The sequence below is a fragment of the Furipterus horrens genome, unplaced genomic scaffold, assembly GCF_987537825.1.
Source record: "Furipterus horrens unplaced genomic scaffold, mFurHor1.1.pri manual_scaffold_17, whole genome shotgun sequence".
In the NCBI taxonomy this organism is placed as follows: domain Eukaryota; kingdom Metazoa; phylum Chordata; class Mammalia; order Chiroptera; family Furipteridae; genus Furipterus; species Furipterus horrens.
In genome coordinates, this window is record NW_028327187.1 from 45,961,385 (window position 1) to 46,033,473 (window position 72,089).

At 37.2% G+C, this 72,089-nt stretch overlaps 1 pseudogene; it reads left to right on the plus strand.

Annotated features, from left to right (window-relative positions):
• Positions 1 to 17,992: 17,992 nt before the first annotated feature.
• On the plus strand, positions 17,993 to 48,823 carry LOC149990942 (dnaJ homolog subfamily B member 6 pseudogene; annotated as a pseudogene).
• The last annotated feature ends 23,266 nt before the right edge of the window (positions 48,824 to 72,089 follow it).

A 72,089-nucleotide genomic window follows, 5' to 3' on the forward strand; every position in this document is an offset into this window, starting at 1 on the left:
TTAATACCTTGAGTATATCCCACTATACCTCCCTTGCAATAGCAAGAGTGAATGCAGCTCTGAAACATTTTCCTTCCATATGATTTCAATGCATTATATATGCCAGATATGAAAACAAAGGAAAGGCCTTTGGAGAATCAAACGCTGTTTTAGATACAGTAGTCCCTTGCTATATCGCGGTTCACTTATTGCAGCCTCACTGTATCATGGGATTTTTAAAAATATTATATTTATTTATTGTGGATTTTTCACTATATCGTGGGGTTTTGCAGTACTGTATATGTATGTTGTTAAAGTTATGTAGGTTTAAGAGTGGAGAATAAATGTAAGGTTCCTACTCCGCGGGGGTGTCTAGAACGTAATACCCACGATATGTGAGGGAATACTGTATCTAGAAAAGCCATTTTTTTTGTTAATTATCTATGTTCTCTACTCATACTCTCTAACCTTTGAACAATTGTTCACCCAAAAAAATCCAGGAATATGTTGCTCTATTGTCTTGTTAATGGTCCAAACAAACCAAATATGTGCAACTCTCTCTCCCATTCATGTTCTTTCTCTCTTATTTATTTTTAAAAGAAATAAATAATAATGATTTATTCAAAGGCCTTAGGGTTTACAAACCAGAAACACAACTGAGTAATATCCAGTGTTCCAAAGAAGAAAGACTAGCTAAGGTTTCATACAGCAAAAAGTACACTCTTCAGAAGAATTAGTCCTTTATTTGTCACCTGTGAATTGATCCAGAATTGTAATCCTCTAGAGAACTGTTGATCCAGGTAATAAATGTCAGGTGGTCTAGATAAGTGAACATTATTAGTTTTTCAGGGGTTATCTGGAGGTTTGATGCATATACAGACATTGATGCATATACAGACATTGATGCAGGACTAGAAAGTTCAACAATTACTTTTCTTTTCCCTCAAAGGTCTCATCATCCTCTAGATATTCTCCCTCAGGCCCTTGCTCTCAACCAGGAAGCATACACAAAATATAGGGAGCTAATTTTAATGGGTATTTATGGGTTTGATAGGGCAGGCAACCTAATGCATTTTAACACTATTCAAGAACCAGCTCCTCTTTCTATCCTTATTAAATGTTTCCAAAGCAAAGATTCCCTTTAGAAAGTTACTCCAATTTACCCTACCCATCTCAAACCTGTCAACAAATACTAAGCATCCTCAAAATATTTCTGAGAGCATAGACACATATTTACTGGCACAAAAATAAAAATTTATCTCCAGATGTGACTGCAGCACCATGAATGATTCTAATTCTGTTTCATTAATCTACAGATGGAGTGAGCACATTTACTTCCTGCATAAGGGTACTTTCTACTCTTCAAACCAAAATGAGGTTGTTACATACACACACTCAGATATTTTTCAGTGAGCAACTAATCCCCTTAATTTAAAAAAAATGACATTCAATGAAAGGAGAGTTCAGGAACTTGGAAAGAATCTTGTAAAAGCCATACTCAAAAAGAAAAAGAAGATCCCATTTGGAATGATGTTTTGATATTGAGCCCCTTAACTGTCAATTCCCATTTGTACTGATGCCAGATTTAAGAAACTCATAGATGAGATATAGGAAGCTGAGTTAACATCCATAACATGCACACTACTGCAGGGCTCTGGGTTTTTAATGTCAAATAAGTATTGCAGTCAATTTTTATAATTGTCTCTGCCACTTATTTTGACACTTAATCATATATATATCCCATATTGCTATTTAACTGTTCAATGTGGTTTGTTAATTTTTGTGCTTATATATTTATGTTATATAGATAAGGCTTCATTCCTACCTAGTCCATAAATCCCTGGTGGGCATGTTCAATAAATAATCACTGACCTGATGTGAATTGAATTGGAGAGGTAAATAACATAGATACTTCCCACTCATTCTCATTTGGCATTTTAATGTGTGTTTGTATTTTCATTACAATAGGCATCTGTCTGGAATATTAAGACTTTGCATAACTTTAGATAATAAAGTCACCTTGGGAAGAGGTGATGTTGAAGGAAATGGAAAGCAACCCAGTTTATACTCATGTTGAGGACTGAAACGAGGCACCAATTACAGGTTGAATGACTCACATCTTCCCCAGGGAATTGAAGAATAAATCATAGGCTGTTTTAAAATACCTTTCCTGGCCATTGAGGTGGACGGAGGTGGAGCACATGCAAGCAGGTAGAGCAAATGGTGAACCCAGCCCCAAAAGTTCCCCCTGAGCAGTATGCTGAATTAGGAAAAAAAGATAGTTAAAATAAATTATGATAATGCCAACAAAAGGACTGGAAAGAAACTGAGCATGGCTTTGTTTCCTTTTCCAATCACTTAGAGGAGAATTTAAAGATTTGCTTCTGATAAGCCTTAATGTAATAACAGAGTTAACTCTTCCACTGATCCCTATATCCATCCATCACTTGCCAAACACAGACACGCAAATCCTTCCTGAAAACTATTGCTAGATCAATCTTTGTAAGGCACTACTTTCAGCAGGTCACTGCCCTAAAAGCACACCATTTTCCTGTAGAACCAAGTCAAAACTAGTCTGTCTGGCATTCCAGGACTTCCATCAACTGGCTCCAGACTGCCTATTCATCTCAGCCCCTCACTAATCTTCAACATGATCAAGGGGCCCCAATTCTGGCAAAGTGACCTCCTTCCAACTACATACCACATTCCTACCTGCATACCTTCACTCATTCCTCTTCCATGTAACTAAAACACATTCTTCCCTCTATCACCACCATTCAGAACTCTAAATGTCTTTTCAAAACTCTAAGTTCAGAATAAATCTCTTAACAGCTGCCCAGTCTAAATCCATCCTCAGTGACAATTTCTTTACTTTAAATACAGCATGAATATGTATATTTGTATAAAATACATATATTTGTATAAAATGATGTCCAAATACCTTAATGTCCTCAAATATAGGACTAACTTCCATAACTAGATTGTAAACAAAGGACAAAGGATCTTTTCTGTCATCACAAAAATCACCTAACACAATACTCAAGGTATATATGTCTCTTAATATTACTAATCAATGAATAGAAGGCTTTTAAGGACAATTTAGGGTTAATTTGACATGGAAATGCAAGGTTGTTATAACTTTCTTTTTTATGTATAGTTACATAGCCATTTTTAAATGTCCAAATCCCTTTACTTGTTTCATTTTTCTAAGTTGAACTCATTTTCATGTTACTTTCTTTTTTTAAAAAAGAACCTATTCTTCACATTCTATTTTTAAAGGTCTGCCTTTTTAGTACAGCACCGAGGTCATGAACAACCATCAGACCTTAAATGTTCCAGTAGAAGTATTACAATTTAACTGTTACACATATCTGTAGCTCAGTAACCTAGACTGATGAAAGAGGAAGATCTATCCCACCAGGAGGCCTAGAGGAAAAGATTCTCTTCTTTAGAATTGACTTTCACAGGGAGAATCACTTTCTTTCCCACTTGTATATAAGTTCCCCTTGGAGCCTGGAGGATGATTTAATGACAAAAACAGAAGGTCTTTTCCCCTTTCTGTATTCTTCTTTACTTAGGTATTGCAAATAAGGGGAATGACTATAGTCGTCGTCGTCGGCAGCCGTCCGTCTCGAGAGACGATGGTGTAGCTTCTTAAGAGTCTATCTGCACCGCCGAGAATGGCTGTGCAGTCCGACTCGGGAGTGACACGGTATCTGTCTCCTCCCGTGTTGAATCGACATCTTGCGATGACGCTGGAGTGTCCTCTCCAGTGAAGCTGAAGCTACAGAGCCTGGGCAGGGTGATATGGAGGGTCTGCTGTTGCCCATGCAGCAGACCCCCCCTCTCTTCGCAGCTGAAGGGTCCAAGGGAAAGATGGAGTCAATACAGCTTGGCTTCAGGTGCGCCGCAGGAGTTGCCGGTGTTGACTACAACGTCAAACCACCTTAGGGACTCCGGCTCCGGATTTTCTGTCGGGGTTTACTCCCTTAGCCTTTCCCCTGAAGAGGTATGCTGCAAGGCAGCGGAGGTTTTTTTGGAGTCAGAGTTTTCCTTCTCTGAATGACTATAGTATTCTCTTAAAAAAAAATAAAGTCATTCATTTCTTGCCCCTTTTAGAAAGAACACAGCAGAAAGAATTAAAAATCTGCTAGGGAAGACTTCCAGTCAAGGTGGAGGCATAGGTAAACACAGCCAACCTCCTCGCACAACCACATCAAAATTACGACTAAGCTATAGAACAGCCATCACTCAGAACCATCAGAAATCAAGGTGAATGGAAGTCTGACAACTAAAGAATTAAAGAAACCACCTCCACCCAGACTTGTAGTAGACACAGAGATTCAGACCAGACTGGTTCCACACCCACATGGGGTGGGTAAAAATTCAGGAGGTATATCTTGGGAGCAAGGAGTCCCAGCCCTACACAAGGCTTCCCAACCCAGGGTTCCAGCGCCAGGAAGATAAGTCCCCACAATTTCAGTCTGTAAAAATCAGTGAGGATTGAGTCAGTAGAGAAACTGTTGGAGTCTCAAACAGTTACTCTTAAAGAACCCCCACACATACTTATTCATATTCACGCCCTTTTAGCTCCAGCACTGGGTAGCAGCTTGAAAGCTACCAGTGGCATACAGGGAGAAACTGAAGTGTCTGTCTTCAAGGTCAGAACAGGGGGACAACTTTCTCCCTGACAAAAAGGCAGGTAGAGGCTATTGTTCCTTTTATGAACCTTCCCCCTACAGAGCCACAGAACCAGGAGGCAGGGGCCATTTCTGTGATGCCATCAACCTGGCTAACTGTCCCACCCTAGAAATCCCCTGAGGCTCCACCCCACCCAACTTATGGGCCCACCCAAGCTATTAACAGCAGCTTTTCCATATGAATGGCTCATTTTGGATCATGCTTCACAATATCCTAAATTCTATAAAACAAGCAATAGCCAGCCTCAGACCCTGTACTTCTACCTAAGTGGCAACAGACATGGCTTTAGCAGCAGACAGCCTAGATTCACAGCTTGACTTCACCTGGTAACCTCCAAGCCCAGAACAAGTAGCAGCCATCTTCAAATTGCTTTGTAGCTCATACAGGGTTGACCCTGGGCAGAACACAGGTTGGGGCTGACCTTGGCCTGCACCACCCAGGAAACCCCAGGTCCTGCACACCCAGTGGACAGCTACAAACCAGATTGGAACACCCTGCACTTGTACAGCTGATCCACCATAGAGGGTGTAGGTTAGTGGTCAGTGGTCACAGCCAGTCCTTGCAGCTGACTGGACTGGGTAAATCCCTCCCATTGACCTGCCAACAGAAATCAAGGCTCAACTACAAAAGGAGAGTATACACAGTCCACACACAGGGTGCACCTAGAGTACCCAGCTAGGGTGGTAGGGGAGACTGAGTCACAGGACCCTACATGACACCTACTATATTAGGTGATGCTACCAAGATAGGGAGTCATAGCAGCTTTACCTAATACACAGAAGTAAACATAGGGAGGCTGCTAAAATGAGAAGACAAAGAAACATGGCCCAAATGAAAGAACAGATCAAAACTTTGGAAAAAGAGCTAAACAAAATTGAGATAAGCAATCTATGAGATGTAGAGTTCAAAACACTGGTTATAAGGATGCTCAGGGAACTTAGTGAGGACCTCAGCAGCAGAAAAAAGATCCAGTCATCAATGAAGGATACACTAATTGAAATAAATAACAATCAACAGTATAGTGGATGAGGCTGAGAACCAAATCAAAGGTTTTGTAACACAAGGAAGCAAAAAACAGGAAATCAGATCAAGAAGAAGAAAGAACCCCCTAAAATAAGGATAGTGTAAGGAGGCTCTGGGGCAACTTCAAGGGATCCAATATTTGCATCATAGGGATGCCAGAAGGAGAAGAGAAAGAGTGAGAATTTTGGAATCTATTTGAAAAAATAATTATAGAAAACTTGGTGAAGGAAATAGACATGCAAGTCCAGGAAGCACAGAGAATCTCAGACAAGAAAGATGGAAAGAAGCTTACTCAAAGACACATTATAATTAAAAGGTCAAAGGTTAAAGATAAAGAGAGAATCTTAAAACAGCAAGAGAAAAGAAGTTATTTACGTACAGGGGAATTCCCATAATACTCTCAGCTAATTTCTCAAAAGAAACTTAGCAGGCTAGAAGGGATTAGCAAGAAATATTAAAATCCATGAAAAGCAAGAACCGACAGTCAAGATTTCTGTACCCAGCAAAACTATCACTTAGAATCAAAGGGAAGATAAAGAGTTTCCCAGACAAGAAGAAACTAAAGGAATTCATCATCACCAAACCATTATTATATTAAATTTTAAAGGGATTTATTTAAGAAAAAGAAGAAGATTAAAACTATGAACAATAAAAGGCAATAAATACATATCAACAATTGAATCTAAAGAACAGAGACATAATCATGGATATGCAAAGCATTTTGATGATTGCAAAATGGGAAAGGTATATGGGGGAATGGGTGAAGAGTTAAGGGGATTAAGAATTATAAATTGGTAGTTACAAAATAGCCATGGTGATGTAAAATACAATATAGGAAATGGGGTAGCCAAAGAACTTATAAACCTGACCAATTGTCATAAACAAAGGTGCAGGCCTTGCCTGAGGCAGTAGGGGATGCTGGGTGGAGGGGCACAAAGTGGGGGAAATTGGGAAAACTGTAATAGCATAATCAATAAAATATCATTTAAAAATAAATAAAATCTGCTGGGGCAGTGAGTTGACATTGTAGACAGAGACTATGATGAAATGATTTTCAAGGGCATGAAAATTTCTAGACACTCCTCATTTGAAGTCTGATCTAGTTGTTTATGCTAAAATTCTCTTAGGTAATGCATTGTCCTCTCTGGGCATACTCCTATAAAATTTAATTTTTCTTAGGAGCAATAACAAATGAGTTATGTATACTATAGTTTAGACTGGTTTATCAAATTTCCTTCTGAATTGACACTAGTGTGCATTGTGGGAATATAATTTGTTATAGTGTATACCTTAACTAGCTACTCTAGAAATTTCAGAATGAGCTTGAATTGCCCATATTAGTTTTATCTTTCACATATCCCAATAACCTCACAGTATTTGCAATCATTCAATCAAACCATGTATTTTTAAAAATCATTTTACTCTGTGCCTTTGTCCATGCTGTTTCCTCCTCCATAAATTCCCTTTTGTACCATCATATCTTTTTCTTGATCGAGTTCATACACTAAATTTTTTCAAGAAATTGACTGTATATTTTGCTGGCAATATCCTTCATCTACCAGTTCAAATGCTACCTCCTCTATGAAGCATTCTCTAATTCTTCCAGGCAGCTGTAGGCACTCTTTTTCCCTGAGCTCCGACACTATAACTTGAATTACAACCAAGCATATCATTACTGAAATTATCACTTTGTTTGTCTGTTCATATAAGACCGTGAGTTACTTGATGGCATGGACCATATCTTATCTTCCCAGCTTATTTTTCTCCAAATATTCAATATTTGCTGAATAAATAAATCACAGGATTATCTTAAATAGGAAATTTAACAAGATCTAAAATAACTTCTACAGGTATTAGGTAGTTACTTCATCTTAAACTGTGAAGACTACCTGATGACAAGTGTGTACATTATCAGAGTAAAAGGGCAGAGCAGTTAACTGTGTATGGAAACATAAAATTAAAGTGGTTGGTATTATCTTATACTGAAAGTGAGTTGTTAAATATATTCCTTGTGTTTGACTTTTAAATTCACTCCAATTCATCCTTTCCTTACCTTAACTTTCAGAGTGAAACAAAAGAGCCAGATGGAGAGCAGTGATCATGAGATCAAACTCGTTCACTTATTCATTTAACCTTTATCAAATATCTACAATGTTCAAATCAACAAGCTAAAAAAACAATCCCTCCTTGTTCTCATGAGACTTTTCATTTGATAAGGGGAAATATAATAAATTAGAAAGAGTTCTATAATACCAGCTAGTAATTTTATAAAGAAAAATTTATCAGGATGACAGGATAAACATTAATGTGGCTCTTTTAGATAAGAAGGCATCTTTGAGATGGTATTTGAGGAAACTCCTAAGGTAAATAATAAGTAAAACTACTATCAGGAGGAAGAGGAATGAGGCAGCAAGTGCAAAATTTAAGGTTGATGGAGGAACTTGTATCCTAGCAACAGAAAAGAAGCCAGAGTGGCTGGAATGTGGTGAGCCAGGGGAAGCCTTGTAAAAGATGAAGTCAGAGAAACAGCAGAGATCCAGATCATATAGAATCTTATAGGTTATACTAAGGTCTTTGGACTTTATTCTAGGAATAAAAAAAAAGGTCATTTGAGAGTCTTGAGCAGGAAAATAACATTATTTAATTTACATATTTGTAGAAAGTATCTTAGGCTCAGGCTGCCATAGCAAAATAATATAGACAGGGTGGTTTAAACAACTGGAATGTATTTCTCACAGTCTGAAGGCTGAAATCTAAGATCAAGGTGCCAGCAAGATAAGTGTCTAGTTAGAGCTCTCTCGTTGAATTTCAGACAGCCACCTTCCTGCTGCATCCTTGCTTGGCTTTTCCTCCATACATAATGGTAGAGTTAAAGAGACAGCAAGCTCCCTGGTGTCTCCCCTTGTAAGGGTACCAATCCCATAATATGAGCCCCGTCCTTATGATTTTATCTAATCCTAATTATCTCCCAAAGTTCTTATCTCCAAATAATGTTACATTGGGGGACAGGACTTCAACATATGAATTTTAGAACACAATTCAGTTAATAGAAGAAAGATTAATCTGAATGTTGTGTGGAAAATAGACTATTAGGGGACATGTGTTTTAAAATAAGAAGAGAACTAGCCAGAAATCTATTGTAATCATCTAGGTGAGAGATGACAGTTGCTTGAACATAGTCTGAAGCATTGGTAGTAGTGAAAGGTGGTGATATTTTAGACACATTTTGAAGGTAAAGCCCACAGGATTTTCTAATAAGCTGTATGTGGGTTATGGAGAAAAAATAGTCAAGACATCTGGGCTGGAAAATTGGTAAAAGGTGGTTTCACTTACTACAACAAATACAAGAAAATGTCAGTTTGGGTGGGAGGAGGTAGAATCAGGAACTTAGTTTTGAGCATGTTAAGTTTAAGCTTCCATTTAGGTAGTGGAATGCCAATCTGGAGCTCATGGGACAGGTCTACAATGAAGATTTAAGTTTGGGAGGCATTAATGAATATATAATATTTAAGGGCAAGGAATGATATCACCAATGAGGCACTTCAACATTTTAGAGGGTAGGCATAGAAAAGCAGAATCCATGAAATAAGACAAACAGAACAGCTAATGAGGCAGCAGAAAAATCAACAACAAAGGAAAAAACAGAATAATGTACTTTACTGGAAGCAAAGTGAATAAACGATATCAACTTGGAAATAGTAGTTATCTGTGCCAATGTTGCTGAAAGGTCAAGTTGAATGACAGCTGAAAATCGATTATTGGAGTTGTAAGCATAAGCTTCATGCCCTTTATTAATAACATTTGTCAGAATGTAAATGAACTTGTTGAGCAGTAGCCACCTTCAGAGAGAATGTAAATGACAATAGAATAAAACTTCAGGTTAAATAGAAAAGAGAATTTTATCCTACAATAGTTTATGGAACATTAAACATTAACACTGCAAGGCTGTCTCTAAAGCCTTCTCTGAAAATCTATAACACAGGATGCATAATGACTTAGAGCTGCTGGTGGAAGAATTATTCAAAAGTAATCCTTAAGGGAGGTGTAGGCTAGATTGCCTACAGACCATTTTCATCTTTCAGGAAACTTTACTATCCTTTATGCAAACCAATGGTTCTTACTGAGCTTCCAATTAAAACTGTAGTTCACTTTTATAGATCTTTTTGTGCATTAAAATGTTCATGAGGCTTATCTCACATTTAAAAAAGGTGGAGGTCCAGTGTTAAAAGCAAGTGAAAGATTGAGCAGTGGTGTGCAGAGAAATAAGAGAAATGTAAATACTGGGTAGTCGGCAGCCGTCCGTCTCGAGAGACGATGGTGTAGCTTCTTTTTTTTTTTTTTTTTTTTTTTTAAGTATATTTTATTGATTATATTGTTACAATAGTTCCAATTTTTTTTCCCCTTTGCTCCCCTCCGCCCAGCACCCCCCTTCCCCAACAATCCCCTCTCCAAGTCCATGCCCATGGGTCGTACATACAAGCTCTCCCGCTTCACCCTTTCATATATTCTTCTTCTTCTTTTTTTTAAAATTAATTAATTAATTAGTTAAATATTTTAACAATAAAAAATAACAATTCCTCCCTCTCAGACTTAAGACCCTTTACAATCTTATAAAGGACAATGGATGAAGGTCTCGAGCTCCTCTAGCTGCTTCAAGCTGGACATGGTCGTCGTCCTACCTACCCGTGGGTCAAGAAATCCCTAATAAGAGTGGGGATGTGGAGGGGAGGGTGGCCTTCCCACAAGGGGAAGGATCGTGCAGACTCCAGGTTGGTTGGCTGTCTCTGGACAACGGCATGCTTGGTTTGACAGGCTGGCATCCTTGTTGTATTCTGGGGGCAACAGGGTTAAAGGACATCATTTAATCCGTAACCACTAGATGACAAAAGACAGGTATTAATTTTTCAATGTCCCACATTAGGGAAAAGAAGGGCTTCTTTGGAGGAAGGTGTGCCAGGTACATCTCACCTGTCCAAAACCCTTTTGCCCATTATACTTATTTTGGACTGAGGGAAATATTTTAGGTTTCCCCCATCTCAGGCCTCTGGGCTTTTTCTGTCCAAGCCATTAGGATAGAAAAGAGAAACCAGTTTTAAAGTGAAGCCCACAGACCACCCCGTTCTTCACCAACCCAGCCACTTAGTTCAGCCAAACCATTGAGTCTCAGGAGGCAGCAGTGCAGACAGGATTAAGTGAGGCCTATGCATACAGATAATCACTCAGGTAATGAGATTGTAGGCTTATGCCCTTTGAAAACAGAAAACACATGTTAATTTATGTAACATAACCCACATACAAGTCTCTAAATCTGTAGGACTGTCTTATCGGAAGGAAAATCCTTGTCCTTCTAATATTCACTGAACTTGCATTTCTATTCTTTATATTTTTATTCCCCCCCCACTAAAAAATTTTCTGTTTGTTTGTTTTTCCACTACAGTTGTCTCACTTTTTTTCCCCCTCTTGCTTCCCTGCACCCTGCCCCCCCCCACAGTCAGTCCCCACCCAGTTGTCCATGTCCATGGGTCATTCATACATGTTCTTTGACTAGACCCTTCCCCTTCTTACCCCTTCTCTCCCTCCCATCTCCCCCTTTGTTACTGTTAGTTTATTCCTTGTTTACATACCTCTGGTTCAATTTTGCTCATTTGTTTGTGTTGTTCATTAGTTTCCTGTAACAGGTGACAGCATAAGGTAATTTTCTTTTGTTGCCTGGCTTATTTCGCTAAGCATAATTCTCTCTAGTTCCAATCATGTTGTTGCAAATGGTAGAAGTTCCTTCTTTCTTTCAGTACTTATTCATTGTCATTTTCCCCCTTTGTACTCGTGTTCCTCTCTGTCTCTCTGTTTCTTCATCTTCTTAAAGCAAAACCTTTAGCATCTCTTGCAATGCTGGTTTGGTGGAGATGTATTCTTTTAGCCTTCTTTTGTCTTGGAAACTCCTTATTTCACCTTCCATTTTGAATGAAAGCCTTGCTGGGTAGAGTATTCTTGGTTGTAGGCCTTTGTTTTTCATTGCTTGGAATATTTTTTGCCATTCCCTTCTGACTTGTAGTGTTTCTGCTGAGAAATCTGATGATAGCCTTATTGGAGCTCCCTTGTATGTTATTAGTTGTTTCTCTCTTGCTGCTTTTAGGATTCTCTCTTTGTCTTTGAATGTTGGCATTTTAATTATGATGTGTCTTGAAGTGGGCCTGTTGGGGTTCATCTTCATTGGGACCCTCTGTGCTTCCTGGACTTGCGTGACTCTTTCTCTCGTCATGTTAGGAAAGTTTTCTGTCTTTAGTTTTTCAAAGAGGTTTTCTATCCCTTGCTCTTCTTCTTCTCCTTCTGGAATTCCTATGATACGGATATTATTACGTTTCATGTTGTCCTGCAGCTGTCTTAGAACCTCTTCAGTCTTGTTCAGTCTTTTTTCATTTTGTTGCATTGTCTGGGAGTTTTTGTGTAGGTTGTCCTCCAGCTCGCTGATCCGATCTTCTGCTTCCTCTAGCCTGCTTTTAATTCCTTCTACTGTGTTCTTCAATTCAGAGATCGTATTCTTCATTTCCTCCTGGCTCTTATTGATAGCTTCTATGTCCTTTTTCATGCTCACGTAATTTTCTGTGAGTTCCTTGTAGTTTTTCTGGAGTTCTTTGAAGTTTCCGCTGAGCTCATTCAGCTTCTCCATAATCCATGTTTTGAATTCCATATCTGATAGTTCGCTCCCCTCTATTTCATTTAGCACTCTTTCTGGGGATTCTACCTTTCCTTTTGATGGGAGGTTGTTTCTCTGTCTCCCCATTTTTTTGACTCCTATTGTTTGTTGGTGCTTCTTGGAATGATCTGCACTTCCTGGATCTGCCTCTGGTGGCGTCAGATCATGTACCAGTCTGGCCCTAGGCAGCCTGTTGGAGACTTCCAGGGATCTACTGCTGTTGTCTGTCTTCTTTGATTGTTAATCTATTCAATCTGTGATTAGCTGTCAGGCTTAAGGACTGTGGGTGTGGCAGCTTAATTCCTGTAGGCAGGGCTTTTGCTTCCCCTCAGGCTGACGCCACTTGGAGGGGAATGGTCTACCCGCAGTACTGGGGATGAGTCAGCACTGGGACCCAGTCAGCTGCTCCTCCAGTTCTCCCCTCAAAGCCACCGTGCCAAATTCTCCCCAAGTGTCTCCAGTCCTCTCTGCCTTCCCTCTGCTTGAGCCCAGGGTAAGTGGTGGCCAAAATATTTTCGTATGTGATCCACTTAAGAGCTCTTTTTCTCCTGCTGTTTCTCTCCGGCTAGCAAGAAAGCCTGTGGCTTTTCGCTTTTCACAGCTGATACTATTTTACTTTCCACTCTGTCGCTGTAGGCTGGGAAGCCCAGCTGGGGGTTTAGACCCTGCCCTTCTCAGGGGGAATCCCCGGCTGCTGAGCTGTTTCTCAGCCCCTTCAGCTGCCACCCGTGGGAGCCCAGCCAGCCCTTCCACGTCTCCGCACTCCCTACCGGTCACGTTGTGATGTAGCGGCCTTTTCTGTCTCTCCGTGGTTATAAGACTTCTCTCCAGCTGGTGTTCGGTTCGTTATTCCAGATGATTTCTCCAAAATTACATTGTAAATCCAGACTAGTTCTAGGAGGAAGTTAGTGTAGCTTCCACTTACTCCTCCGCCATCTTGTTTCCTCGGTGTAGCTTCTTAAGAGTCTATCTTCACCGCCGAGAATGGCTGTGCAGTCCGACTCGGGAGTGACACGGTATCTGTCTCCTCCCGTGTTAAATCGACATCTTGCGATGACGCTGGAGTAGTATATTTCTGATAATTGTTTATAATGAGAAGATGCCAAGTGTGGAGTGACTACTTTTGAGTGACTGCTTTTGACTCCTACAAATGATAAATGCATTTGTGATTTCTTGATCCAGGAATGATAACAGAGATGACAGAATTTTGTAATGAAAATCAAGTATCTCTGTTGTACTTGACTGAATACTTGTCAAATGTGTTGTTTTGAATTAGTATAACACAGTTGTGGTTAGACACAAACCAGATTCTTTTATTCATATAGAAAGCATGTAAGAAACTTAAGTCATAAAGTCATAGAATGTGTTTATAATCATATGTCTTCCTACTAAGAGGTAAAGCATCAGAGGAATTACTTAAATAAAACTTGTTTAAATAAATGTCCATTATTTTCTGAAAATTGGAGTGGTATTTTTGCTGGTGAATTGAATTTCCCTTAATTGCAAATTTTCTGTGCTGATCATATTTTTTCACCCAAGTATGAATTCTGTAAAAAAAAAAAAAAAAAAAAAAAAAAAGCCCTGTCACATCCATCTGTTTTGTAAACTAAACAAAACCTTATTAAGGAGTTTTACTTAACATAAGACATCCAGATTCCATGTGTGTCTCCTATGAAATCTTAGGTCCTGGTTAGGTGATTCAACAAATAAAAATGTAAATGACTAACAAAGATGTGTTTTAAAAAGTCAAACATCACCACACACCTCTTAGAATGGCTAACATCCAAAAACCTGACAACACCAAAGCCTGTGAGGATGTGAAGTAATAGAGACTCTCATTCATTACTGGTGGGAATGCAAACATGGTACAGCCACTTTAGAAGACATTTTGATAGTTTCCTACAAAACTAAACATAGACTTATCATATGATCTAGCAATTTTGTTCCTTGCTATTTACCCTAATGAACTGAAAACATGCCCACACAAAATCTGCACCCAAATTTTGTAGCAGCTTTATTCACATTGCCAAAACATGGAAACAACATGTTCTGCATGTGTTTCTTCAGTTTCTCCAGCATCATTTGTTGAAGCAACTATTTCTTCCCCATTGGGTGTTCTTGGTTTCTTGTTGAATATTAGTTGACCATAAATATTATGATTTAATTCTGGGCTTTCTATCCTGTTCTACTGATCTGCATCTATATTTGTACCAGTACCATCTGTTTTGTTACTGTGGCTTTGTAGTATAGTTTGAAATCAGAAAGTTTGATACTTGAAACTTTGTTCTTTTTCCCAGGATTACTTTGTTATTTGGGGTCTTTGTGGTTCCACAAAAAATTTAAGATTCTTTCTTCTATTTTTGTAAAGAATGACTTTGGCAATTTTGTGGAGATTGCATTAAATCTATAAGTGGCTTTGGGTAGTATGTCCATTTTAATAATATTTATTCTTCCAATCTGTTTACACAGGATGACTTTCCATTTGTTAGTGGAAAGGAATTTTTTAATTTCTTTTAGCAAAGTCTTATAGTTTTCATTATACAGATTTTTCACTTCCTTGGTTAAATGTATATCTTATTACTTTATTGGTTTAGATGCTATTGTGACTGGGATAATTTTCCTTTGTTTCATTAGGCAAAATATGGAAACAACCCAAATATAAATCAATGGATGAATGGATTTAAAAATACAGTATAGATACACAATGTAATATTATTCAGCCATGAGAAAGAAAGATATCCTGCTATTTGTAACAACATGGATGGATGTGGAGCACATTATGCTGAAATAAGTCAGGCAGAAAAGGACAATTACTGTATGATACGTTGTATATACAGAATGTTTTTAAAAGGTCAAATTTATTTTTTAAAAAACAGAGAATATAATAGAGGTTTCCAGGGTGTGGGTGTCAAGGGGATAAGATTGATGGTGTTTAAGGGTATAAACTTATAATATTAGTAAGTAAGCTGTAGAGTTATAATCCATGGTATGATGAATAGTATAGTCAATAATAATATACTATGATGATATAATGTGATAAATATTGCTTCAGTGGCAATTATATAAATGTATGAAAGTAACATGCTGTACACCTTAAATTTACAAATCGTAACATGTGAACTCCATCAAATAAAAATTTAAAAATTTTAAAGATATATAACTTTTACTATAACAAACAAAAAATTCTTCCAATCTCTAACCATTATCCATTTCCAAAGCCATGTCCACATTTTTTGTTATTTCTTATAGCAATACTCTACTTCACAGTACTAAAACTCTAGTTAGTTAGCTATGGCTACCTTTAAAAAATACCACAGACTGGATGGCTTCAACACTAGAAATTTATTATAATCTCAGTTCTGGAAGCTGCAATTCCAAGATCAAGGTATAAACAAGGTTGATTTCTCCCAAAGCCCCTCTCCTCGGCTTGCAGATAGCCTTCTCTCTAAATGTGAACATCTCTGTTGTCTCTTTCTCTTCTAATGAGGATACCAGTCACATTGTATTAGGGCTCCATCCTTATGACTCAGTTAAAATTAATTATGTATTTAAAGACCCAATCTTCAATTTCAGTCACAATGGGGTTTGGGTCTTTACCATATGAATTTGGAGGGGAAAGAGAATTTTGTAAATAACAAATTTAAAATTATTATTTATTCTTAATATATGGCATTTTGTCATTAAGAAATGTCCCTTTTATCTCTAATAATGTGTTTTATTTTAAACTCTGTTTTGTCTATTAGTATGATCACTCCAACACTTTCATGGTTGCCAGACTATATAAGCAGTCTTCCCTTACCCAGCTTTGCTTTCCATAGTTTCAGTTACACACAGTCAACGACAATCCAAAAATATTAAATGGAAAATGTCAGAAATAAATAATTCATAAGTTTTAAATTATGTGCTGTTCTTAGTAGCATGATGAGATCTAGAGTTGCCTGCTCTGTCCCACCTGAGATGTGAGTCATCTCTTTGTCCAGGGTCTCCACACTGTAGATACTCCTTGCCTGTTCATCACTTAGTAGCCATGTGAGTTTTCAGATTGATTCTCATGGTGGTACCACAGTGCTTGTGTTCAAGTAACCCTTATTTTACTTAACAATGCCCCCAAAATGCAAGAGTAGTGATGCTGGAAATTTGAATATACCAAAAAGAAACTGTAAAGTGCTTCCTTTAGATGAACAGTAAGTACAGTATAGTGGAATATAATATTTTGAAAGAGAGAGACCACATTTATGTAACTTTTATTACAGTATGTTGCTATAATTGTTCTATTTCATTGTTAGTTGCTGTTGTTAATGTCTGTCAAAATGTCGGCAGCCATCCGTCTTGAGAGACGATGGTGTAGCTTCTTAAGAGTCTATCTGCACCACCGAGAATGGTTGTGCAGTCCGACTCTGGAGTGACACGGTATCTGTCTCCTTCCGTGTTGAATCGACATCTTGTGATGACGCTGGAGTGTCCTCTCCAGTGAAGCTGAAGCTTCACTGTATCTAATTTATAAGTTAAACTTTGTCATAGGTCTGGTATGTGTGTATAGGAAAAAACATAGTATATTCAGGGTTCGGCACTATCTGTAGTTTTAGGCATTCTCTAGGGTCTTAAAACATGCCTCATGGATAAGGGGGACTACTGTATCTTTTTTTATTATTTTGCTTTTCACTTTTTTTTCTTTAAATTGTGCCTCCTGTGGAATGCATATAGTTGATTTCTTTTTTATTTTAGTTTGGGATTAGTTAGGCTTCTTGAATCCATGTACTGATATTTTTTGATAGTTTTACAAAAAGTTTGATCATTATATCTTCAAGGATTTTCTCTGTTCCACTCTTTCTTTTCCTTTTGGCCCTCTGATTAAATGCAAGGTAGATCATCAGCCTATTCTACAAATTTATTAACCTCTTTCACATTTCACATCTCTTCATCTGTTTGGGTAGTATATTTCCTTCAGTTATTTATTATATAGCTTACAAAATACCTATTTAATTTTATGTAGTCCGTTGCTAAACCCATCTAACAAATTTTAAATTTCAGTAATAATATATGCCATTTATGTAGGTTCTATGTGACTTATTTTAATGTCGACTTCCTCTTTACTCATATTTTACATTTAATTCATTGAAATATAGAAAACAATTTCTACTCTAAGTCTGATAGTTATAAAGATGAAGTTTTTTCTATCTTACTCTGCCCTTTGTCCCTACAGGTTGTCACTCACGGTGACTTTTCCCTTAATGTCTTTTTTCTTCTTCTTTTTTTTTTTTAATCTCTATCTGTAGGAATTATCTTGGGCTTGGGATAAAAGTGAGTCCCTTCAAAAAAAAAAAAAAAGAATTTGAGATTAGTTCTGTCAGGCACTTAGAGAAACCACCAGCCTGGATTTGCTTTAAACTAAATACTCAGCTTTAGGTTTTCCAGGATAGTCAGGTGGTGTGTATTTTGGCTGTAAACATATATGAGGGTTAGCTTGCTATTATAAAATCTCAAGAGGAGATTACATCACATTTCTACCAAGGTTCAAAGGAAGCAGTATAGTTTTCCCTGAAGACTCCTGGATGAGGAACAGATTTACTTCTAGTGAACCCTTAAATTGAGAGTATGGTTCTTTGGCGCCCAAGCTTTGTAGAAGGATCTCCTGCTAGATTCTCCATCTTATGGGAGCCATGGGCTTTGTCTCCTATTCCTTCAGCTCCACAAGGCTATGATAAACAAAATGTGTTAAGTACAGCAAATGTTCTCAAAGTAAAAGTTGGCTTCAGAGAGCTGCTTAGGTCTTTTAGGTCTCTGCCTTCATTTAGTCACTGGATGATAATTTCTTATATTCTTTTCAGCTTATGGATGTATTCAAGAAGATTAATAAAGTGTTTTGATATAGCTTTGCATTTGTTTTCCATGAGAGAGTTAGTCTGAATACCTAGTCTTCCAGCTTACTAGAAACAAAACTGATTGCCAGTTTTTCCATGTGGTAATACTCAATTCTGGTGAGAATACAGTGAGACAGATATTCCCATATATTATATTTGTGGCAGTGTAGATAGTTATAATCTTTCTGGATAATGAAATGTATAAAGAGCCTTATAAACTTCATATATTTGGGTATTCCTATGTTTTCAAATATAGGTTTATAACCTAGGGATATAATCAGAAATGCAGAAAAGTGAGTTTTGTTTATGGCAGTATGATTGACAATATCCCATACGTAAAGACAACCTAAATATCCAATAGTACAGGAATAGTAAAATAAAGCATGGTATACCCATATGACATAATATTATGTAAAATTATAACTATATCTTATAAAAAATATTTAGAGACATATGGAAAGTCCTAAAATGTAGGATACAAAATTATATACAAAACATCATTCTATGCATAGAAAGAAGTGTTAATATGAAATAATTACTTCACATTTTGTTGTGTGTCTTGGTTATACCAGTATAAGTGCTTTTAGTTAACTTTTTAATTTGTCCTTTACCTTCAAAGGACTTATTAAAATAAACTACTATTTTATGAAATAAAAATATAAAGGTGCTATTTTCTGTGTTTTTTAAACAAAAATTTTAGACAATAAAATGGTCTCAAATATTGGCATTCTGAAAAATTGACCTTTCCTAGTGTTTCATTTTGCCAATGTTTAATAATTACAAATATCCTTTGTGTAAACAACAGTACTTTTAATGCATGGCTTGAAGAATTATTCCTGATTAAAGGTGATTAAGGAACAGCCTAAAAAATGGTCAGCCTGGTCTCTTCAGACATTTTACCAGAAAAGATTTACTACAAAAGTGATCCCATTGATTCTGTAAAAGTGCAATCATGGAGTTCTAAAAAATAAAAAATAAAAAAAAATAACAAACAACAAAAAAAAAACTTGACCTAAAACACATTTCTTCTCTAGCAACTGGTAAATTTGAACCAACTTTGCATGCTCCTAACATTCTCATTCTAATTCAGTCTCTATCTCTCTCTAATTCTCTCTCCCCAGCCACTTTCAACCAAGCTCAAAACCTTGATACCATGATTACTAATGACATGGCCTCAAATATTGCTAAGTTTTAATGTGTGTCACATGTGGTGGTACAACTTAGAATTGAGAAATGCTTAAAACTAGAGCATGCAAAGCTTGTAGAAAGCAACAAGAAGTAAATGTCCAATCTATGCAGAGAATAGGTTTTACATTAGGCCACAAGAACCATGGAGGGAATGTCAAAAGTGGTAGTTAAGCGCAGAATGAAAAGAAAAAAAGAAAAAAAAAGAAAAAAAAGCAGATAGACACTCAGACATTAATCAATGAGTGGCCCAACTAATTACATATTTATTGTGTAGGTGATCATTTTTACTGTTACAACTTTAGATGCGCTGTCTTTTCCCTCATGATACTCTGGCACCAAACATATTGTTCTTTACATTTACATTCTTCAAATATAAGCTCCATGAAAGCGCCAAATTTTTTTTGTTCAGTGCTTTATCCAGGACTGATATTCAGTCAGTAAACACTGGTACAATATCTTGGACTTCATGAATTCTGATTGGTAGAAGCCTAGAATGTCCATGTAGTCCTGATTGTTAAATATCTTAATATCTTGTTTGTCACTCTTGGGTGTATCTTCAATACCTAGTATATTGTCTGGCATTTAAATATATATCATATAATATACACGATATATTAATATATACATTTTAATATGTTATATATAATATATTTAAATATATAATGTATATTAAATTATATATAAATTAAACATATAATATAAATATATATTTAAACATGTATATAAATTAAATTATATATAATATATATTATATTTATAATATATATATTGTATTTATATATTACATGTAACATATAAATAATATACAAGGTCTGTCCAGAAAGTATTCATCCATGTGCTCTGAGAAATAAAGACATTTATTGAAGAAGATACAAGATACAAGAAACATTCTACATAGGACAAAGATGTCTCAGTCCCCTTCAAAGAGGGCACCTTGGGACCTCACACAGTTCTCCCAATCACCATCAGCTGCCCTCTCCTATTGGGTCTGATATATCTTCCCTTTCAAAGGTGGTTTTAGTTTTGGAAAAAGTCAGAAGTTGCAGGGTGCCAAATATGGGCTGTATGGGGGCTGAGTCACCTGGATGATTTGATGTTTCACCAAAAAACTCTGCACAAGACATGGTGCATGAGTGGGCACACTGTCATGATGAAGCTGCCAATCACCTGTTGCCCATAGCTGTAGGCTTCTGAATCATCCAAATAGTTTTCATGGAGGAATGTTCAAGCTTCACACAAAATTTGATGCAGACTCGTTGATATACTTGCTCAGTCATTTGAATGTGATGGCCACACAGTACACATGCTCACTCAATGGTGTCTACCGCCCCCACTAACTAGTACAATGAAGTCGTTATTGTTCATACATGCTCACTCTAGTCCATTCTCCTTGGCTGCCAGGTTACATTGATGTGGTGCAAACCATTCTTGTTATATAACAATGGTTGGACTTTTTCCAGACAAACCTCATATAAATTTAAACACCTGAAGCCAAGCTGTATCGACTCCGTCTTTCCCTTGGATCCTTCAGCTGCGAAGAGAGGGGGGGTCTGCTGCATGGGCAACAGCAGACCCTCCATATCACCCTGCCCAGGCTCTGTAGCTTCAGCTTCACTGGAGAGGACACTCCAGCGTCATCGCAAGATGTCGATTCAACACGGGAGGAGACAGATACCGTGTCACTCCCGAGTCGGACTGCACAACCATTCTCGGTGGTGCAGATAGACTCTTAAGAAGCTACACCATCGTCTCTCGAGACGGACGGCTGCCGACGACGACGACGATGACGACGATGACGATATAATAATAATAATATATATATATACACATATATGTGTGTGTGTGTATACACATATTTATGGTTTGTCCATGTATGATTTCCAGTGGCCTATATCTTCAATACCCTAATACTATCCTCAGCTGTTATCAATACCAACTTTGATATAGCCATTGATAGCTACCTTATCACCAGAATAACATGTCTAAAATCATATTTTTGTCATGTCTCTCTCCTGCTAAAAACCAACAAATGACAAAACACACCAATACCTCTCTTTCACCCATAATAAAAATTTTAAACTTCAAACGCTAAAATTTTCAACCAAAACTCTCAAAAATCTAGATCGGAAGATGGTGGAGGAGTGAGGGGAGGCTGTACTCTCTGGCTCCCGAGACTTGTCTGTAGTTTGGAATAATTGCAGACAGAACATCTCAGTGAGCAGGTGGACACTGGCAGGAGTTGAGCCTTGGCACTGCTGGATTAGAGAAAAACCATCTGGGAACAACGTGTTTAGTGAAGATAGTGAAAAAAGAAAAAGGGACGAAATGGGATTCCTGACTGGGGTGGCTGCCGGAGCCATGGGTGAAAGGACACAAAGGCTTTTTGGCGACCACTGGCTTCCCCAGAGGGAAGTCAGGAGGAAAGCAGATCTCTACCGGCTGGCAGAGACAGGACTCGACCAGGTGGCATAGGCGTTGAAAGACCGGAGACAGCGTGCTGCTGAGCAAGTGAAATCGTAATTTTTTTCTTTATATTTTTCTCTCGTGAACTACGGAGGGGGGGGGAAAGTTTGGGGGTGAAAATACATTCTTGAGGAGCGCAGGCGCAGAGGTGCGCGCGCTCACTCCCCAACCCACCCCTTGGGCCGTGGGCTCGCATAGGGAAGTGCCATCATTCACTGGCCCAGGTGCGCAGGGCCGAGAGTCCAGGGGCCCCTTGGACACACCCCAACAGACATAAGACCAGTGCCCAAACGGGCACAGGGAGGGACTTCTGGATACACAGAAGACTGTGCGCAGTTGCCCCTGGCCAGCTCGAGCGGGAGCCAGGCCCGAGTGCCAGGCCAGAACGCAGAGCATTCTCTCAGGCTCCGCGCATACTCGCCCAGGCGGGTGCAGGACGGTGGGCGGCTGTGGCGCCGGAACAGCAGGCAGCAGCGACTCACAGACACTTACCCGGAGTGCTGCACTGAGGCTAGCTGCCCGGCTGCCCTGGGCAAACAGGGGCGAGCGAGGAATAGCAGGCAGCAGGGACTCACAGACACTCACTCGGAGCATTGCGCTGAGGCTAGATCCCCGACTGCCTTGGGCAAGCAGGGGTGCACAAGTGCCAAAATACCTCACCAACATCAATAGGCACCAATCGCTCACTTCCACTATAAACGAGAGTCTGGGGCCCAGCACTGGCAGGCAAGAGACCATCTCCTGGAGAACAGTGCGGCAGACCTGAGGATAACTCCCTGGCCACCTTGGGAAACTCCTGGAGCGCTACACGACAGGCCTGAGGTGGGCTCTCGGGCCACCATACCCACTCACAGGCGTCCGTGCAAAGACACATTGGCTAGCTCCAACAGACACCAAAGGAACACGCAGTGCAGGGGCCCACTGCTGCAAGGAACAGGAACCTCTGACCAACCTCATTAGACCAGCTGTGGGTACAGAAAAACAAGACAACACACAAAGGCTGATCTGACATCTCCACAAAAGAATTCAAGATAAAGTGGATAGAGTGACTCTCAATCAACTAGCCAGAACAAAGATCCTAACAAAAAGCATCTGAAATATAACCAGACAGCATAAACAAATGATATAAAAGATACCCCAAGAACTTCAGGCTCAGGAGATCAAAGACACTGCACCACTGAAACCCCAAGATCTACCATAAAGAATCTCATACCACAAAGGTGGAAAGGCAAAGCAGACAAATCCAAATAACAAAAACAAACAAGAAGAATCCAACATGGTAAGATGCAGAAACAGTCTCTCAATGAAAAGAAAAGAGGAATCTCCAGAAAGAGAGGTAGATGGAATAGACATAGCCCAAATGTCAGACATGGAATTCAAAACTATGGTGGTGAAGAAGCTCAATATGCTCGAAAACCTCAAAAACGACTATGACAACCTCCAAGGAAGTTACCAACAGCTGCAAGAAAATTACAGGGAACTTGCAGAGAACTACACCAACATAAAAAAAGACATAGAAACTATCAACAAAAACCAGGAAGAAATGAAGAATGCAATCTCTGAACTGAAAAACACAGTAGAATCAGTCAAAAGCAGACTAAACGAAGCAGAGGATCGGATTAGTGAATTAGAGGATAATGTAGGAAATAATTCTCAAACGATACAGCAAAATGAAAAAAGATTGAAAAAATATGAACAAGATGTAAGGGAATTACAGGATAGCACGAGAAGTAATAATATCAGGATCATTGGAATTAGAGAGGGAGAAGAAAAGGAGCATGGAATTGAAAAACTGGTAGGAGAAATAGTGACAGAAAATTTTCCGAACCTGATGAGAGAAAAAGTTATGCAAGTCCAAGAAGCACTGAGAGTTCCAATAAAGAGGAACCCCCAAAAACCCAATCGAAGGCACATCATAGTTAAAATGGCAACATTCCAGGACAAAGAGAGAATCCTAAAAGCAGCAAGAGAAAAACAGCAAATAACTTACAGGGGAGCTCCAATAAGGCTATCGACTGATTTCTCAACAGAAACATTACAAGCCAGAAGGGAATGGTCAAAAATATTTCAAGCAATGTAAAACAAAGGCCTACAACCAAGAATACTCTCACCAGCAAGGCTCTCATTCAAAATAGAAGGTGAAATAAGGAGTTTCTCAGACAAAGGAAGACTGAAAGAATACATCTCTACCAAACCAGCATTGCAAGAGATGCTAAAGGGAATATTCTAAGAAAAAAGGAAGAGAAAAAACAAAAAAAGAGTAGAGGACCAGAGATACAAAGGGAAATGAATAAATACATGTCAATAATAACCTTCAATGTAAATGGATTAAATGCTCCCATTAAAAGACACAGGATAAAGGAATGGATAAGAAAACAGGACGCACATATTTGCTGTCTACAAGAAACACACCTCAAAATAAAAGGTTTATATAGACTGAAAGTAAAGGGATATAAAAAAATATTCCAAGCAAAGGGACCTGAAAAAAAAGCTGGGGTAGCAGTCCTCATATCAGACAAAACGGATTTCAAAGCAAGGGCAATAAAAAGAGACAGAGAAGGACATTTCATAATACTTAAAGGAACAATCCATCAAGAAGATATAACACTGATAAACATATATGCACCCAACATAGGAGCACCCAAATACATAAAGCAAATACTAGAAGACCACAAGAAGGATATTAACAACAACACACTCATAGTAGGGGACTTCAACACTCATTATCAACAATAGACAGATCATCCAAGCAAAGAAACACCAAAGATATACAGGCATTGAACAACACACTAAACAACATGGACTTAACTGATATATATAGAACTTTTCACCCCAAAGAAGCAAAATACACATTCTTTTCAAAGGCACATGGGACATTTTCAAAGATAGACCACACGATAGGACACAAAACAAGCCTCAACAAATTCAAGAAAATTGAAATCATATCAAGCATCTTTTCAGACCACAATGCCTTGAAACTAAAAATCAACCTCAGGGAAAAAAATGAAAGACACCCAAACTCATGGAGATTGAATAACACGCTATTAAATAATGAATGGGTTAACAATGACATCAAAGAGGAAATCAAGAAATTTCTAGAAACTAATGACAATGAACACACAACAGCCCAAAACCTATGGGACACAGCAAAAGCAGTCCTAAGAGGGAAGTTCATAGCAATACAGGCATATCTGAAAAGACTAGAAAAATCTCAAATAAAAAATCTAACCCTAAAGCTACAAGAACTAGAACAACAACAAACCAAGCCTAGGGCAAAAAGAAGAAAGGAAACCATCAAGGTCAAAGCAGAATTAAACGACATAGAAACTAAACGAACAATCCAAAAAATCAACAAAACTAGGAGCTGGTTCTTTGAAAAAATAAACAAAATCGACAAGCCTCTAGCCAGGCTCATTAAGAAAAAAAGAGAGAAAACCCAAATAAACAAAATCAGAGATGAAAGAGGAGAAATCACGACTGATACCACAGAAATTCAAATAATTATAGGAAATTACTACAAACAACTCTATGGCAAGAAATTTGACAACCTAGTAGAAATGGACAGATTTCTAGAAACATATAACCTTCCAAAACTGAACCAAGAAGTAGAAAGTCTCAACAGACCAATAACAAAGAAGGAAATTGAAACTGTAGTCAAAAATCTCCCTGCACACAAAAGCCCTGGACCGGAGGGCTTCACAGGCGAATTTTACAAAACATTTAGGGAAGAACTAACTCCTACCCTTCTCAAACAATTCCAAAAAATCCAAGAAGAGGGGAAAATCCCAAACTCTTTCTATGAAGCCAGTATTACCCTAATCCCAAAACCAGGTCAAGACACAGCAAAGAAAGAAAACTACAGGCCACTATCACTGATGAACATAGATGCTAAAATCCTCAATAAAATATTGGCAAACAGGATCCAGCAAGACATCAAAAAGATCATACACCACGATCAAGTGGGATTCATCCCAGGGATGCAAGGATGGTTTAATATTCGCAAATCAATAAATATAATACATCACCTAAACAAAATGATAGACAAAAAACACATGATCATATCAATAGATGCAGAAAAAGCATTTGATAAAGTACAACACCCATTTATGATGAAAACACTCAGCGAAATGGGAATAGAGGGAGCATACCTTAACATAATGAAGGCTATATATGAGAAGCCTGAAGCCAACATCATACTCAATGGACAAAAATTGAAAGCATTCGCCCTGAAATCAGGAAGTAGACAAGGCTGTCCACTCTCCCCACCTCTATTCAACGTAGTGTTGGAAGTTCTAGCTATAGCAATCAGACAAGACAATGAAACAAAAGGCATCCAAATTGGGAAAGAAGAAGTAAAACTATCACTATTTACAGATAACATGATAGTATACCTAGAAAACCCTATAAACTCCACTAAAAGACTACTCAATGTAATAAGTGAATTTGGCAAAATAGCAGGGTACAAAATAAACATACAGAAATCTAAGGCATTTCTGTACACCAACAATAAAATATCAGAGGCAAAAAAGAAAATACCATTTACTATAGCAACAAGAAAAATAAAGTACCTAGGAATAAACTTAAGCAAAGAGATAAAAGACCTGTACACTGAAAATTATGCAACATTGAAGAAAGAAATTAAGGAAGATACAAATAAATGGAAGCAAATACCATGTTCTTGGATGGGAAGAATCGTCGTCATCGTCGTCGGCGGCAGCCGTTCGTCTCGAGAGACGATGGTGTAGCTTCTTAAGAGTCTATCTGCACCGCCGAGAATGGCTGTGCAGTCCAACTCGGGAGTGACACGGTATCTGTCTCCTCCCGTGTTGAATCGACATCTTGCGATGATGCTGGAGTGTCCTCTCCAGTGACGCTGAAGCTACAGAGCCTGGGCAGGGTGATATGGAGGGTCTGCTGTTGCCCATGCAGCAGACCCCCCCTCTCTTCGCAGCTGAAGGGTCCAAGGGAAAGACGGAGTCGATACAGCTTGGCTTCAGGTGCGCCGCAGGAGTTGCCGGTGTTGACTACAACGTCAAACCGCCTTAGGGACTCCGGCTCCGGATTTTCTGTCGGGGTTTACTCCCCTAGCCTTTCCCCTGAAGAGGTATGCCGCAAGGCAGCAGAGGTTTTTTGGAGTCAGAGTTTTCCTTCTCTGATGTACCCTGACTGGAAGATCGAACCAGCGACACTTAGCTCGCAGGCCGACGCTCAATCCACTGAGCCAAACCAGCCAGGGATAAACTAACATATAACACCTAAATTAATAAATATAACCAAACTTTTCCTTTAAATGGGCTGAGTCTGCTACTGGGAGAAACAATAGTTATCCATATAGTTTCAAATGTAGATGCAGTTTAACCCTTAAGATTATTTCTACCACTAGTTGCCTAACTAGGAAATCACAAATCTCACAGTCACTATTATGCTTAGCATCTGTCAGTGGGTTACCATTGCTTTAAACATAGTCTCTACATTGGTTATGAGAGCCTTCATGCCTTGCTTTCTTTCACTCCCTACTCCGTCATTCTCACTTGCATCCAATGCTCTAGCAAAGTGTGATCCTTGAACCAGCAACATCTCTATCACCTGTTAACATGTTAGAACTCCAAATTCATGAATCTACTACCAGGAGATTCATATGCACATTATAGCTGGAAATCCACTGCTTTAGTCCTCCTGAATTGCCTGCAGATCCCCAAAGGTGCCCTGCTCTCTCTCTGCATATGCAGTTCCCTACCTATAGTGTGCTTTTCCCCACCTCATTCCCTACCAGGTATCCCACTCACCTTGTTTCCTATTCATCTTTCAAGACTTAGCTTAGGAATGGGGGGGGGGTGTAAGGGGGGTAAATGATAATGGAAAAAATACAATTAAAAAAATGTTTAAACTTAGCTTAGGAATCACTTCAAAAGGGAACTGAAATTTTTTGCAGAATGAGAAAAATATGTCTCAAGATTTTTTCTATTATTGTGGGGCCTCTCATTTGCATTCTTCACCAACTAAAGCCATTTCTAAAATGACTTAAGGTCACCAAAGAAAGTCTTTGACATATCCCCAAATATGCTATTAACACACGAAAGAAATAAAAAACATATTCATAGTTCTTCTATCAATTGATTTCAAACTACAGAATAGTAGAAAAATATAATTATGATAAAACCAAACTGTCAAAAAGAAATGACTCTTATTGTAGAAAAAAATATAAGAAAATAGCCAATAAGGTCTGAAATTCACATTTTGAAATTAATTTGATGTTTCTCTTCTATACACATATTTCTTCCTTCTTGAATGTAATAAAGACTATGTTTTTTTTTAAGGCTAAGCAAGAGGAAAGAGAAATGTGTAAGGACTTTTCTCCAATATTTTAAATAAATTTGAGATAATCTCACAGTACATGACTAGTTAATAATTTATCTTCAATCATTCAATGACCATCTAGCATGTGCTAAGAACAATGTAGGATTAAGAATTATGTGTATCTATCTATCTAGAGAGAAAGAGATGAGGTCAATTCTTAGTTATTTAGCCAAGAAATGAATCCTTATGCCCACTGAAATAGAAGTATAAAATTGTTCATAGCAGCTTTGCTCCTTAGAGCTGAAAACAGGAAATGGCTCAAATGTTTATCAACAGTAAAATAGAAAAATATTTACTCATAAAACAAAATAGTACACAGTAATAAAAAATAAGCTACTACTAACTAAAACATGAATCTCATACACATAAATCTGAACAAAGGAAACCATATATAAAAGAATGATTTGATTCCATTTATATGAAGTTGAGGAATAAGCAAAACTAATCTACTGTAATGGAGGTCAGAATAGTGGTTACCTTTGGGAAAGTAGGAGAGAGCATGAGAAAGGCTTCTGGGGTCTTAGAAGTATTCTGTATCTTGATCTGGTTGGTGAGTACATGTTTTTATGCGTAGAAATACATGGAGTTGTTCATGACTTCTGTATATAATTTTTCTAAGTCCTATAAAAATTTTTTTTAAATGGAATAAAAAGTTCCTCCTCCTCTATGCCAGCCAGAAGGGAGGGAAGAAATGGAAGAAAGTAAGGAAGAAAGGAAGGAGGGAAGGAAGGGGTGGGAGGATAGATCAAATGATCTTCACATTTCTGCTTTAAAGTTCAATTGTCTTATTCACTCAACAAAAATTTGAGTACCTACTTTGTAACAGGTACTGTTCTGGGTGCTGGGTATATAGTACTGAATAAAATGTGTAAAAATCCCTGCCCTAATGGACCTTACATTATAGTAGGAATAAAAAGACAATAAAAATATAGAGTATTTTGGATAGCAAAAAGGCACAAAAAAGAGACCTCACAGAAGGGGTGATACTATAATTAAGACCTGAAGAAAGCCCTACCCAGGTGGCTTGGTTGGTTGGAACATCATCCCGTACACAAAAATGTTGCGGGTTTGATTCCAGATCAGGGCACATGCTTAGGTTGAGGGTTGAATCCATAGTCAAGGAGTATACAGGAGGCAACTGATCGATATTTCTCTCTCACATCGATGTTTCTTTCTCTCCCTTTCCCTCTCCCTAAAATCATTAAACATATCCTTGGGTGAGGATTAAAAAAAAAAAAAAAAAAGCCGAAGGGAGTAGGGAAGGAGACATATGGCTTTCTGGAAGAACATGTTTTAGGGCTTCTGAAAAAACAAGGTCACTGTGACTGAAAGGGAGTGAGCAAGGGTAAGATTTAAAAAAAAAATAGTGAGAGGTTCTTTCCCCAGTGTTTTCCTCCTTTCACACCACTCCAACTCTTCATTTAAAGACTAACTTAAGATAAACCATTTATACACAGAAACTTCTGTAACCGCTAGCCACGCTACACTTACCTAATCTTTTCTGCTTCTAGAGCTGTATTATTCATGGCATCTCTATATACTATCTGCAATTAAATACAGGAGTGGGCAAAAGTAGGTTTACAGTTGTTCATAATAATATGATTAATAAATAAATAATAATACCAGAATGAACTCTGTGTTTCTCATACTCGTAACTGTAAAGCTACTTCCACCAACCCCTGTGTATACTGCTTCCCACTCCCAGATAAACCAAGCCTCTGCAGTGCAGTGACTAGATTTTATGCTTTTTGGTATTCCTAGTACTTGGCCCATGGTTGGCACTGAAATGGTTACTGGTCAAGGCCAATGCTAATAATAATATCAGGCAAAGATTTGTAAACGTTGGATAGATTTTTAAAAATAAAAAAAGAGGAAGGAATGAAACCAAGACTAGGAACTGTTGGGTTGGCCAAAAAGCCAGTTACATTTTTCCATAAAATAAAAGACACATTTTTCATTTTCACCAATAACTTTATTGATTTGGATATTTTGTATATGTCGGCTATCTCCCATTATTGGCTTCTAGTGGGCAGAGGACAGGGGTGCTGCTAAACATCTTCCAATGCATAAGACAGCCCCACAGCAAAGAATTATTTGGCCAAAATGTGAATAGTACCAAGAAACTTCACAAACCACTTTTGACACGTTTGATCAGTCACAGCACCTTCTCCATACACTGCATAAATTATTCTTTGTGCTTTAGTTGTGTTTTCACCTTTCTTGAAATAATAAAGCATAATATGCCAAAAATGTTGCATATTTTCTTCCATCTTCAATATTAAAATGGCTGCACAAAAATTCACCAATTTTGGTAAGTTTTTTTTAGTGCATGTTGATATGACAGCTGTCACAATACAATCTAACAAAATTCTCTCAAATGAAGTTAAAGACAACTAAGCTCTACTAGAGCCATCATATGGGGAAAAAAATAACAGACTTTTTGGCCAGCCTAACACATGAGTAAAGGTACTGAGGTGTCTCCATATGCCATGATCCCAAGTCAGGATTATCTCTGAGCCATGTCCTCAAGACTGAAATCCTCGACATCACTTATCTAAAGGCCACTCTAAGCTTTTTTTCCTTGGTGGTAGGGGTGGGGGGTGGGGAATCCGGCATCTGGTATTTCTTTCAAATAATGGTTTTATAACATCAATGTTGACAACTAACAACTCTTAACCAGCTAGCTGAGTGATCCTGAGGCAGTCATTCAACTTCTCTTGCCTACGTAAATTCCCTTACATGCCAGATGAGGGAGTTGGATTAAATAGTCTCTAAAGTCCAATTTCAAATTCTCTACTTTAGTTTTTTATGAAAAACCTGAATGAATAAACCTTACAATCTACTTCTTCAATTTATAAAATGAGTAAAGTCTTTATTAATAATTTTAAATACTCTGAATAAGCAGTCATATTCAGGAAGCAATGTAGTATTTTGAAAAATCATAGAATCTGGAGTAAGACAGACCTGGATTTAGTCAAAGCCCATTTCTTAGTAGATAATGAACCTGAGTAACTTATTAAATCTACAGGACTTGTTTTAAAAATTAAAGGCAATGTATGTAAAGCAATTATTAAGCTAATATAAAAAACCAACACACATTGGCAACAATAATTTCCCATACAGAAAGCGGCCAAATCACGGATATCCAAGACCTAAAATATCCAAACTACTTCATAATTCTCTTAGCAATTTTAGATACAGGGATTAGTGGTTGCCTCAAAATTCAGCAAGACTTTTCTGCAAGTTTAACAGAGTAACCCTTAACTTCTATAATTCTGGGGAGTCTCACATCTTAAATGAAGAAAAGAACTACAGATCTATCAGTTCGAGGTCATTGACACAAGAGAATAAGATAATTTAGAAAGACCCAAATTTTAGAAAAATAGGACAAGACTGAGATTTGGAGTTAACTCATCTCAGATATCATGAAGACATTAATCTTGACATTGAGAGTTCCAAACACATAATGAGAGCTAACAGTGTAAAATAAGCAATAGAGTTTTAAAAAGTAATAAGACAAATATAAACCTGCCTTTGAGTCCAGGAGGAGACAGACATAAACAATTATAGCAGATGAAGACACGTAAGAGAATGAATGAACAAGAGAGAGAGAGAATAACCTAGTGGGTGGGAAGAGGAAGGACCAAAGGACACATAAGACTTAAAAAGATGATAGTGCTTAAGCTGTATCTTGTAAAATCAGTAGCTCTTCACAGCAAGATGGGAGAAGAAAAAGCATTCTAAGCAGAGAATACATGAAAAGACTCCAAATCAGGAAACAGTATGGCTCTTTCAGTGAACTGATTTTATTAGCACAGTTAGAACTTGAGGTTTATGGTGGGGCATTGGCAAGAGATGAGTCAGATGATGAAGGCCCTTGTAATGATAAATAGTTTGGACTAAATACTGTAGGTAAGGAAGAAGTATGGGTTTTAATAAAGAGGCACTGGACAGATCTGCATTTTAGAAAAATCAGCTTGGCAGTAGTGTAAAGAATGGATACAAGGAGGTCAACCACTAGAGACCTTATTCTATAATCAGAGTTAAATAAGGACATTAGATTATCATATAGATATTCTACTGTAAAACCAGGAATCAGAAATAAAAGCAACAATGCTTTAACAGATAAAGCTAAATTATCAAAAGGAAATCACCTACCCTTATGAATGTATACTCTTGAATTAAGTATTTCCTAAATATTTTAAAAATGAAGAGGCTTCTAAAATTAGGTGTGATATGTAAAAATTACATGAAACGAGTTGTATACTGAGAACTAGCTACCCTTATGGAATTTATCTCTTTTTCTACATATAATAATACCGCAGATCTGAGTTCAACATCACTAGCCATCAGAGAGATACAAACTAAAACCATAATGAGATACCACCTCACACAGGTCAGAATGGCCTTCATTAACACAGGTCAGAATAGCCTTCATTAACAAATCAACAAACAAGTGTTGGTGAGGATGCAGAGAAAAGGGAACCCTAGTGCACTGTTGGTGGGAATGCAGACTGGTGCAGCCACTGTGGAAAACAGCACAGAATTTCCTCAAAAAACTAAAAATGGAAGTGCCTTTTGATCCAGTGATTCCACTGTTGGGCTTATACTTGAAGAATCCTGAAACACCAATTCAAAAGAACTTATGCACCCCTATGTTCATAGCAGCGCTATTTACAATAGCTAAGTGCAGGAAAGAGCCTAAGGGTCCATCGGTGAATGAGTAGATGAAAAAAAACTGTGGCACATTTACACAATGGAATACTATGCAGCAGAAAGAAAGAAGGAACTCCTACCTTTTGCGACAGCATGGATGGAACTGGAGAGTGTTATTCTAAGTGAAATAGGCCAAGTGGCGAAAGACAAATACCATATGATATCACCTAATACAGGAACCTACTGAACAAAACAAACAAATGAGCAAAATAGAACCAGAGTCATGGAAACAAGGGACAGAATGACATCATCAAAATGGCCATACTACCCAAAGCAATTTACAAATTCAATGCAATCCCTATTAAAATACCAATGACATATTTCACTGACCTAGAACAAATCCTCCAAAAATTCATATGGAACCAAAAAAGACCCCGAATAGCAAAAGCAATCTTGAAACAGAAGAACACAGCAGGAGGAATCACGATACCAGACATCAAACAATTCTACAAAGCCACTGTGATCAAAACAGTCTGGTACTGGCATAAGAACAGACATATAGATCAGTGGAACAGAATTGAAAGCCCAGAAATAAACCCAGGCCTCTATGGCCAACTAATCTTTGATAAAGGAGGAAGGAACATAAAATGGAATGAGAAGAGCCTCTTTAACAAATGGTGCTGGGAGAACTGGACAGGGATGTGCAAAAAAATTAAACTAGACCACCAACTTACACCACACACAATAATAAACTCAAGATGGATTAAGGACTTAAATGTAAGCCGTGACACCATAAAAGTCCTAGAGGAAAACATAGGCAGGAAAGTTTCAGATATCACACGTAACAATATCTTCACGGATACGTCTCCTAAGGCAAGAGAAATAAAGGAAAAAATAAACAAATGTGACTACATCAAACTAAAAAGTTTCTGCTCAGCAAAAGAAAACATCAGCAAGATGAAAAGGAAACCAACCATATGGGAAAACATATTTGCCAATGATATCACTGACAAGGGACTGATCTCCAAAATATATAAAGAGCTTATATGACTCAACATCAAGAAAACAAACAACCCAATTAAAAAATGGTCAAAGGACCTGAACAAACACTTCTCCAAAGAGGACATACAGAAGGTCCTTAGGCACATGAAAAAATGTTCAACATCATTGGCCATCAGAGAGATGCAAGTAAAAACCACAATGAGATACCACCTTACACCTGTCAGAATGGCCATCATCAACAAATCAACAAACGCCAAATGCTGGCGAGGATGTGGAGAAACAGGAACCCTACTGCACTGTTGGTGGAAATGCAGACTGGTGCAGCCACTATGGAAAACAGTATGGAATTACCTCAAAAAATTAAAAATGGAACTGCCTTTTGAACCAGCGTTTCCACTGCTAGGATTATACCCCCAAAATCCTAAAACCCTAACTCAAAACAACCTATGCACCCCTATGTTCATAGCAGCCCTGTTTACAATAGCTAAGTGCTGGAAACAGCCTAAGTGCCCATCTGTAGATGAGTGGATCAAAAAATGGTGGTACATCTACACAATGGAATACTATGTAGCAGAAAAAAAGAAGGAACTCCTGCCATTTGCGACAACATGGATGGAACTAGAGAGAATTATGCTTAGTGAAATAAGCCAGGCAAAGAAAGCAAAATACCATATGATGTCACCCAATACAGGAAACTAAAGAGCAACACAAACAAATGAACTAAATAGGCAAAGACTAGAATAGTAGTCAGTAGGGGGGAGGGAGGAGGGAGAGAAGGTGGATAAGTAAGGAAGGGTCTAGTCAAGGACCGTGTATGAATGACTCATGGACATGGACAAAGGGGAGGGACATGATTGTGGGAGAAGGGATGGGCTAGGAGGGGGGAGCAATGGGGAAAAATGGGACAACTGTAATTGAAAAACCAAAAAATGAAATTAAAAAATAAATTGAAAAAACAAAGAAAAAAAACCTCTCAAAAATCTAGCCCCAAATTACCTTTTCAACTTAAGCTCCCCAAATTCTTCTGAATTTTTGCTCATGATGTTCTTCTTTATTGGATTTTTTCTTTATTTCATCCATCAGCTCAGGTTGCACTTACTCTATGAAATCTTTCCTGGTTATTCCAACTGAATGCAAACTCTTCCTTTTGTGAAATCCAGTATCATTTAAGTTTTGCATTTTAAAATATGCACATGTCCACATTTCTTAAAATTTTAAATTCTCAGAGTATAGAAACCATTTTGTTACTTATTTCCTTCTTTGCCCACAATCCTAGAATAATATGTGAAAACAATAGATAAGAACATAGATACTTGCTGGTTAATTGGCTCACTTACTCTACACTTCCTTCCTTTTACACTTCCTCCCTTCATTCCTTTGTTTCTTTTATTCAGCAAATACTTTTGAGTGTCTATACTGTACCTGGCAGAGAGGACATAAAAATGTCAAGACACAGTCCCTGCTTTCAAGGGCTTTACTGTCCATATTTCTATCATCAAAGAATATTAACTAATACATTGATTAAACAATGGAAGAGGTCTGAATTATAACACAGGAATAATTTTTAATATACTTTTTGTTGAGTTCAATTTTTCAGCTGTTTTCGACTTAAATAGACATGCTGATTTCAAAACTGCAGATAGCTTTCTTCTATCACATCAAGTTTTTCTCTACAGCTTATCTTAATGTGACCACTCTAAGCTGGATCCAGCCTGGATTGAGAGAAGTACTTGTGCTCTCCTATTGGCTGAGAGCAAACCTCCCTCAAATGGGGAGGGGTGAGGGACGACCTTGGAGACCAGTGGTAGGTTCATACTAGTCTAGGCTATTCAGTTACACATGAGACAGTATGGTGAGAGTTTGTGTGCCGCTCTTTATAGTGAATCGTATTCTGAAGTGTAGTCCGAGTTCTTGTCTGTATACAAGAAGTTAGTAGAATTCATTTTTTTATTTACATACATACCTATTTCCTTTCCTTCAGATCATGTCTGCCTCTGCTATTTCTCCTTGTAAGTGCCTAAACAACCATGATTTGTTTTGTTATATCTGTGGCAGTTTCACCATTCCCAGTCAAAGGACAAACATTAGCGCATTAGTCAGGCAAGCCTACTTTGCATATTTTAAAGTAAAACTTGCTGATCAAGATAAGCGTTGGGCCCCTCACAAGTTATACAAGCAGTGTGTCAAGAGTTTATGGATGTGAACGAAGGGAATACATGGTAAGTTGCCATTTGGTATACCTATGGTTTGGCGAAAACCCAGAGATCATTCAAGTGACTGTTACATTTGTATTGTGAAAACATCAGAATATATAATAACAAGAAAAATAAATGTAAAATAGAGTATCCTAGTCTACCATCAGCTATATACCCAGTGCCTCATTCAGCTAAAATCCCAGCGTCAGTTTTCATTGAACTACCCTCTTTCAAAAAATAGGAGTATGGTAAAAATCTAATTGACAGCAACAATGAAGATTTTGAAATTGAAGATGACTCAGTTCATAACGGATTTGATCATCATGAGTTGAATGATTTCTCACAAGATTTGGGACTATCCAAAAAGGCTTCAGAACTTCTAGCATCAAGACTGCATGAGAAAAAGTTGCTTGAAAAATGAGCGAAGGCATCATACTTTTGATCAAGAGAAAGTACATTTCTGCAGTACTTTCAAAGTGATGGTGGCCTTGTGTATTGCCATGATATACATGGTTTAATGGGGGAATTGGGAAATCCAATCTAGAATGCAACTGAATGGTGGCTGTTCATCAATAGCTCAAAGCAGAGTTTGAAGTGTGTTCTCCTTCACAATGGCAATTTATTTGGTGCAGTCCCATTGGCGATTCAGTTTGTTTTTGTGAAAAATATGAGGACATAAAGAGAGTCATTGATCTGTTGAAATATCACAAGCATAATTGGATTATCTGTGTTGACCTTAAAATGGTCTGCTTCCTTCTCAGTCAGCAATGTGAATATACCAAGTATCTCTGTTTACTATGTATGTGGGACAGCAGAGCTCATGAGAAGCATTGGGGAGAGTCAAATTGGCTTCCAAGATCTGACCTCAAAACTGGTGATCCAAACATTCTACATGAGCCACTTGTTGACAGAAAGAACATTATATTCTGACCTCTGCACATAAAACTGGGTCTCATGAAGCAATTTGTTAAAGCTTTGCCAAGTGAAGGAGACTGTTTCAAGTATCTTGTTTTGGCATTTCCAAGACTCTCATTTGAAAAAATAAAATATCTTCATAAGTATGTTTGGTAGCAGAACTTTACTACTTGTAGACAATTTGACTTACAGTAACAATATATAGCCTTTATATGAATAAAAACTCTAAATAAACAGTATATTAAAGTCATTTTTTTCTTTATTTTCCTTTTTATGTACATTTTGTATGATTTTGGGGACAAAGGGGGGTATCATATACTTTAAAAAGTTGACGTGATAGAGAAAAACTGCAGTCACTTTTCGATTCAGATGCCAAAAGGTAGTAAAAAACAAGTGTCCAATCTAACTCAATGAAAATTGTGTTCCCCAGTGTAATTTCTTGACCTGATAAACATTACTGCCTTTTCAAATTTCTGTTTTTCTCTAAATTGTTTCTTTTTTTTTCTATATAGAATTTTTATTTTGTTTTTTAATTACAGTTGTCCCATTTTTCCCCCATTGCTCCCCCTCACCCAGCCCACCCTTTCTTCCACAATCACATCCCTGCCCCACTGTCCATGTGCATGAGTCATTTATACAGGTTCTTTGACTAAACCCTTCTCTTACTTATCCCCCTTCTCTCCCTCCCCTCCCTAATAACTGTTATTCTTTTCTTTGTTCTATTTAGTTCATTTGTTTATGCTGTTCCTTAGTTTCCTGTATTAGGTGATATCATATGGTATTTTTCTTTTTTTGCCTGGCTTATTTCATTAAGCATAGTTCTCTCTAGTTCCATCCATGTTGTCGCAAATGGCAGGAGTTCCTTCTTTCTTTCTGCTACATAGTATTCCATTATGTAAATGTACCACAGTTTTTGGATCCACTCATCTACAGGTGGGCACTTAGGCTGTTTCCAGCACCTAGCTATTGTAAACAGTGCTGCTATGAACATAGGATCAACAAAAGTAGAAGCTGGTTCTTTCAAAAAATAAACAAAATCGATAAGGCTTTAGCCAGGCTCATCAAGAAAAAAACAGAGAAGACCCAAATTTAAAAAATCAGAAATGAAAGAGGAGAAATCACGACTGATACCACAGAAATACAAACAACTGTAAGAAATTACTACAAACAACTGTATGTTAGGAAATTTGACAACCTAGAAGAAATGGACAAATTCCTGGAAACATATAGTCTTCCAAAACTGAATCAAGAAGAAGCAGAAAGTCTGAATAGACCAATAACAACTAGTAAAATTGAAGCAGTAATCAAAAAACTCCCAGCACGCAAAAGCCCTGGACCAGATGGCTTCACAGGCAAATTTTACAAAACATTTAGGGAAGAACTAACTCTTACCCTTCTCAAACTATTCCAAAAAATCCAAGAAGAGAAAAAATTCCAAACTCTTTCTATGAAGCCAGTATTACCCTAATTCCAAAACCAGGTCAAGACACAACAAAGAAAACTACAGGCCAATATTACTGATGAACATAGATGCTAAAATCCTCAACAGAATATTGGCAAACAGGATCCAGCAATACATCAAAAAGATCATACACACAATCAAATGGGATTCATTTCAGGGATGCAAGGAAGGTTTAATATTCACAAATCAATAAATATAATACATCACCTAAACAAAATGAAAGACAAAAATCACATGATCATATCAATAGATGCAGAAAAAGCATTTGATAAAGTACAATACCGATTTATGATGAAAACACTCAGCAAAATGGGAATAGAGGGAGCATACCTTAACATAATAAAGGCTATATATGAGAAACTTGAAGCCAACATCATACTCAATGAACAAAAACTGAAAGCATTCCCCCTGAGATCAGGAAGAAGACAAGGATGTCCACTCTCTCCACTCCTATTCAACATAGTGTTGGAAGTCCTAGCCACAGCAATCAGACAAGAAAAAGAAATAAAAAGCATCCAAATTGAATTGTTTCATTTTTGCATTTAAAAAAAAAAACACATCTTCTGTTAAACAGATGTTAGATGCTGAAGCAAGATAAGAAGCATATAGAAAACTCAAGGCCAGTGATTCTCAAATCTGGCCACATAACAATCCCTTGAGAAGTGGCACTGAAAAGATATTCAATGCTTGTTCCTAAATATAGACCAATGAAATGAGAATGGGTGAGAGGATACATCTAGGCACCTACTACCTAAAAGCTCATGTGGTTGTAATATGCAATAAAGGTGAAAACCACTGCTCTAGGCTAAAATAAAATTGCTTATATATATATTAACTATAACTGTGTTGAGAAAATACTAGTAAATGAGTATAATCTACATATTCATATGAAAATAAAACCATGCCATCATATCCATTGGTTTTAACAACTAAATTAGGCAATGTCTTCTAAGAAACATTTGATAATCAACAGTTCTATAGCGCATCAGCTCTATATTTTTATTTTGCTAAATTAAGTTATGAGATAAATCTCTCCCTACTCCAGCTTTTAAAATACTGGTTTGCCTTGAGAGGCTCTAATAACAAGTAGGAAGGTCAACTATATTACACAAATCTCATACTAGTCTAGAGTCGTGATTCTAAAATGCCTCAAGCATCAGAATATTTTGGAAGGCTTGTTCAAACCCAGATGGCTGGGTCCCAATTCCAGAATTTCTGATTCAGGGGGTCTGAGTTGAAAACACATAATTTGCATTTCTGACAGACTCTCAGGTGATACTGATGCTGCTGGTCCATAGATCACACATTTAGAACCACTGTTCTATACAGAGTAATAGTGAGTGATATCAACATCATGACAGAGTAAGACCACTTTTTTCCCTTTAAGATTAAAAGTTGGACAAATATACAGAGTAATAGCTCATTATAGACTTTTTATAAATATTTAATGAATTTAATTGAGTCGAATGGTGTATTTTAGAACCCACAGTGCATCCTAACTTATGTAAGAATAAACTATATTTTTATTAGTTTACTATTTTTCAAGGTCTTTCTCCTGAATCCCAATATAAAAGTCACCTAAAGAGATAGTTAAAATGCAGATTATTTGGTTCATTCCAGACCAATGTAATCAGAATCTTTCTTGGTGTGGCCCAGGAATCTGAATTTTTAAAATCCCAAGGTATTTCTTGTTTGAGGGCAAATGTTCTAATCTAATATGCATTTGATTATGCTATTTCTTCTTTCTGGAATGTCCTTTCTTGTCCTGTTCTTCAAAGTCCAGCCCAAATACAGCTTCTTCTGAGCAGTCTCTTCTGATTTCATGACTGCAACACACAACAGCTAGAGTACAGGGAAATGTTGTGTGCTATGGGATGGGGCAGTTGGGACAGTTGGAATGGGGCTATAGGATTGGCTCTTAGTTTTGCACACAGAAGTTATACACTTGAGCTTATGCACACAGATGGGGAACTACAAGAGGTGTAAAGAGTAAATTCAAAAAGTACTTAACACTGAATCTCTTGGTCTTGTAACTGTATTTGGGGTAGAGGTATGGTACCCATGCCTGGACAGGAGAGGGGACATAGAGGGGAGGAGGAGACAAGATGGCTGTACATTGGATAACTTCAATTGTGCAGTAAGGGAAATTAATAGCAACATTCACAGAGGGGATTTTCCTACCCAGCAGCGGAAAAACATAGGCTACCACTTTACTTAGTTGGTCTTTCATCTGTAATGGGGGATAAAGAATATGGAGGAGTTAGAGCAGATAATGGGCAGTGATATAAGAGAGGGTTGGGGGCTAAGCACGGAACTAATAAGTGATAGAGTTAGAAGTTGAACTCAGGAATTTTAACACCTATGGTGGTTTCCCCTAAGTGTGGTAGCCATCTTATTGACCAGAATCTGCATTTCTTGCAAGTACTGGGTGATTTTGGTGAAGATTCAAGTTTAAAATCTATTGATCCACTATACTGGAAATGTGTGTATAGTGATTATCTACACTTGGACAAATCCTTATAGCCTCCTCCAATTCAATAACTAGTAGAAATTAACACAAATTAATGTCAATAGGAAAAGATGATACATAACTATTTGGAAAAACAAAAAGGACTTTCATGACTAGAGTTATGTACCATCTTCTACTTTCCATCCTCAACAGTTTACATAAGATAATATCCCAATAAGTCAGACTATCAACAAATACTGAATGTTTTTAATATATTTTCTACTGTGGAATAATGGCATTTATAATTTGTCTTAAATGTCTCTTACAGTTAAAGGAAAAAAAAAAACTAAAATACTACTTTTTTTTCCTGCAATAAAATTGAACCACAGGAAGGATACAGAGATCATTTCATCCAACCATCTAATTTTAGACAGGGAACTCACTAAAGCTCAGAGTGGTTAACAATTAATTATTCTAAATCCCTAAACTATTGAGTAACACAGCCAGTGACTACATTTCTGGTCTCCTGTCAGTCCTAAACTCTTTCTTCCACATGTCAAAATTTAGTGAATATCCCAGCAGCCCAAGTCTGTGGAAGTGTCAAACTCACTATTTACATTTCTATATAGTGGTGTTGGGATAGGAATATGGTTTCAGAAATTCACATCAATGTACACTTTGCAAAACCTTCACATAAAAGCTAGAAATAGGAAATGTTATAGCAAAGTCTTTGCCATATACTTTAATAATAGTATGTGCTCTGGAGTGGAAGGCCTTCTGCCACAATAGCATCTTGTGGAGTAGTTGGCATTTTTCTCACCCCTGTGCTCACCCTCTTCTATCTGGAGCTCTGGTGTGTGATCCTCAGCCTAGGGTGATGAAGATTTGGTGCTCGAAAGTCAGAGATCTTTTGAAATGTCAAACAGAAAAGCAACAAAGAGACGGAACTTGCATAAGCCTTCAACCAAAGTTTCACCACCTGCTGAACACCCCACACAGAATTCCAGATTTACCTGAAGAACCCCTTGAAACAGCTAAAGAAGTAGTTACTGTTGTCCCCTGGTGTCCATATGGGAGTATTCTGAAGAGGTTTTTTGAGTCTTGCTGATCACAGGTTCTATTTGACTGGATAATGAAAATTGGGTAACACACAGCCTTTCTGCTTCCTTTCCCAGAAGATCTCTGGAAGTGGAGGGTGGCTAGTCATTGAAGGACATAGGAATAATTGTGAATACTGTATTTAATGTGGAAGAAGAAGAGCCAAGCAACTAAAAATGAGGACTACTTGTTCTACAAAAAATAAACTATGTCATGACCTTATAGAACAGTAATAGATTCACATTAAAATCATGCCATACCTTGATTGATCTCAAGGCAATAAACACTTTCATGTTGGTATCAATGGGCATACATGGACATACAGGATTAGAAAAGGCATGCTCTCTATGTATAATAATTTTTGGAATGTGCCACTTTATAATGTTCCAAATAAGAACTAGGTAAAAACATACAGTAAGGCACTCAATTATTTTTTTCCTAGCTGATAAAATTTATCAGTATATTGAAAAACAAAGCCATATGACTGTGGTTTCTACCTCTTCAATCCTTCTTAATCACACTCTGAATATTTCACAATTCAGTAAAATTCTTCACAGTCTCATAAGAGTGTTTACTCTGATGTATTTCTAGAAATTAAAAACTTTAAAAGATTATGCAAAGCTCTTTATGGCTTTAAAGGTCTTTTTGATAGGTCTGTGTTAATGTTAACTAATATTTGAGATTTATATAATTTTGCCTTGCATTAAATTGTAACATTTGCAAAGTTTCAGGGGGGCCAATATTTGAAAAAATAAATAAAACAAATATGGTATTAAAACAACAAAATAATAGTATATACTCCCTAGGTATAAAATTTATCACCACACCATCAAAAATTGATTGCTAGATTATATTGCAAGCTAAGAAAAACCATTAACTTTAGATCAGTACACTATCTAGGTGATATTCTCTTCATCTGACATTTAAATAGTCAAACCTGCTTTCTTTTCCATAATGTGCACATGGAATTGTCTCATACTATAGAAAAAGGCCCACCAGACATTCAGTTAACCCAGAAGTCACACATCTGTTGTTGTCTCTATGAAAGTGGCAATTTGCTGGTAATTACTCTTCTCCTAAGAGTCAAAACTTCACAACTCTTTTTAATTTCCATAGTCCAAACTGCCTCACTTCCTCCATCCAAACTGCCTCAATGACTTGTTGGTGATCCAAAAGTTCCAGAATATATCTAGCTATTTCTTCTTTTAATTTTTTCAATTACATTTTACATTCAGTATTATGTTGTGTTAGTTTCAGATGTACAGCACAGTCATTAGACCATCATATACTTTACAGAGCAGTCCACCTAATTTTTCAGGTACCCACCTGGACCCATACATAGTACTTAATTATATTATTGACTGTATTACTTATATTATAATTTACAACTCTGTGAATATTCTGCAACTACCAATTTGTGCTTTTTAATCCCTTCACCCTTTTCATTCAACCCTCCCAAACCCCTCCCCTCTGTCAACTGTGAGTGTTTTTCTCTGTATGTATGAATCTGTTTCTATTTTGTTTTGTTCTTTAGATTCCACATATAAGTGAAATCATATGGTATTTTTCTTTTTCTATCTGACTTATTTCACTTAGCATAACACTCTCTGGGTCCATCCATGTTGTCACAAAATGTAAAATTATTTTTTTATATTGGCAAGTAGTATAACATTGTACATATGTACCACAACTTTTTTATCCACTCATCAGGGTGCATATATTCACCTGAATGAGTGTTTCAGGGTTTCTTTGGATATATTCCCATAAGTGAAATCACTGGGTCATAAGTTTTGGGGAAACTCCATACTGTCTTTCATAATGGCTGCACCAATCCGCATTCCCACCAACAGTGCACTAGGGTTCCCTTTTCTTCAGATCCTTGCCAACACTTGTTGTTTGTTGATTTATTGGTAATAGCCATCCTGATAGATATTAGATGGTATTTCCTTGTGGTTTTGATTTGCACTTCTGTGATGATTAGTGACTGAGCAACTTTTCAAATGTCTATTGACAATCTGTATATCTTCTTTGGAGAAGTGTCTATTCAGGTCTTCTGCCCAATTTTTAATTAGGTTGTTTGTTTTTCTGGTTCTTATATTCAAAATGGACTTGTAAACAAGTTTGGCATCTACATTTAGTGATTTGTAAATTTACATATGTGGTCTCAGTATATTCCACTGAATTTCAAATAAGTACCTAGATTAGTCGAAAGTTGTTATTCTACTCCAAACATGACTATAAACTTGCTCTTAGAGCATTAAGTAAATTATATTACTGCTTTCTACCTAAATTTTCCAATCTATAATATGTGCAGGAAAACTGGGCTTTCCATTCTATTTTACAAAATGTTTGGAGCATAGGGCATAGATATTGTGGTCTGAATGTCTGTGATTCACCCCCAAATTCACATGTTGAAAACCTAATATCCAAGTATATAACATTAGGAGGAGGGGGCATCCTTTGGAGATGATTAGGTCATGAGAGCCAAGTCCTCATGAATGGCATTAGTCTCCTCATAAAAGATACCCCAGAGAAATCTTTTGTCCCCTCTGACATATGAGTCTACAATAAGAAGTCTGCAACATAAAAGAGGGGCCCCATCCTATCATTCTGATATTAGCTTTCCAGCCTCCAGAAGTGTAAGAAATAAATTTCTGTTATTTAAAAGCCACCTTGTTTGTTGTATTTTTTTTATAACAGCCTGAATTAAGACAATAGTTATATAAATTTCCTGGATCATCAACTAGGTCATGGGTAGTTTCTCCTAGAAATTTGAAATATACAAATCTACTAACACAGTTCTGTCTTAACAAATAAATTATTATTGCCATTCATTTGCATTGTTCTTGATATTATTCAAAAGGGTCTAACTGTAAGGCATTAATTAAGTACCTGCTATGTGTCAGACACTGTGCTAGGTGCCAGAACTATAAAAATGACTAAAATATAGTACCTTGCTTTTGGGGCCTTTGAGGCAGTCCCATAAATAAAATACCTCTTTCCTGCTTAGAGTCTGAGCCCATTGAGATGGATGGAAGACATATTAGCAACTTGAAAGACCAAAATAGCAACTTCATTTCTCATTAAACTGATATTCAAGAATGTGATACTTCCAAGGCAAAGTGGACTTCAGAATCTGGATCCAAGAATTAATTATAAATTTAACCACATAGCAGAATTAGAACTGGATAAATAGAAATAGTTGCTGGAGAACAGAGCAGGCTACATGCACTCTGCAAGCAGCTGCCCCAAGGAGATGGGGAAAAGGAAGAAGCTGCAGTAGGCATGCTTAATTTCTGCACTCAAAGTTGCCAATCAAATAATTTACTCCTCACTTATCCCTGGTTAGGAATGAGTAAGAAATAGATAGAGGTCAGGTGTGTAATGCTAATGGACGCTCTTCGACCTGGAAGGAAACATGTAGAGTGGAGAAGAAGCATCCTTGCACCAACAACTGCATTCTAGGACCTCACTTCATTGATATTCACAAAAACCCTGAGAGGTAAGTAGGAATCATTATTTTACATGTTTTATGTAAGATAAATCTAAGATCTAGAAAAGCCACACAGCTAGGTTGTGATCGAGAATAATATCTCAATTCTTTATCGTATGAGTTTGAATATTGTTACCAATGAAATTAGATCTTGGACTTGACTACACAATGCTATATTTTCTTCATTTGTAAGTGAAATATAAGCTTTGATTCCAAGTGGTTTTGTGACTATCTGAGGTTTTGAAAAAAGCATTTATCATCTATAGATGGCAATATTTGCAAATTTGAATCTCCTACCATAAAAGCAAATAAGGTTTAAAAAATTAAATGCCAAAAAAAAAAAAAAATTAAATGCCACTGTAGTCAATTTTTATAGGGAAAGCAGCCAGGCAAAAGTTTTACAAATAGATAAGAGAGATCAAATAAAACCAGGGAGTTATCCAATGCTCATATGAGAAAAAAAGTGCTTAATTTGGTCAACTGGCACTGAGTTTTTATAATAGCTAGGAGTCACTAATATTTATTGAGCATCTAAAATTTTAGGTTCTGGCTAAGCACTACCTATGTGTACTATTTTATTTAATTTTCATAACAAATGTACAAAGAAGTTATTACCTTTTTTTTTCAAATAGGAAAACAGACTTATATAGATCGAGTGACTTATCTAATTTTCACATAATCACTTAATATGCAGTAGTGTGAGGGTTTGAACCCAAAACTTCTGGCTCCAGATCCCATAGTTTAACCAGTACATTCTACTGGTCTGTCATCTAAGAGCATAAATTTATTACTTCTGGGTGCAGCACATTCCAATGGGGGATAATAAAATACATCTAAGACAATCACCTTATTTTTAAGCTTATATTACATTTAGGTACATATGATAAATATTAAACAGGCTAAAAATGTTTACAGTACACAGGTGAGCACAAATGAACATATTAACAAGTACATAAGCCCTGAGAAGAGGTAAAATGAAAACATGATCAAAAAAAATTGAGATAGGCTCATAGACCAGAAATTGAACTGGTGATTGCCAGAGGGTAGTGGCATTTGGGGGACTGGGTGAAAAAGGTGAAAGGACCCAGATGTACAAATTGATAGTTACAGAACAGTCATGGGGATGTAAAGTACAGCATCAGGAATATAGTCAATAATATTGTAGTAACTATGTATGGTGCCAGATAGGCACTGGAAATGTTGGGGAGACCACTTTGTAAAGTATATGATTATCTAATCACTAAGCTGTACACCTGAAACCAATACAACATATAATTTAAAAAAAAAGAAAAACTGATCAGAGAGTTAAGCTGAGAAGCATGTGCTAATAGTCTAAGTTATTTAAAGCTGGGAAAAGATACCTCAGGAAGTAGTAAATCCTCATCATGGGAGGGGCTTCCCACACAGACTGGATGGACAAATACTTAGTAAATTAAATTGGATTGTCTTAAATGTCATCTAAAGTCCCCCCAGTCCTGAGATTCTGTGATTTAGTCAACTTATTTTGTATAACCACTATGTTCCAAGTACTGGCATAAGCTCCTCTCACAAAGGGGAATAAGACATACCTATTGAATGAGCCGACATTCTAGTGGGGCAGAGCACAAACTGAGAAACGTCAGGAAAAAGCTTAATAAGGCATGACAGCAAAGGAGATTTACACCTCACTCAAACTGGGAAGGGAAATCAGACATTCCTTAGAGGCGAGGCCTAAACTAACCCTTGAAGGAGGATTAAAAATTAGTCAGGTGTTTCAGTCATCAACTGCAATGTAACAAAGTATTTCTAAAACTTAAAACAACAAATATTTTATCATATCTCATAATTTGGGTACTTACTTGGCAGCAAGTCTAGTTTGGAGACTGCAAGACAATTTTACTCATGTGACTGGTACCCTGGAGGGAATGGCTTTAAAGACTGGTCTCAGCTAGAATCCTCTCTGTCTCCATGAAGTCTCAGGGCTTCTTCATAAGATCTCCCACCTACGAGCAGGGTGGGTGGATTATTTCCGATAACAAGTGCCTCAAGAGACTAAGGTGGAGGTTATAAGAGTTCCTATAACTGAGCCTTGGAAGCCAGGCAGCATCAGTCAATGCAATTTATTGGTTTCACATGGGTCAACGTGGGTGGGGACGCACAAGTGTGTAAATACTGGAGAAGCTTGGTTCATTAGAGGCTGTTGTGGCGGCTGGTTACCACACACCAGGCTAAGAGGTCTGGGTGACTAGGAGGATGTGATTTTCATCTAGAAAGTATATAATGAACAAAGGCAGTGAGGCATACACGAATAAAGCCTGAGAAACACAAAGCAGGTGCTGTCACCAGCACAGCCTTGTGAGAGCTAAGGGGAAAACCCAGGCTTCATCCTGCTGCTCCTCTTTCCTGCCATCAACATCAGCATCCTGGACTCCACAGAGGGAACCTAAAACCATCAACTAGTACTTGTTCCAACAGCCTGTTAAAACATAATAGACTATAAGTTCTAGGTGTGCAGACATGCCTCAGCCACGGATATTGAAGTGACATATCACAAATTGGCACTGAAGTGGCATGCAGACAAAAATCCTGAGAATAAAGAAGCAGAGAGAAAATTTAAACAAGTAGCTGAGGCAAATGAGGTGCTATTACATGCTAAAAAAACAGGACATCAATGGTGAATATGGCAAAGAAGGATTAAATGGTGGAGATGGAGGTAAAAGTTATTTTGATAGTCCCTTTGAGTTTGGCTTCACATTCTGTAACTCAAGTGATGTCTTCAGACAATTTTATGGTGGAAGAAACCCATTTCCATTCACCTCCTTTGAAGACCCATTTAAGGGTCTTTTGTGAATCGAAGGGATCCTTGCAGAAGCAGAAGCTGAGGCACAGGGTCGTTTTTCTCTGCCTTCAGTGGATTTCAATATTTTGGAATGGAGTTTTCTTATTTTGATACAGGATTTACTTCCTTCTCTTCACTAGGTCACAAGAGCCTCATTTCATCTCTTTCATGTCACTGGATGATAGTGGGAGGGACAACTTCAAGTCTATACTAACTTTCACTAAAATTGTGAATGGCAGAAAAATAACTACAAAGAAAATTATTAAGAATGGTCAAGAAAAAAGTAGAAGTTGAAGAACACCAGTTAAAGTCATTAGTAATAAAAAATAAGGAGCAGCTGCTAAGCTTGGCTAATTCAATGCATGCATTTAAGCAAAATCTTAACTATAATAAACTCCATTTCAGGATTAACAGGAAAATGTTTTTGAAGATTCCAAATGAATTTAACTTTCAGTATAACTGTACCTAACCTAAAGAATTCATATCCAGCTCCTGAGTGGCACTATTTGTGAAAGTCTTTTGAATATTGCTGAGACTACATACTTGAACCATTTGTTTTCTCTTTAAAATTGTTGTAAACTGCTATATGGACTTTGCTTTTTTATTAAATGTAATCCAGGGTGGTCATGACTCTTTTATTCACTAACAACAGCACAAACTTATTTTCCATTGTGTTTGAAACAAGAGCCAACTAGTGTCAGCATGCTGTGAAGTTAATATTTCCAGGATAAATCTTCCACAAAAATAATTTTGATTTTTTCATTATTTAGTAGTGAAAGATATTAATGCATTCCAAAGCAGAAAGGAATACATTTAAGACTCTCATTCCTCCCTAACTTCAATTATCCCCAATGTTTTTTTGTTGTTGTTGTTTTGTTTTTTTACTTTAACACTAAGCAATACTTTAGCTTTTCCTGGACCATAGAGCCAGTCTTGTAATGTTCATTTGGGTAGCTTGGAGGTTACCCTCTGGCTACTTTATAACAGTTTTCCCTGATCAGCTCATTAAAATGAAGCTCATAAAAGATAAGCTTTCCAAATCTGGACTCCCGTGAGAAGACAGCCAGGAGTTTGGGTGTTCTGTCCCTCCCAACCTTCCTGACTTTAGGTGATTGGGACAGATCACTTACATTTGTACTACCAGCATATCTATTTTCAACAGAAGGGCTGTTAATCCTGAAAGCATCATGGGACTTGATTTATCAGAATGATTTCTACGAGTAAAATAAATTATGAAAACATTAAGCACTCTTACATGACACAAAAGAAGATTAAACTACACAATAGAAAAAAATGCTTTATTTTGTTGAAAGGAAAATAACCTTTAAAACAAGAGATTTAGAGCTTGCAAAATGTCTCCTCTCAAATGCACTTCTTTTTTATTTGATTGCTTTCTCAGCTGTGTACATTTACAGCATATTCAAGTGTAATCCAGATCACCAAGACAATAAACACATTCACAACTCATAGACTGTCCACATCCATAAAAAAGAAATCTCCTTTTGCTAATAATAAATATGAACAGCTTGTGCATCACTCTAAATTATATAAGGAAGAATTCTGAGGTTGCTTTCTGACCTCTTTTTAATAAAAGAAATAATAACTCCTTAGTAATTTAGACCACTGGGAAACTTACTATCACTTCATTACTTTAGCTGTGTAAATTCCTCCTCCAAGTATTTTTTTTTTAATGTATTAAATGCAGAACCATGCTATGTGAGCATACTGACACCAGATGGCAGTTGTATGCCACAGTCCCCAAGGTTTGAGCTACAAGGCATACACTGAGACTTGATTGAGATAAAAGACAAACATCCTTTTGTGCCTTGTTCATATAAAAAGCATATTATAAATTTAAATAAAAACTAAATCTAAAACAATCTTTAGAGCAAATGTCAAATAACTGAACTCCAGGTTGCAATTTTATTCACCATCTCTAAAAGTTAGCACACAATGTATCTTACCCCAAACATACACTGGTGTTTTCTTAGAATGCTAATCTTCATATCTATGTCATTTGTACTTAACTGCTCTTCCTGATATTTTATCTTCAACTTAGTCTTGTTTAGCACCCTCCCATTGATTCAGTCAAGCATGATATAGCCACCCTTTCTAGCTATCCCAACTAATTAAAGGAACAGCTTTTCTTATGGTATATTCATCTCCCAGAAGCTTTCTGTTTTTCCCATTAGTTTTCATTTTCTTCCACTTCATTAAGGAAACAATTTATCCTCCAGAAATCCTAAAATGTTTCTCTTCACGTTTCTCCCTAATTTTTAAAAAATAACTTTATTTTTCTCATTAAGAAGAATTTACTCTGCTCTATTTCTGGAGCTGACTGAAGCTTAGCAAAAATAGCAATTTTAAAATGTGCCCAAACAATCCAATTCAAAAACAGGCAAAGAACTTGAATAGTATTTCTCCAAAGAAAACATACCCCTAGCCATTAAGCACATTAAAAGATGCTCAATATCATTAGTCATTAGAGAAATGCAAATTGAAATCATAGTGAAATACCATCTCACATCCATTAGGATGACTATAAGTAAAAAAAGGAAAATAAGCCTTGCCAAGGATGTGGAGAAATATGAACTCTCATGTATTAATGAGAATGTCAAAGAGTACAACCACTGTAGAAAATAGTTTGCTGGTTCCTCAACAATTTGAAAACAGAATTACCATATGATCCAGCAATTCCACTCTTAGGTATATACTCTCAAAAATTGAAAGCAAGGACTCAAACATGTACTTGTACAAACATGTTCATAACAGCATTATCCACAATAGCCAAAATATGAAACAACCCAAGTGTCCATCAACAGATGAATAGTGAACAAAATTATATGTATGAATATAAATATTATTGAGCCATAAAAAATAATGGAATTCTGTTAATGCTACACCATAGATAAATCTTAAAGACATTATACTAAGTGAAATAACCCAAACACAAAAAGACAAATACTGTATAATTCAACTTAAATAAGGCACATAGAGTAGTCAAATTTACAGGGACATAAAGTAGAATTGTGGTTTCCAGGGGCTAGATGGAGGAAGGATGGGGTCTTATTGCTCAATGGGAACAGAGTTCCAGTTTCGGGTTATTAAAAGTCTAGAAATGGGATAGGGGGAAGATGGCGGAGGAGTGAGGGGAGGCTGCGCTCTCAGGCTCCCGAGACCCGTCTGTAGTATGGACTGATTGCAGACAGAACAGCTCATTAGCAGCTCGACACTGGCAGGAGTTGAGCCTTGGCACTGCTGGATTAGAGAAAAAACATCTGGGAACAACCTGTTTAGTGAGGATAGCAGAAGAAAAAGGGACAAAACGGGATTCCTGACTGGGGTGGCTGCCTGAGCTGTGACTGGAAGGACACAAAGGCTTTTTGGCGACCACAGGCTTCCCCAGAGGGGAGTCACGAGGAAAGCGGATCTCTGCCCGCTGGCAGAGACAAGACGAGACCGGGTGGCATTGGCGCTGGAAGACGGGAGACATCGTGCTGCTGAGCAAGTGAAATCGTAGTTTTTCCTTTGTATTTTTCTCTTGTGAACTGCAGAGATGGGGGGAAAGTTTGGGGGAGATAGGACATTCTTGAGGAGCGCAGGCGCAAAAGTGCGTTCACCCACTCCCCAACCCTCCCCTTGGGTCCCGGGCGCACATAGAGAAGTGCCCTCATTCACTGGCCCAGGTGTGCAGGGCCGCTAATCCAGGTGCCCCTCAGTCACACCCCAACAGACATAAGATCAGTGCCCCAACGGGCGCAGGGAGGGCCCACTGGACACATAGAAGACTGCGCAGTCGCCCCTGGCCAGCTCCAGTGGGCGCCAGGCTGGAGCGCCAGGCCGGAGCGCAAAGCACTTGCTCAGGCTCTGCTCTACCCTCCGAGGGAGGTGCAGGAAAGGTGGGCACCTGCGGCACCGGAAAGGTTGGCGGCTGCGGCGCGGGAACAGCGAGCAGCAGTGACTCACAGACACTCACTTCTACTGAGCACAAGTGTCTGGGGCCCCGCTTTAAGAGGCAAGAGACCAACTCCCAGAGCGTGACGCAGCAGGCCTGAGGTTACCTCCCTGGCTGCCTTGGGCGCACACTGGCACGCAAGCGCAAAAGCACCTCCTCGGCTTTCCCAGAGCGCAGAGCGAGAGGGGGCAGGTCTAAGGCAAGATCTCGGGCCACCTTAAGGGCTCACAGGTGTGCATGCAAGGGCACCTTGGCTAGCTCCAACAGGCACCAAAGGAACATGCGATGAGAGGGCACACCACTGCTGCAAGGAACAGGAACCTCTGACCCACCTTGCTAGATCAGCTGTGGACACAGAAAAACAAGACAACACACAAAGGCTGAACTGACATCTCCACAAAAGAATTCAAGACAAAGTGGATAGAGTGACTCTCAATCAACTAGCCAGAACAAAGATCCCAACAAAAAGCATCTGAAATATAACCAGACAGCATAAACAAACGACATAAAGGGTACCCCAAGAACATCAGGCTCAGGAGATCAAAGACACTGCACCACTGAAAGCCCAGATCTACCATAAAGAATCTCATACCACAAAGGTGGGAAGGCAAAGCAGAAAAATCCAAATAACAAAAACAAACAAGAAGAATCCAACATGGTAAGACGCAGAAACAACCTCTCAATGAAAAGAAGAGAGGAATCCCCAGAAAGAGAGGAAATGGAATAGACATAGACCAAATGTCGGACATGGAATTCAAAACATTGGTGGTGAAGAAGCTCAATATATTCGACAACCTTAAAAACAACTATGAAAACCTCCAAGGAAGTTACCAACAGCTTCAAGAAAATTACAGGGAACTTGCAGAGAACTACACCAGCATAAAAAAAGACACAGAAACTATCAACAAGAACCAGGAAGAAATGAAGAATGCAATCTCTGAACTGAAAAACACAGTAGAATCAGACAAAAGCAGACTAAACGAAGCAGAGGATCAGATTAGTGAGTTAGAAGATAATGTAGAAAAAAATTCTCAGACAATACAGCAAAATGAAAAAAAATTGAAAAAGTATGAAGAAGAGGTAAGGGAATTACAGGATAACATAAGGAAGAATAATATAAGTAATTGGAATCAAAGAAGGATCAGAGGAACAAGGAAAAGAAAAACTGATAGGAGAAATAATGACAGAAAATTTTCCCAACCTGACGAGAGAAAAAGTTAGGCAAGTTCAGGAAGCACAGAGAGTTCCAATAAAGAGGAACCCCCAAAAACCCACTCTAAGGCACATCATAGTTAAAATGGCAACATTCCAAGACAAAGAGAGAATCCTAAAAGCAGCAAGAGAAAAACAGCAAATAACTTACAAGGGATCTCCAATAAGGCTATCGACCGATTTCTCAACAGAAACACTACAAGTCAGAAGGGAATGGTCAAAAATACTTCAAGCAATGAAAAACAAAGACCTACAACCAAGAATACTCTACCCAGCAAGGCTCTCATTCAAAATAGAAGGTGAAATAAGGAGTTTCTCAGACAAAGGAAGACTAAAAGAATACATCTACACCAAACGAGCATTGCAAGAGATGCTAAAGGGAATACTCTAAGAAAAAGGGAGATAAAAAACAAAAAAAAAGTGTAGAGGAACAGAGGTACAAAGGGAAATGAATAAATATATGTCAAGAATAACCTTAAATGTAAATGGATTAAATGCTCCAATTAAAAGACATAGGATAACGGAATGGATAAGAAAACAGGACCCACATATTTCCTGTCTTCAAGACACACCTCAAAACAAAAGATTTACATAGACTGAAAGTAGAGACATAAAAAGATATTCCAAGCAAACAGACCTGAAAAAAAAAGTTGGGGTAGCAGTCCACATGTGACAAAATGGATTTCAAAGCAAGGGCAATAAAAAGAGACAAAGAAGGACATTTTGTAATACTTAAAGGAACAACCCATCAAGAAGATATAACACTGATAAACATATATGCACCCAACATAGGAGCACCCAAATACATAAAGAAAGTACTAGAAGACCACAAGAAGGATATCAACAACAACACACTCACAGTAGGGGACTTCAACACTCCATTATCAACAATACACAGATCATCGAAGCAAACAAACACCAAAGATATACAGACATTAAACAACACACTAAACCACATGAACTTAACTGATATATATATAGAACATTTCACCCCCAAAAAGCAAAATATACATTCTTTTCAAAGACACATGGGACATTTTCAAAGATAGACCACATAATAGGACACAAAACAAGCCTCAACAAATTCAAGAAAATTGAAATCATATCAAGCATCTTTTTGGACCACAATACCTTGAAACTAAAAATCAACCTCAGGGAAAAGAATCAAAGACACCCAAACTCATGGAGAATGAATAACACGCTATTAAATAATGAATGGGTTAACAATGATATCAAAGAGGAAATCAAGAAATTTCTAGAAACTAATAACAATTAACACACAAGAGCCCAAAACCTATGGGACACAGCAAAAGCAGTCCTAAGAGGGAAGTTCATAGCAGTACAGGCATATCTGAAAAGGATAGAATAATCTCAAATAAAAAATCTAATTCTAAAGCTACAATAACTAGAACAACAACAACAAACAAAGCCTAGGGCAAGAAGAAGAAAGGAAATCATCAAGATCAAAGCAGAATTAAATGACATAGAGACTAAACAAACAATCCAAAAAATCAACAAAACTAGAAGCTGGTTCTTCGAAAAAATAAACAAAATCGACAAGCCTCTAGCCAGGCTCATCAAGAAAAAAAGAGAGAAAACCCAAATAAACAAAATCTGAAATGAAAGAGGAGAAATCACGACTGATACCACAGAAATACAAACAATTGTAAGAAATTACTACAAACAACTGTATGGCAAGAAATTTGACAACCTAGAAGAAATGGACAAATTTCTAGAAACATATAACCATCCAAAACTGAATCAAGAAGAAATGGAAAGTCTCAACAGACCAATAACAAAGAAGGAAATTGAAACAGTAATCAAAAATCTCTCTGCACATAAAAGCCCTGGACCGGAGGGCTTCACAGGCGAATTTTACAAAACATTTAGGGAAGAACTAACTCCTACCCTCCTCAAACATTTCAAAAAAATCCAGGAAGAGGGGAAAATCCCACACTCTTTCTATGAAGCCAGTATTACCCTAATCCCAAAACCAGGTCAAGACACAACAAAGAAACAAAACTACAGGCCAATATCACTGATAAACATAGATTCTAAAATCCTCAATAACTTATTGGCAAACATGATCCAGAAATAAATCAAAAACATCTACACCACGATCAAGTGGGATTCATCTCAGGGATGCAAAAATGGTTTAATATTCGCAAATCGATATATATAATACATCACCTAAATAAAATGAGACAAAAATTACATGACCATATCAATAGATGCAGAAAAAGCATTTGATAAAGTACAACACCCATTTATGATGAAAACACTCAGCAAAATGGGAATAGAGGGAGCATACCTTAACATAATTAAGGCTATATATGAGAAGTCTGAAACCAACATCATACTCAATGGAAAAAAGCTGAAAGCATTCCCCCTGAAATCAGGAACTAGACAAGGCTGTCCACTCTCTTCTCTTATATTCAACATAGTGTTGGAAGTCCTAGCCATAGCAATCAGACAAGGAAAAGAAGTAAAAGGCATCCAAATTGGGAAAGAAGAAGTAAAACTATCACTATTTGCAGATGACATGATAGTATACCTATAAAACCCTATAAACTCTACTAAAAGACTACTCGATATAATAAGTGAATTTGGCAAAATAGCAGGATACAAATGAAATATACACAAATCTAAGGCATTTCTGTAAACCAACAATAAAATATCAGAGACAATGGGGGGGGTGAATGGGGAGAGGGAGGGAGATGACATAGGAATTAAGGATCATGGTAGGAGGGAATGGAATAGACAGAGAGAGGTTGAGAAGAACTGTATGCACAACTAATGGACATGATCTAAAAGGGGGGGACAACTGGAGGGAGGGGGGCCACCGGGTGGAGGGGAGCAGAGGGAAGGGAATTTGGCACAAATGTAATATTATAATCAATAAAACACATTTAAAAAATATCAGAGACAGAGACAGAAAATAAAATACATTTATTATAGCAACAAGAAAAATAAAGTACCTAGGAATAAACTTAAGCAAAGAGATAAAAGACCTGTACACTGAAAATTATGCAACATTGAAGAAAGAAATTAAGAAAGATACAAGTAAATGGAAGCAAATACCATGTTCTTGGATGGGAAGAATCAACATCACCAAAATGGCCATACTACCCAAAGCAATTTACAGATTCAATGCAATCCCTATTAAAATACCAATGACATAGTTCACAGACCTAGAACAAATACTCTAAAAAATTCATATGGAACCAAAAAAGTCCCCAAATAGCAAAAGAAATCTTGAGATAGAAGAACACAGCAGGAGGAATCACAACACCAAATATCAAACAATACTACAAAGCCACTGTGATCAAAACAGTCTGGTACTGGCATAAGAACAGATATATAGATCAGTGGAACAGAATAGAGAGCCCAGAAATAAACCCAGGCCTCTATGGTCAACTAATATTTGATAAAGGGGGAAGGAACATAAAACGGAGTGAGAAGAGCCTCTTTAACAAATGGTTCTGGGAGAACTGGACAGGGACGTGCAAAAAAATGAAATTAGATCACCAACTTACACCACACACAAGAATAAACTCAAGGTGGATTAAAGACTTAAATGTGAGCCGTGACACCATAAAAGTCCTAGAGGAAAACATAGGCAGGAAAATTTAAGATATCTCACTAACGATATCTTCATGGATACATCTCCTAAGGCAAGAGAAATAAAGGAAAAATTAAACAAATGGTACTACATCAAACTAAAGAGTTTCTGCTCAGCAAAAGAAAACATCAGCAAGATGAAAAGGAAACCAACCATATGGGAAAACATATTTGCCAATGATATCACAGATAGGGGACTGCTCTCCGAAATATATAAAGAGCTTATATGACTCAACATCAAGAAAACAAACAACCCAATTAAAAAATGGGCAAAGGACCTGAACAAACACTTCTCCGAAGAGGACATACAGAAGGTCCATAGACACATGAAAAAATGCTCAACATCATTGGCCATCAGAGAGATGCAAATAAAAACCACAATGAGATACCACTTTATACCTGTCAGAATGGCCATCATCAACAAATCAACAAACAACAAATGCTGGCGAGGATGTGGAGAAATGGGAGCCCTACTGCACTGTTGGTGGGAATGCAGACTAGTGCAGCCACTATGGGAAACAGTATGATATTACCTCAAAAAATTAAAAATGGAACTGCCTTTTGAACCAGCGATTCCACTGCTATGATTATACCCAAAGAATCCTAAAACCCTAATTGAAAACAACTTATGCACCCCTATGTTCATAGCATCCCTGTTTACATTGGAAACAGGCTAAGTGCCTATCTGTAGATGAGTGGATCCAAAAACCGTGGTACATTTACATAATGGAATACTATGTAGCAGAAAGAAAGAAGGAACTCCTATCGTTTGCGATAACATGGATGGAACTAGAGAGAATTATGCTTAGTGAAATAAGCCAGGCAAAGAAAGAAAAATGCCATATGATATCACCTAATACAGGAAACTAAAGAACAACACAAACAAAAGAACTAAATAGAACAAAGAGCAGAATAGCAGTCGATAGGGGGGAGGGAGGAGGGAGAGAAGGGGGATAAGTAAGGGAAGGGTTTAGTCAAAGAACGTGTATAAATGACTCATGGACATGGACAACAGGGAGGGATATCATTGTGGGAGAAGGGATGGGCTGGGTGGGGGGGAGCAATGGGGAAAAATGGGACAACTGTAATTGAAAAACCAAAAAATACAAAAAAAAAATAGAAAAAATAAATAAATGTCTAGAAATTGATGATGATGATGGTAGCACAAGAATGTGAATACTTAATGCCACAGGGCTATACACTTAAAATGGTTACAGCGGTAAATTTTATGTTGTGTATACTTTATCATAATAAAAAATCTTTTTAAAGATATGCTCATAGGCTGCTTGCTGATAAAAAAAAGCCTAAATAGAAATTATCTCAATTTAAAGCATAATATGCCATCAAATGAGAAATTTTGAATAAAGGAAAAACAAACAGAACATTTTTTTTTTATATTTTGGTTTTTCAATTACAGTTGCCCCATTTTTTCCCCATTGCTCCCCTCCCAGCCCACCCCTTCTCCCACAATCATATCCCTCCCCGTTGTCCTTGTCCATAAGTCATTTATACACGTTCCTTGACTAAACCCTTCCCTTACTTATCCTTCTTCTCTTCCTGCCCCCTCCCTCCTACTGACTGTTATTCTGCTTCTTATCCTATTTAGTTCCTTTGTTTATGTTGTTTTTTACTCTCCTGTATTAGGTGATATCATTTGGTATTTTTCTTTCTTTGCCTGGCTTATTTCACTAAGCATAATTCTCTCAGGTTCCAGCCATGTTGTCGCAAATGGCAGGAGTTCCTTCTTTCTCTCTGCTGCATAGTATTCCATTGTGTAAATGTACCACAGTTTCTGATCCACTCATCTACAGGTGGGCACTTAGGCTGTTTCCAGCACCTAGCTATTGTAAACAGTGCTGCTATGAACATAAGGGTACATAAGTTATTTTGAATTAGGGTTTTAGGATTTTGGGGGTATAATTCTAGCAGCGGAATCCCTAGTTCAAAAGGCAGTTCCATTTTTAGTTTTTTGAGGTAATTCCATACTGTTTTCCATAGTGGCTGCACCAGTCTGCATTCCCACCAACAGTGCAGTAGGGTTCCCGTTTCTCCACATCCTCGCCAGCACTTGTTTGTTGATTTGTTGATGATGGCCATTCTGACAGGTGTAAAGTGGTATCTCATTGTGGTTTTTATTTGCCTCTCTCTGATGGCTAGTGATGTTGAGCATTTTTTTCATGTGTCAATGGACCTTTTGTATGTCCTTTTCGGAGAAGTGTTTAAGAACAAACAGAACCTTATCTGGTTTTATCATTAACCCACTAATTCAGAATTTGTGATAATTCAACCCAGGCTAGGCCAATGTTGACATTTCAGTGTCTAGCAAACCATTTGTTCTCATCAATGTAAACAAAAGGCAGAATCAATCAGTTTAAGAGAACAAGCAATTTGTAAGTTCTTTAACACATTTATGAATGTTGCTATTACAAATGATTTCCTCACAGTTGAACTGTCCATAAATGCAAGTATGTAAGGTTGCTCATTATATAATATAACTTTGTTTATCCTGCGGGTCCTTTTCATTTATCTAAAACATTTTTATTTTATTGTTTCTCTGGCATGGTGGAATATCTCTTTCCTCTCTGTGAAGTGTCTAACCATCATGGAGACTGGATACCTTCTTCTTCAGTGCCAAGTTCTCTAGGCCATCTCCCAGGAAAAGAACCTAGATTATCTCCACAACAGTAATATTGTATTCATATTGCCTACCATTGACAGGGCACCTAGTTTGTGAGACTACTGTACTAATGCCTTTTCTGTGTTGTTTCCAGTTCTAAAAACCGTGGGAGATAGACAATGGTATCTGTATTTTAGAGACTGAGAAACTGAAGCAATGGCAGTAATGTGTCTTTGATCAAGGACACACAGCTATTAAGTGATGCAGCCAGGTTTCAAACACAAGTCTTTCTGCATCATGTACTGTGCTATCTTCACACTGACTTGTGACAATCAGACAAGGTATGTGAGCCTGAAGGAGCAAAGATGCATTTCTTTCTTCTTAAAGAGTGTATGATTTGAGCTTTCCCTTCAAATGGTTTTCTCTCCCCCACCCACCCTCTCTCTCTTTCTCTCCTCTCCCTTTGGATATAGTGCAGTTTGACTGTGAAAGCCTTATAGCTCAAAGGTCCCTCTGCATCCTAATCCTTAGTTCTCAGGTTAATGTTAGCATGTTGAAGGGGACAGCTTTCTTCCTCATGACCTTGGCAGGAAAAGAAGATAACCCCCTCATCAACTCAGTCTGTGCACAACACCAAAACATGAGAGGGCCTCAGTTTTTCTTCAAACATCTCTTTAGGTAAATTCCCAGAGCCCAGCCAACGCCATTTACACGGTAAAGCAAAAATCTTCTGTGACTGCAGAGAAGTCTCCAGGAAACAAAGAATCTAACAGACTGCCCTTAGTCCTGTGACAATAAACAAGCAAAGGAATCAAGAACAGATAAGGAATAAGCAGACAAAAGAATTTCCCATATGCTCTAAAACAAAGTAACAAATAAGAGATAAAAAGTTTGCAGAAAAAAATAACCTTTGGATGCCCAAAGGGCTAGCCTTTGTCAAAATCGTGAAGAAGGTTGTGTTTTCTTTTTTATTACTGTTGCACTCACCTCTCCTCCCATCACGCTACTCCCCCACCCTAAGTACTCCCAGAGCTAATAAATACTTGTTGAATAAATTCATGTCCAAGCTTCCTAGAATGGGATTGCCTCCTTTCTGCCACCCCCTAAACATATTTCATGTTCCATAACACCCTGCCTATCGAAGTTAAAACCTGCTCCTTCCTTTAACTTAGTGTCATTTAGGAGCTCTAATTAAATTCACTTGGTAAATTTATCTAGCAAAGATGTTGAGGACTAGTAATGATTTAATGCATAACCCCTACCAGATTACATTTTGATAGGGCTTTCAAAGCCTTAGAGCTATTTTGCCTTAAATTATCTTTTTCCCTTCTTCCACTTGTGACTCCATTAAATGCATCAATGGTGTTTTTATATCTCCAACAGCAGCAAAAAAAAAATGTTTGTACAAGATAAAAGATTTAATGAGTATAAGAGATGTGGCATCTGTTTGAAAACATTTATGAAACATTTCTTATAAGCTTTGTACTCACTAACTTAAAGAGGCTTACAATTTAGCTGATCAGACCAAAATTTCATATATGAAAAGGGAAACAACATACCAGGGCCAAAGGGGCTGGAAGTTGTTGGGGAAAAATGCACTTAAAAGGAAATATATACTATGTTTTTCCTTATCTGCCCAAACTATGGACATAGAAGGAAAAGCTGGTACAGCCTTCTAAATTTGGAAATGATAGTAAAATCATTCTAATTATGTTCTCGAATAACTTGAATTTCTCTCAAATTTAGGTTGACTATTTTCATAACACTTTTCTCTTTTTGTATGTCTTACTGCACCAAGTATAATGTCATTTACACAGAAGAAATTCAACACATACATTCCCACTAATTGGTTTGTTTGGGGAATTATACCAATCTTTTAGAAAAATTCCTGGTATAAACTGAAACTTTTCTAATTTCAAACTCTGTTTCAAAAGACTGTCTCTGAACTTACTGTGACAATCCAAGAGATTCCTGGAATGTAAATCACCAGTTCCCATTAGAAGAATTTAAGATATTGATCAGAGAGAGGAGATAAGTTTGGAATAGGCTTGCTGCAAGAGAAAAGAGAAGGGAAAAACAAAAAGATGGGTTGGGTAACAAACTCCCTTACCCCTATGAAGAGATATATGATGTGACTAAGAAAACTTACAGGATTATAAATTTGGTATATTCAGGTACCTAACTTTGAATGCCTCTGATATAGTCCAAAGTCAAAGATATGTTGCTTTAAGTAAGTTGTAGAGATCTTTCTCATTAAGGCCTCTTTCTGATCATCCTATTTAATCCCACCCACTTCATCTCACCCTTTCCCAATCCCCTGATATATTTTCCTCCACAGTACTTATCAGCATGTACTTTATTATATATGTAAGGTCCATGAAGACAAGATTCTCTCAAATGGCTCTTTTGCAACCAACTGCAAACATCTGCATTGCAAGTACAAGTGTTTAGCACCTAAGTGACCCCTATCACTCCTGTAGGCCATTCCTAGAGAGGCTTCCCACTTCTCTGGATTGATAACAAACACATTTCACAAGGAAGTAGATACAGAATTAAGTGCAGACATTCCAGGGGATTGGGGGAATGGATGAAAAAGGTGAAGGCAACTAAGAATTATAAACAACCAGTTATAGAATAAATTACAGAGATGTAATTTACAGCATAGGGAATATAGTCAATAATACCATAATAACAATGTCTGGTGTAGATGGATACTGTTAGATTTGTTCCTAGAAGAAAGGAGAGGTCAGGTGGACCAATTTAAGGCCTTTATTAAAGGATATTCAAGCAGGCAGGCTGAGCCGGAATGAACTACAGCACCATGGGAAGAGGTAAAGGGATTTTTAAGGTCATGGAACAGACCCCTAGGTGGGTGAGTCATCCTGCTGGTCAGCTCCAGAGTCCAGGATGTAGGTGAAACAACAATGTCCTCTGGTTAGGGACGGTTGCTCTGGGAACAGAAAGTCCAGGAGATTTATGGCCCTTGTTTCTGGGAAATACTCAAGGGGGAGAGAAACTAGGTCTCAGCAGGATGCTGGCGGCTATGCCACAGTTGCCTCGGATAACAGGGAACTTCATGATCTGCTACATGGCCGGTGACACATACCCTCTTTGTCTCACTCAGCACAGGTGTTGGCTCAGGTCCTGTGTGACTGCAGGCCACAGTTTCCAAGAACACAGTGACCACTGACCATAGCCTGTTTTGCAAGTCCTGACACAAGTGGCAGGTTTTGGGGCAGGCAACATGGAGTCTCTGGCACTAACAGATACTAGACTTATTGGGGTGATCACTTCATAAGGTATATAAATGTCTAATCACTATGTTGTACACCTAAAACTAATATAGTGTTATAGGTCAACCTTAAACATAATTTTTTAAAAATTCACCAATGTTAAAAGATAACTTTCAAAAATGGCAAAATCATGAATCTAATATAAAAATTTTAAAAATACATGTTAAAGATTTTAACTCCCTAATTAGAAAACTAGTAAAATTTTATAACCGTTGAAAGAATAATCCAAAGAACAAAGATATTTATAGATAAGACATTTTAAAATGAATGTGCAAATACAGGCAAAACTGGTTTTTCCACAGTGGAAAGGGTTGTCCCCTCCCCTGAGAGTTAGATTTGCTTGTCCGTAGACAAGCATCATTGTCTATGGACAAGAATTATTTTGCATTTCTATCAGTTATTTTCAATCTGCAGAATTTTTAAAAAGTGAGGTTAGATAATCCTGAAAGTGTGCTATTGACAATACATAATTTTCCATTGAAACACAGAATTCTTCCTAAACCTGAAACATAGTGGACACTTTAGAGAGCAGCACAAAGACCAATATTAGCAACATGAACCTCATTCTCCAAACCAGAAAATTGGTCATTATCCCTGATGCCCCTTTCTCATGCTGTCCTCCCTCCATATCCAATCAGTCACTAATTTCTATCATTTTTACCATCTAAAATAATTTCATTAGTCTTCTGAATAAAAAATCTACACTAATATGTGAATCTCTCATCATGTCATTTCCATGCTTAAAAACCATGACCCTCAGAATAAACTTGAAAGTAATTATGAATCTAAGACCCTTTTACCACTGGGCACCTCTAACAAAGGAGAAGGGCACAAAAAGTTCATAGACAAGTCACCAATTCAGCATGGTTGCTGGCACAAAGTGGATGCTCAGTAACTATTTAATGAATTAATTAATTCAGTTATTCTATGCAAGACTATATAACCCATCTCCCCTTAAAATTTTTTCTGATTATAATTTTATTTAGTCTATAAATACATCTTCTTTTACCTTTTCTATTGGAACATATACCTTCTTTTTAAAAAGCAATAAAAATAATACTTGGATTCCATGAAAAATTTTACCCTGAATCTAAGGTACTAGTATGTTGATATTACAGTTAACATCTCCAATCTGACTGTGGACAAGGAAAAGGATATTCTGTGAAAAGTAACATCACAGGGTGATCTGATCATAAATCATAACTGGGCAGGTCATAATGGGTAGTCAGGCCCAAGGCATGTAACTTTTCTAATGAAAAGTTTTAAGCCATCCCTGCCCATTGTTCTTGTGCATCTATGTCTACATACCATTGATATACCATATGCAATACCCTAGAAGAGTGTATTAACCCTCAAGAGAGAACATACTCTTGTTTACTATCCTGTAATCCAATCCTCAACTTGCTTTCTTCAATATTCCTTAGTACTCCTCCTTGACTTTAAATGCATAAAGGAAGCTGCAACATTGTTTTCTCCAAAGCATTTGAGATCTTGCCCCTTGACATATGTTGTCAGCTTGGTTCAAATAAACTCATAAAAATATTCTACAGGTTTGGATGTTTCTTACCTTGACATGATAAAGTCTTACCTAATTATATGTATCACTCCCATGCCTGAGGCAGTTTCTAGATGGCACTGCCAAAGATCAGATTGTTACAATAAACATTAAAAGTCAACATAATTGTTCTGTTGATGGAAATTTTTTCAAAGTTAACTGAAACTGGCTGGAACAGATGGCCTTTTGATTTCACTATGACGGATGTTATTTGGTATTTTATTTTCTTTGAAGGGAGACTGACGTTTAAAGAAACCTTTAGAATCAAAGGCTAAGGTGCAGCTTGACTCTGTGTCTATGTTCTCTCCAACAGCTCGTGATTTTTTGTTAGGGGAGGCTCCTTAGGGATACCACGCACAAGAGAACACCAGGATGAAAAAAAAATCAATTCAAAATTTGCTTTCAGATACCAATCACTATGAATTATTATAGTAAAATGAAGTGATTCACATTTTGCAATATAAAAATTTTAAGAAATTACAGAAAGCACTGTAGCAGGACCCTTTTAAAATGCTGTGAGTGAGTGTAAGGCTGACCTTAGAAAAACTGTTATGTAAATCAAGTTTGCTTTGGTATCTTTCAACCTTCCCTTTATTGCGTTATTCCCAAGGATCATTCTTTCCATAATTCCCCACTAGATAGCCAGTCTCCCTCATGTGGCAGCCATAAGAGATCTGCCCTCTTTGAACACAGCCTTGTCTTTGATCTTCAGTCCACCCTTATCCTAAAGTGACCTTTTATGGGCCCCTTAGTGAACTTCCAAGTTGGCAAATAACTAAAAAAGCTTATATTTACTTATTAGATAATGCGATTCTCTTACCAACAACAGTTGTATTTTTATAATTCTTTAAATCGAAAATGAGTAACAAAGGTAAAAGTTCAGGCATCATCATCAAAAAAATGCTATGAGTGGGAAACTAGAATCCTTCCCAGTGCTCCTTAAAATACAAGAAATGGGCCTATTCATTGAAATAGCCTATTATTAACAAGTACATCTATACTATATTTACTATGAAATTTTCTCGTTCTTTTAAAATTCAGGTGCAGAGGAAAAACCCTTATTAGTTAAAGGTTTAGGTTACTAGGATTCAAGTCAATCAAGATTTCACTATAATGGAATTTACATAATATGGTAACTTTCTGCCATGAAATATTTTTTCACTTTTCAGCTCAGTTAGCCTGTAATATTGATTTAATTAACTGTGTGAATGGGTCCCACTAATTGAACTAAACTGGGTTGTTTACAAGTGCAGCTGGTATTGAAAATAATGTGTCCTGCATCCTTCTTTCAAAGTAGTAAGTGCAGCTCATTTTACTTGTTGCTGAGAATGGCTTGCATGCACTCCATTTTGAATATACATTAATTTTTCACATGATTTTATATCTGCATGTCTTTTTACATATCACAAGGCAAGCTGATTTCAAGTGGAAAACTAGCATAATAAACAAAGGTGACAGGGTGAAGGCTTTTTAATCTTGATCATGCCAAAATTTTAGTTTTAATTTCTGTGATAGGTCTGGGAAAAAGTGGTTCTTTGTGCTGACATGAAACAATATTTTGGCAGACATCAGATTGAGAATATAAACTAATTGCTTCAGGTCTACTATGGGAATATTTTTGAATGTGAAGGAAGATAGTACATACATTTTCTCTGAGGTTATAATCGTAGACATTTGAACTATGACAAAATAACATTTTAAATATGTTATTTTGGCTAGAAATATAATTAGTCAACAAATTAAAACATGAGAATGTTAAGGAGGTCTTGTCACTACTGCTTAATAGTTTTTAACCACTTATTTTTTTTCTTCTTAAAATGTTGTTCCCACCCTGGCTGGTGTGGCTCAGTGGATTGAGCAGTGGTCCATGAGCTGTAGGGTCACTGGTTCAATTCCAGGTCAGGGCACATGCCTGCGTTAGGGGCCACATCCCCTTTTGGGGATGTGTGAGAGGCAACTGATTGATGTAGCTCTCACACATTGTTGTTTCTCTTCCTCTCTAAAAGTAAATAAATAAAATATTTTTAAAAATAAAATAAATAAAATAAAATGTTTTCCCCTTCTCAGTCCTTACCCAACCCCATCTACAAGATACTATGAAAGTACAAACATATTTTAAACATCAATCAGCAAATATTTATTATCAACTGACTCTCTTTCCAGGATCGTGTTAGGTACTATGAACAAAACCCATATAAACCATTTTCTAATTAAAGAAATTGAAATCATTCTGAGGAGACAAGATAAATACACAAAGTAATAAACCTCAATGTAAAACAAAGAGTAACAGGATATCAGAGAAGGGCAATAAGGGAAATCTTCAGAGAAGAAATGGGAACCTTAGCTAGACCTTAAAGGAGGGCCAATTATTAAAGGGTAGAAAGTCATTCCAAAGCAAGAAGATAGCATAAGCAAAGGGCTGAAAACAAAACTGACACAGAATGTATTTGTATGGGGAGAAGAACAATGAGCCTGACATGGCTTTCATGATTATATTGTCCAAAGTGAGAAAGAAGGCTGCATGAGTAATACGTTTTATTTCACACATGAGATAATTTGCTCCTCAGAGGAACCATGTTTCTTATGTAGTTCGTAATACCTTTTAACACCTACTTCACTGAAATATATGTAATAGACACTCAATAAAACCTGGCTGAATAAATTAATCTGAAAAGATATGAAGGCAGATATTAGCAAAGTTGGCCTAAGAAAGAATATCTGGGGTTATGATACAATGAAAAAGCAAGAGAGTCAATTTGCCAACTTTGGAAATTTTCCTAGTAACTCACACTAAAATGGCATTTGTAAATATTTTGCTATTGAGAAGAAGGTACAGGATCTGCCTAACAAGCTTCTACTTGCTTCTACCCACATGATTTATCCCTCTGCCCAATTAACATTCCTAACCTGGTACTGATGCCTACCCCTACACATTCCTTATCAAAACTTGAAAATTAGTTATATACTGCATTTGTGGGTTTGTAAATGTTAGGGCAACAACATTCTCAAAGTGTCTTACAGATTAATAGTTCTAAGAGCTGTTAGTAGCTGTATCATAAAAACATGCCACATAAATAGGTTTGGGAAGCACTGCCTACTCTATTACCAACTTGAAGATATCCAATATTTATTCATATATCAAAATGTTCTCAAATGTCCTACAGCAATACGTTTTAAATTGTTTACATTGTGTAACAGTATTTCTCAAACTTATTTTACCACATACATATTTTTTTTTGAATGGACCACCCATTAAACATCCTTCTGTAGAAGATTAGTATCCCAGCTTGTGAAAACCCACATTAGAAATACCAACAGAGTTGCCCATTTAAAATTAGAAACTGCCTATGCCTTGCTGCCATCTCAAAGAATGTGCTCTCAAGAAAATGATCACTACTCCCTACCTTCACATACTGTAATCTGTCAATCAGACAGTCTTTGTATTGTCTGCCTATTTGTGATATAATCCAGTGTCGTCAGGAATAAAATAGTTAAAGCAATCTGTGATAGTTATAAACCTAGTCTTTCCATGGAAAACACATAGCACAATTCTTAAATTTGAGTTTCCAGGGAGTCTTCTTGTTTAGAGTATTTGATTATGGTGTCATGAACATGGGTTCTAAGTGTGTGGAATAGAATTTCTATATAGATCAAAGCTCTTAGGTACTAACAGCAAAATGTGAAAATTGTTTTAAGATTATCTTTATAATGTATCACATTTTTTATAGTTTTATATCATCCCAGTCTCCAACCTTAAAAATTTGGGGCACCCTGGTTGGTGTGGCTCAATGGATTGAGTGCTGGACTGTGAACCAAAGGTTACTAGTTGGATTCCTGGTCAGGGCACATGTCCGGGTTGCAGGCCAGGTTCCTGGTTGGGTGTGGGTCACAGGCAACCAATCAGTGTTTCTCTCTTGCATCAATGTTTTTCTTTCTCCTTCTCTTCCACTCTCTGTGAAAATAAATAAAATATTTTTTATAAACTGGGGGGCACTGCCTTTCTTTGCTAGAGTTTTGAAGGGATTGATCAGATTACTTTCATGAGTTAATCAGGAAAATTAATCATTTTTACAGCATTGCTTCCATTGGAAAAAGCATATGGCACTTCATGAGAAGTGGCATGGTATGATAATAAGGTCTCTGTGATAATGTCTCTGAAAATGACATACCTGGGTCCAAACTCTGGATTATATCATGTAATACATGAGATTACATGTAAGGAAGTTACTGTTACTTTTACCATATAATGGACAAATTTATAGCCAGTATGCTCAGTAATTAGGATTCTTTTCAAAGGCAATCTGCATCCAAAACTCATTGCCTTTTACCATAGCTCTGCATTCCAAAGCACTGCTCTGAAGGTGGCCAGGGTTAGTGATAGTAACAGAGAAACTAATCAGGAAAATGAGGTCTGTGTATGTAAACACAAGCATGTACACTCTTACCCTATAAAACAGAGCCAGGTGTCTCTACTGAATTAAAGACTCAGCAACTTGTTTCACTCTAAGGGTGAGCAAATAGATACCAGCAGAGCAACTGAAGAGGAAGTAAAAAAGAAAAGTAAGTTAAATGAAGGTTCTTTCTCTCTATGTTGACTTTTTAAAAATGTTTCAGATTTTTTACTTTAAAGTAGAGAGGACAACACAATTTTTTAAAAGCTATTGTAACATTTAAACAAATTAAAGAAATTATGAAAGTGGGTAAAAAAATTTCTCTTCATCCTTAATTCTAACACTTAATGGTTAGGAGATAGGTATATCTGTTTCAAGACCTTTTTCTATGCTTCCACAGATAATACCTATATGTAGAATATATGTTCCTTTAATCTTTGTTTTTAAAATCATAATTATGTCTAAAATTTAAAAATCATAATATAGTGCAAGCTATTTTCTAAAAGTATGCTATCTCTTTACTAAAAGCACATTTATATACGTCAGAATAATTACATTTTAAATTTATAAATGGTGGCTAAGAAGATGCTTACTTTATTTTTTATCATTTCTATTATTTATTTACTTATTTTTGAGGCTTTTCATATTTTATTGTTTATCCTACTACAGCTGTCCTAAATTTCCCCCTTTGCCCTCATACCCAACCCACTCCCCACTCCCATAATCAATCCCTACACTCTTGTCAATGTCCATGGGTCCTTCATATATGTTCTTTGACTAATTCCCTCACCTTCTTTCAATCAGTCCCTGCTACATCTGTCATTCTGTTCCATGATTCTATGCTTCTCGTTCTATTTTGTTCATTAGATTATTTTGTTCATTAGATTCCTCTTATAAATGAGATCATATGGTATTGTCTTTCACCTACTGGCTTATTTCACTTAGAATAATAGTCTACAGTTCCATCCATGTTTTTACAAAAGGTAGGAATTCTTTCTTTGTGCTGCATAGTACTCCATTGTGTAGATGTCCCAGTTTTTTTATCCACTAATCTACTGATGGACTTAGGCTGTTTCCAAATCTTGGCTATTATAAATAGTGATGCTATGAACAAGGAAATCCATAAATTATTCTGAATTGTTCTTTCAGGATTCTTAAGGTATATTCCCAGCAGTGGAATCACTGGATCAAAGGGCAGTTCCATTTTTAGTTTTTTGAGGGAATTCCATAATGTTTTTTATGGTGGCTATACCAGTCTGCATCCCCACCAACAGGACACTGGGGTTCCCTTTTCTCCACATCCTCACCAGCACTTGTTGTTTGTTGATTTTTTAATGATAGTCATTTTGGCAGGTGTGAGGTGATACCTTGTTGGGGTTTTAATTTGCATCTCTCTGATGGCTAGTGATGTTGAGCATCTTTTCATATGCCTGTGGGCCCTCTGTATGTCCTCCTTGGAGAAGTGTCTGTTCAGGTCCTTTGCCCATTTTTTAATTGGATTGTCTTCCTGGTGTTCAGTTGTATGGGTTCTTTATATATTTTGGAGATCAAACCCTTGTCTGATGTATCCTTGGCAAATATGTTCTCTCATAGAGTCAGTTCCCTTTTCATTTTGATGATGTTTTCTTTAGCCATGCAGAAGCTTTTTAATTTGATGCAGTTCCATTTGTTTCTTTTTGTTTTATTTCCTTTGCCGTAGGGGATATGCCAGCAAAAATATTGCTATGTGAGATGTCTGACATTTTACTGCCTAGGTTTTCCTTTAAAATTTTTATGGTATTGCAACATATATTTAAGTTTTTTGTCCATTTTGAATGTATTCTGGTGTATGGTGTAAGATGTTAGTGTAGTTTCATATTTTTTCATGGACAAGTCCAGTTCTCCCAACACCATTTATTTAAAGAGACTGTCTTTATTTCATTGTATTTTCTTGCCTCCATTGTCAAATATTAATTGACCATAAGAACCTGGGTTTGTTTCGGGTTTCTCTCTTCTGTTCCATTGATGTATGTGTCTGTTCTTATGCCAGTACCAGGTTCCTTTTTATTACAATGGCCTTGTAGTATCATTTGATATCAGGCATTATGACCTCTCCATCTTTGTTCTCCTTTCTTAAGATTGCTGAGGCTATTGTGGGTCTTTTTTGGTTCCAAATAATTGATATCTTGATAGGAATATTGTTGAATCTATAGATTGCTCTGGGTAGTATGGACATTTTAATGATGTTAATTCTTCCAAACCATGAACACAGTATGTGCTTCCACCCATTTGTATCTTCCTCATTCTTTCTTTAGTGTCCTAAAGTTTTCTGAGTATAAGCCTTTTACCACTTTAGTTAAATTTATTCCTAGCTACATTATTTTCTTTGTTGCAATAGTAAATGGGATTGTTATCTTAGTTTCTCTCTTTAATAATACATTATATTGTATTAAAATGCCATCAATTTCTGAATATTTACTTTGTATCCTGCTCTTTTGCCATATTCATTTATTAGGTCAAGAACTTCTTGGGGAGGCCTATAGAATTTTATAAATACAATATCATGTCATCTGCAAATAATGACAGTTTAATTCATCCTTTAAAATTTGGATGCCTTTCATTTCTTCTTGTCTGATCATTGTGGCTAGGATCTCCAGTACTATGCTGAATAAGAGAGGTGAAAGCCAATACCCCTGTCTTGTTCTTGATCTTAAGGAAAACACTTTTAGTTTTTGCCCATTCAGTATGATGTTGGCAATAAGTTTTTGGTATTGTTTGGCCTTTATTATGTTGAGGTATGCTCCCTCTATTCCCACTTTGCTGAGTCTTTTTATCATAAGTGATGCTGGATTTTGTCAGATGCTTTTCCACACTATTGATATTATCATATAATTTTTGTCTTTCGTTTTGTTTATATGATGTATCACATTTATTGATTTGTGAATATTGTATCATCCTTGCATCCTTGGAATAAATCCCACTTGATCATGGTGTATGATCTTTTTGATATATTGCTGGATCCAGTTTGCTAATATTTTTAGAGGATTTTATCATCTATGTTCATCAGAGATATTGGCTTGAAATTTTTTTTCTTTGTTGTGTCATTTTCTGG